At 37.7% G+C, this 71,865-nt stretch overlaps 5 protein-coding genes across 6 annotated transcripts in view; 1 reads left to right on the top strand and 4 right to left on the bottom strand.

The window, feature by feature from the left end:
• Positions 1-3,625, bottom strand: part of LOC132148969 (serine/threonine-protein kinase NLK2-like) — a 12,710-nt gene extending 9,085 nt beyond the window's left edge. The window contains exons 1-3 of the mRNA XM_059557811.1: positions 3,417-3,625; positions 406-714; positions 17-146 (exon numbers count right to left, since the gene is read on the bottom strand). Coding sequence (XP_059413794.1) covers positions 17-146; positions 406-713 — 438 coding nt within the window. The 5' untranslated portion in view covers position 714; positions 3,417-3,625. The remainder of the gene's footprint in view (positions 1-16; positions 147-405; positions 715-3,416) is intronic.
• Positions 3,626-6,549: 2,924 nt separating this feature from the next.
• Positions 6,550-16,500, bottom strand: LOC132148965 (vascular endothelial zinc finger 1-like). Its single transcript, XM_059557805.1, has 9 exons — positions 15,543-16,500; positions 15,333-15,449; positions 15,030-15,180; positions 13,050-13,423; positions 11,557-11,894; positions 10,877-10,940; positions 10,122-10,293; positions 8,507-8,900; positions 6,550-7,523 (listed from the first exon to the last, which is right to left on the bottom strand). Exons 2-8 carry the CDS (start codon positions 15,363-15,365, stop codon positions 8,581-8,583), a joined length of 1,452 nt encoding a protein of 483 aa, XP_059413788.1. The 5' UTR covers positions 15,366-15,449; positions 15,543-16,500; the 3' UTR covers positions 6,550-7,523; positions 8,507-8,580.
• Positions 16,501-16,852: 352 nt separating this feature from the next.
• On the bottom strand, positions 16,853-22,170 carry LOC132148968 (CDP-diacylglycerol--inositol 3-phosphatidyltransferase-like). Its single transcript, XM_059557810.1, has 6 exons — positions 22,045-22,170; positions 20,573-20,707; positions 20,333-20,486; positions 18,277-18,358; positions 18,056-18,137; positions 16,853-17,786 (listed from the first exon to the last, which is right to left on the bottom strand). Exons 1-6 carry the CDS (start codon positions 22,085-22,087, stop codon positions 17,635-17,637), a joined length of 648 nt encoding a protein of 215 aa, XP_059413793.1. The 5' UTR covers positions 22,088-22,170; the 3' UTR covers positions 16,853-17,634.
• A 1,918-nt stretch (positions 22,171-24,088) lies between these two features.
• Positions 24,089-61,471, bottom strand: LOC132148963 (serine/threonine-protein kinase TAO2-like). Of its 2 annotated transcripts, none has more exons than XM_059557800.1 (20): positions 60,977-61,471; positions 39,934-40,074; positions 39,775-39,846; positions 39,564-39,665; positions 39,443-39,488; positions 39,121-39,217; positions 38,861-38,974; positions 36,235-36,326; positions 35,765-35,858; positions 35,045-35,126; positions 32,910-33,077; positions 32,564-32,770; positions 32,351-32,479; positions 32,026-32,262; positions 29,576-29,704; positions 29,206-29,409; positions 28,877-29,116; positions 28,284-28,505; positions 27,626-27,808; positions 24,089-27,533 (listed from the first exon to the last, which is right to left on the bottom strand). In XM_059557800.1, exons 2-20 carry the CDS (start codon positions 40,063-40,065, stop codon positions 26,667-26,669), a joined length of 3,417 nt encoding a protein of 1,138 aa, XP_059413783.1. In that variant the 5' UTR covers positions 40,066-40,074; positions 60,977-61,471; the 3' UTR covers positions 24,089-26,666. The 2 variants fall into 2 exon arrangements, with proteins under 2 accessions (XP_059413783.1, XP_059413784.1); XM_059557801.1 differs by having other exon boundaries at positions 28,293-28,505.
• Positions 61,472-63,359: 1,888 nt separating this feature from the next.
• LOC132148966 (trypsin-like) lies at positions 63,360-70,708 on the top strand. The gene is made up of 6 exons (XM_059557806.1): positions 63,360-63,523; positions 67,745-67,765; positions 67,884-68,052; positions 68,132-68,397; positions 68,502-68,644; positions 69,977-70,708. The coding sequence occupies exons 1-6, from the start codon at positions 63,469-63,471 to the stop codon at positions 70,256-70,258; spliced, it is 936 nt and encodes a 311-aa protein (XP_059413789.1). The 5' UTR covers positions 63,360-63,468; the 3' UTR covers positions 70,259-70,708.
• Positions 70,709-71,865: the final 1,157 nt, after the last annotated feature.

Genomic DNA, 71,865 nt, shown 5'->3' with positions numbered 1-71,865 from the left:
CATCTGCAAAACTTACATTGTCATGTTTAAAGAAACACAGCATCCGGAGTTCCCTGAACACACGTTTGCAGGAGACCAGGTTCTGGAAGACATTCGGCATTTTCTTCAGAGCCACCTTACGTCCATCCCGAGGGTCCGTCACAGACCTATCAATGCAAAAGGACAGACAGAGTTTGTAAAATTTAACACCACTGACCAAAATTTGGGTTTAGTATCATTTTAATTAAACTTTAAAACATATTAAAATGGAAAAGAGTTTAATCAATGCTGCCTGGGTGAGCATGAGAGAATTCTTTCAACAAAATCTTCTAAAGATCTTACAGATCCCAAACTTTTAAACAGTAGTGTAACTACATGACAGATAGTCATCATGAGTCAGTATGCTGGGATGACAGGAAGACTTACCAGACCACTCCAAACGCACCATAACCGATAGGCCGATCAGGCTCCATCTCAGCAGGACTTGGAACCTCACTTGCTGGGTTACTGTGAGGTTGCGGGATGGCCGCCCCTCCGCCGGTGCTGCCCCCGAGAGACGCCGGGTGCCTGGGAGTCCCAGCAGGTGCGTTGGGTCCAGCTGGATTTGGTGTTGCGCTGAGGCCCGTTGAGGTAGTGCCGGTCGTGGTGTTGACACAAAAATACTTGTGACTTAACTCTGATCCAGGGAACATGTTACCACACACTGTTGGCCGTGAGGATCCATGGAAAGCCATCCTACATCAAAACAAACACAGGTGTGGAATTATCATTAAAGGGACTGTCCACCTAAAAATTTCTATAGTATCTTTTGTCAATACAATGGAAGTTAATGGGAACCAAAACTGTTTAGTTACCAACATACTTAAAAAAAAAAAAAAAAAAAAAAAAAAAAAATATTTTGTTGTTTTTAAGTCATACAGATCTGGAGGGACATGGAGGGGAGTAAATAATCACAATTTTCATTTTTTGGGTGAACTATTCCTTTAAATTGATTATCTGCAGCTCAAAAGTAGTTTAATAAAACCATAAATTTCAAGACATGTACCAAACTGACGGCAAATCCCCACTAAATTTTTCTGTAACACAAAATTAATAAAACAGGCATTATCCACTGAAAATCTTCACATCCATTTAAACTCATGAATCTCATTCAAATGCCAATCGACAGTGATGCTCGTCATAACCAAACTTCAAGTCTGAATATGTGGAATGTAAAATGACATTCAAATTCTGCACCGCGGTTTACAGTGGATGATGCCTTTTATTTCTGCTTGCTCCTCACACATAGTTATCATATGACTTCAAAAGAAAAATATTAGGAAAATCAAACAAGTTGTTGAGCCCATCTTCAGTTCCTGCAGCAGCATTGCAACAGTGCAGCTCAGTGATAACCTTTACTCACGTGCTCGGTCGGTGGTCTGAGAGCACGGTTATCAGGGATATCAGTGTGAACAGCCACCAAAAACATGTGCTTGCAACATGTCTGGAAAGTTTCACATCACTCTTGTTCCTCATCTTTGTTGGCAAGCTGCTTTGTCCTCTAGTTTTTCCTCTTTTTCCTTTCCTTTATTGACATTAATTTTGTGTTTTGCAAAGTTTGCTGCTTAAACTGTTGTGGTTTTCCTTCCCATTGTTTTAGATAATTTTGTAGGGTGATCAGATGCATATTAAATAATTCCTAAAAGCTTAATTGGACGAAAAAATTTACTTTTCACAACAACAAAAAAAAAAATGTTTTTTGATCCTGACACAAAATGAGCAGCTAACATTAATTGACTAATCATATCAGCAGCAATTGTGAAAGTGTGAATGAGTACTAGTCATGTAAGTCACTATCATACTAATTAGATTGTAAGAGCAGACTGATTGCTATAAAATGAGAGAAGAAACGCTTCCAATCATTGTGTTCTTGTTAACAATGGTTACCTCCAAAGAAACATGTGCAGCCATCATCACTGTGCATCAAAATAGCCTACAGAGAATATTGCACCTGAAAGAACCATTTACTGGATCATCAAGAGAGAGGTTCGACTGCAGTGAAGAAGTCTTCAGGACGTCCCAGAGTGTCCAGCAAGCACCAGGACCGTCTCCTCCTGAGGAATCATGTCTCCAGTGGTACAGAGCTTGCTCAGGAACAGCAGCAGGTTTGTGTGAGAGCATCTGCACACACCGTGAGGACAAGACTTTTGGACAACGGCCTGATGTCAAGAAGGGGAGCAAATAAACCACTTCACTCCAAGAAAAATGTCAAAGACAGACTGAAATTCTGCAGGAAGTACAAGGATTGTACTGCAAAAGATTGGTGCAAAGTTATTTTCTCTGATGAAGCTCCCTTCTGACTGTTTAGGCCATCTGGAAAATCGATTGTTGGGAGAAGAAAAGGTGAATGCTGCCATGAGTTTGTGACATGCCAAAAGTGAAGTATCCTGAGATCATCCATGTGTGGGGATGCTTTTCAACCAAAGGAGTGGGCTCTCTCATAATTCTGCCCAAAACATTGCCATGAATAAAGAGTGGTATCAAAACGTCCTGCAAGAGCGACTTCTTCCAACGATCCATGCTGATGATCCATGCACCATGTCACAGAACAAGAGTGATAAAGAAGTGGCTCGAAGATCATTGCATTGAAATTCCCCGGATCTCCATCCCATAGAGAACCTGTGGTCAGTTCTCAAAAGGCGAGTGGTCAAGCAGAAGAACACATTGTGATCAACTCTGAATAGAATAGGCAAGAATGGATCGCCATCAGTCAGGATTTGGCCTACAAACTAATATCCAGCATGCCGGAGCGAACTGCAGAGGTTATGAACTACAAGGGTCAACACTCTAAATACTGACTTGTACATTTCTTTTTTTTGCTAATAAAAGCCTTAAAACGTATGCTTATTTGTGTTTCAGTATACCATAAAAAAACATGTGGAAAAGATCTACAAATACTGAAGCAGCAAATTTTGCAAAACACAATTTATATCCCTGCCAAAACTTTTGGCCATGACTCTGTGTGTGTGTGTGTGTATATATATATATATCCAAGTTAGCAAGCTAAGTTACCCAGCAAAGACACAGCTCGTTACAAGGCTAATATTTAAGCTTCTGTAACCCCTTCCACATACCACAGCGGTCTGCCTACATGTATCTCAATTTTCTACATTTCAGTTATAGAATTTCAATCCAGTTAACTCTTGTATAATGTAACTAACGCGACCCCACCAGCTGTTAACTCCGATTAGCTAGCTAATTAATCTGCTCCGTGACCTATATATGATGTTTTATATATACAAATGAACTAGTTCAGTGCGAAAACAATAACAAAGTGAATATAATCCAACCTAATGCACATAGAAAATAAAACGTGAGCTGTAACGCTGACAAAGGCCGATGATGTAGGTCTGTTGTCTGCAGATGTTTGTAAAGTTAGCTTTAGCACAGGGGCTAACCTCTCAGAGCTGACGGAGCGGCGGCGGAGCTCAGATCTTCATGACGGACCACAGCGCTCTCCCCGCATCTCTACTCGCCGTGAATCCTTCTGCAGCAGCTGATTCGGAACCTGAACCGTCTCGCCGTGTTCCTCTCTCTCTGGTCTGGAAATCAGCTGTTGGAAATAGCGGCATTGAGCGAGAAGGAGGAGTTGAAAGAGGGGGATGGAGTGGAAGAAAGGAGGGATGAGTGTGTGGGGGAGGGGGGCACCGGTGTAAACAATGCGAGGGACGCAGTTTCACCACTCACTGCCATCTGCTAACAACACACTAACTGGGCTTTACTGGAACAGTAAATTGGTTAAAAGGGGGTGGGGGTGCTATAAGGTCGCATTATAATTTCCTTTTTTTTTATTATTATCTATCTATCTATATACAGGTGCTGGTCATATCATTAAAATATCATCAAAAAGTTTTATATTATATTCATTCATTACACATAGACTGATATATTTCAAATGTTTATTTCTTTTCATTTTGATGATTATAACTGACAACTAAGGAAAATCCCAAATTCAGTAACTCTAATCAGCTAATTAACTCAAAACACCTGCAAAGGCCTTTAAATGGTCTCTCAGTCTAGTTCTGTAGGCTACACAATCACAAGGAAGACTTGACAGTTGTCCAACAGACGACCATTGACACCTTGCAGAAGGAGGGCAAGAAGCAAAAAGTCATTGCAAAAGAGGCTGGCTGTTCACAGAACTCTGTGTCCAAGCACATTAATAGAGAGGTGAAGGGAAGGAAAAGATGTGGTAGAAAGAAGTTTACAAGCAATAGGGATAACGGCACCCTGGAGAGGATTGCGAAACAAAACCCATTCAAAAATGTGGGGGAGATTCACAAAGAGTGGACTGCAGCTGGAGTCAGTGCTTCAAGAACCAATACACACAGACGTATGCAAGACATGGGTTTCAGCTGTCACATTCCTTGTCAAGCCACTCTTGAACAACAGACAGCATCAGAAGTGTCTTGCTTAAAAAAGGACTGGACTGCTGCTGAGTGGTCCAAAGTTATGTTCTCTGATGAAAGTAAATTTAGCATTTCCTTTGGAAATCAGGGTCCCAGAGTCTGGAGGAAGAGAGGAGAGGAACACAATCCACGTTGCTTGAGGTCCAGTGTAAAGTGTCCACAGTCAGTGATGGTTTGGGGTGCCATGTCATCTGCTGGTGTTGGTCCACTGTGTTTTCTGAGGTCCAAAGTCAACACAGCCGTATACCAGGAAGTTTTAGAGCACTTCACGCTTCCTGCTGCTGACCAACTTTATGGAGATGCAGATTTCATTTTCCAACAGGACTTGACCCCTGCACACAGTGCCAAAGCTTCCAGTACCTGGTTTAAGGACCATGGTATCCCTGTTCTTAATTGGCCAGCAAAATCGCCTGACATTAACCCCATAAAAAAATCTATGGGGTATTGGGAAGAGGAAGATGTGATATGCCAGACCCAAGAAGGCAGAAGAGCTGAAGGCCACTATCAGAGCATAACTCATAACACCTGAGCAGTGCCACAGACTGATCGACTCCATGCCACGCCGCATTGCTGCAGTAATTCAGACAAAAGGTGCCCCAACTTAGTATTGAGTGCTAAACATGCTCATACTTTTCATGTTCATACTTTTCAGTTGGCCAAGATTTCTAAAAATCCTTTTTTTTTGTTTTGTTTGGTCTTAAGTAATATTCTAATTTTCTGAGATACTGAATTTGGGATTTTCCTTAGTTGTCAGTTATAATCATCAAAATTAAAAGAAATAAACATTTGAAGTATAATGTGTGTAATGAATGAATATAATATACAAGTTTCAATTTTTGAATGGAATTATTGAAATAAATCAACTTTTTGATGATATTCTAATTATATGACCAGCACCTGTGTGTGTATATATACACACACACAAATGTTTTTTTCTACAATACATTGCATAACAGTTCTATGCAATTCCTTAATATTTATTTAAAAAATCCTAATATGTACATTTACATTCAGCATCTTAGCCAACGCTTTTATCCAAAGCGATTTTACAAATGATAATAGAAGCAATGAAACCAACAAATGAGCAATACTACGTAAGTGCTGTGACAAGTACACATAGTAAGTCTTTTTTTTTTTTTTATAATAAAATGAAAACAAGTAGATAGAATAGAAATAGAATCGAGAATGCAATATATCTTATTTATACCTCCACCAATTAGGTTTTTATAACTTATTTTCATTTTGCACTTTTTATTGTATTTTGTTGTTTTGCACAACAATGCTGCAATTGTGAAAATATTTGTCAAGCCAATAAACCACCGTAAATCTAAAAACTAATGCTATGTATCAGAAATATAATGACCCATGATACTGCTAGTCTGAAAGAAAGGTCAAGACCTCTGAAATGGGACAGGCATTTGATGAGTTTAAAACATGCTGTTAATGTCATATCATTTTTATAACTTTTTATGCAACACATTTAATAGTTAATTACACTTAGATAAAATAAAAAAAGTAAAATATGTAATGTTACACCATTATGTACTACATTCACAGAAAAGCATCATCCCTTTCTTTCAAAAGAATCACTTTTTAATTTCTAACACTATAACAACTGCGTGTATCAAATCAACTGCAGAAAAGCACCAGGTAACTTCACATACACATAATATCCCATCAAAGCAAGTGAGACTGTAGTGGACCCTTTTCCACATTTCTGTGTTTCTCAGCAGCAGAAGTCATCATAGTTGGGCAAACTTCTATAGCGGTGAATGGGGGACTACCACAAAAATATACATTTTGCATTGCTATTTGCTCAGATAGCAAAAGAAAAACACCACTTCAGTGTTTTCATGACTTTCAAAAAAAGGAAAAGAGAGACTGATAACGGCAATCAAAAGAGAGAACGAGGTCACATTTACCCTCCCTCCCATAGACGCTGTATTTGAAACACCCTTGCATTAGCTTTAACTAGTTTTTCTAAATTTGATGCAAAGGTAAAATAATACAAATTATAGTCTTATGTAGATACATTAAAAAAAAAAGAAAATATAAAAGACTTTGGAGGACTTATGCTGATGTCCATTGAAATGCGTCAACACAGTCTTGTGAAAAGGGTCCATTAGTTAAATTCAGTATAATTAGGTGCATGTTCGTAATACAGAGATTATTTAGGATAAGAGCAAAGCGACACCAACACATATTGGTGTTAAACAAGCTTCAACACAAACTGAACTGGAAACATATCACAGATCTTATGCAACATAGTCAACATTATTACATCTGGTTAACATCTTTAGTTAAAAAAGAGAGATCAAGATAAATGAGAAAAATATCAAAGGAGGCATTGAACAGTAGATGCTTTTTTAGTACTTATGTATACTACATACATTACAAATATAAATACTTTGTCCTTGTGACCATGTTTAAACCCTTTTACAATCCTTCGCAGGGATTAATGAGTGGGAATGGCACTATATTTCATCCCTTCAAATGTTCAAGTTCTGTGGGGGTGTCATTTATGTTAAGATCGTTTATGATGGACTGATCTCTTACAACAGAGTTCATTCATTTATAAAACGAAGTCTTCTGGACTTCATGATCATGTAGATATGAGCCTTTATTATAAGAGGAAAGGTTGGGAGCCATAATGTGTCGATTCCTCTCAGTGTTCTACATTCCTCAACACTGGATTCTTTTTTTAAATAATGAACTGGGACAGCATTTAATGACAGCCTACATTTAAAACCAGTGATCTTTCCAATGGGACTCTGTCAGGAAATGCACTGACACTCAAACCAGTCATTCATCAGATCTTCGTGGGCTCTTCTTCTAAACCCTTTCAGTCTGTGTCCATCAGACCAGATCAAAGCGTACGAGGGAAGAGCAATCCAGTGAGGCTTGCTGCTCTGCCTGCACTTACAGTGAGTGAGTGTGAAACAGGGTGATGTTTCTTGAGTTCATTCAAAAGTCACACTTATTTTGAGGAGAGTCGTACAGTTCTTGCTCAGTCCCAGCAAGATTTGAGGTGGATGAGAGGGTGGGATAATGGGTAGGTTTCCATGGTAATCTTTGTGTTGGCATTTCCATGGCAACCTGGAGTGGGAGAAAATGGTTTGGTTTGATTGGTAATGTTATTTTGCATACATACACATTAATAAACAAATTGCATCTAGACGATGGACAATGCTATAACATAAAAAAAAATTATATATATATATATATATATATAATGAAACTTTATGTATTTGCTCTGCAGTGGCTTAACGTGTTTTACATGCGTTTAAACCATGAACACTGTTATCAAGTAGATTAAGAATAGTGAACGCAAAAAGTAAAATACTGGTAAGAAATCAAGAGCATGTTTTTACAGTTTCTCAATGAAAGATACAAAAATATATATTTTTTTAATAATTCTTAATTTTATGAAACTGTAAAATAAAACACAGATTGATCAGTAATATTTACCTATACCACATTTTTCAATATATTTTTTCTTAAAACAATTTGAGGTACTCTACCATTTAAAAATTTGGGGTGAGTAAGTTTTTTTTTCTTTTCTAGAAGGAATGAATACTTGTATTCAGCAAGGATGCATTTAAATAATCAAAAGTGACAGTGAAGACATTAATAATGTTGCAAGAGATTTCTAATCCAAAATAAATGTAGTTCTTTTGAACTTTAGATCATCAAAAATCCTGAAGAAAATTACGTATCTCGGGTTACACAAAATTATTTTCAAACATTGATAATAATAACAAATATCACAAGAATAAATCATTTTATTTTTTATATAAAAAAACTATTTTTAATTGTACTAATATTTCACAATATCAAATTTTTAATGTATTTTTGTTCAAATAAATGCATCCTTAGTTAACATAAGAGACTTCTTTCAAAAACATTCAAAAATCTTACAAACTCAAGTAACTGAAGTAACAGAAGAAATTCACAGACATTAAATTAAGCCAAATTAAAATGGTATTAACATCTCTGTGTCATTCAATTCTATGGCAGCAAAATCATTGTAAATATTTTGTGAGTATCTAATATATATAGTGTCCTGCTTCTTTGCTCACCTGTCCAGGTTAGGCCCATCCCCTCCCACCCATTAACCCCTGCTTCTCCCTCCCTCCTTGTGCTGTGCTGTTGGCTAGCTGTGGCTCTGAGGAGCAATGCTGGAGCAGTCAGTCACCAGCAGCCCAACTGTGACTGGAGGGCTAGAAACAGCAGTGGCTATGCCCACTGTCGCCACTGAACTAGTGCTGATGGGGCAAGGAACGCTGGGGTCCGTCTGGTTGGCGTGCGTGGCCATGTGCCCCTGAAGCTGTGTGGGGGTCTTACAGTGCACCCCACACAGCTGACATAACAGCACCCCACCTGGGCCCGAGCCACGGCCGACCCCGCTCTCCTTCCACTCTTGCCCATGATGCTTCTGAGCATGGACCCGCAGGTATGTCAGTGTGGTGAAACCTACAAGGAAAAATAATGATTTTTATGAAAATTGTAATTGTCCTCTCTTGTCATTTTCTTAAGCCCTATTTGGATGGGACTAGTTTTACAGGGGGTCGTTAGAGAAATATGTGTTTCACAGACGTACTTGGTGATTTTAATCCCGTCCGAATCTGCCACGTCTGTGTTTTTCTCACACAACCTCTGTGATAATTCCAGAGCAAATTACCTACTGTTTTTCAGCAAACTCAGTGATCCTCTGAGAAAAGTAATCCCGTCCGAATGCGAATGTCTGTGATTGCCGGTGATATTTTATTTCACAACGTGTTTCCTTGTGTGTTTTGGCCGACGTGAATTACCGTAGATGCTCTAACCGCGTGCATGTTTGATATATTTGCTTATTTGCTTATTATTCTGAATGAATGCAATGCACGCATACAGAGCGCGTGATCTCTGTGACGCCCAGATGCACAAATCAGACCCTCCCACCTCTGTAATAAACACGGAGATGTTAGTCCCGTCCGAATTGGTACATGAAAATCACAGACATCAGGTGGTAAGAATCGAAACTTAAACGTAGATTAGAAAACTAGTCCCGTCCGAATAGGGCTTTAGTGCTGTAAACTTTACTTCAAGTCCCATGGTAGAGTATTATTTTAACACAAGTCATTTGGGACTACAGTGGTTACACAGTATGTTTTGATGCACTTTAAAGAATCAGCTCATTAGAATCATTTGTTTGTAAACGGAATGTTTATGCTAAAAGCCTTTATTCAGTGATGGTGCTCAGTCTACAGAGCCATGGTTGAAGATATTAAATATTAAATGATTCCTTAACAGAATGTAGAAAAGCCTGAAATAACGCAAAAAAGATGAATAGTCAACATGTCTTTTCTGAGATGTCACTGGCACAATCAGAATAATCCAATTCTCATTTTTCATATTTAGTCATTTTTTAGAGATTACTTTAGAGAGACTCACTAGAATTATCAGTTAGATTCAAATGAATTCTAACAAATTATTTGTTAAATTTGTCAAAGCAGTCATTGAATCTGATATCCGTTTACACTACTGTTCAAAAGCCTCAAACGTTTACGTGTATCTTAAAGCTTAGTTAAACATACACATTTACAATTCATATTCCCAAGTGTTTTAATAAAGACACTTAAAAAAAGGGTATCAGAATTTGAAAGGAATAGCTACACTTTTCAAACCACAAATGAAATCATCAATGATACTCACTGCGGTTGCAGAGGTGACAGACGTGATGCTGTGATTGGTTATGCACCCTCATGTGATCCGTGATGTAAGCAGGAGAGAGAAGTTTGCCACAGATATGGCAGGGAACCTTGTCCTCGTGTCTGATCATATGAGCTCGTAACCGGTCTTTAGTAGCGAACGCGGATTCGCAGGTCTGCACAAACAAACAACACGCTTCATCAAACAGTCTTCATTCTCTCTGGTATTCCAGATCTATCTCGATCTGCCTTCATCACCCCCATCATGACTCATCCTCGTCTCACACACTGCCAGACACATATGGCTGCAGCCCACACACACATACATCAGCATTCATGTGATCAGAAAAGCACACAAAAGAACACGTAATTCACTGTAATGAAGTTTTAGCAAAGAGCCAAAAACACAATGCAGGCTGATTTAAAAGAATATTTAGGACTATATTTTCTAATTATTGAATGTAGTATTATGCTGTTGATTATCACTGAAAAAAGGTTTCTTATGCTTATCAAGATGGCATTGTTTAATCAAAAATCCTGTAAAAATAGTAAGACTGAAATATTATTACTATTTAAAATACATTTAAAAAAATGAAATTTATTCCCGTGATGGTAAAGCTGAATTATCAGCATCATTACCCTAGTCTTCATGTCATGTCAAATCACACAGAGCATGCAGAAAAAACTAACATCGATGATAAACAGTATGAGAAAAAAAACATGGGAGAGGAGACAGAGAGACTAGAAGAGTATGATTACCGGACATTTGAAGGGTCTTTCTGTGGAGTGCACCTGTCTCACATGACTGTTAAGATGGTCCGGCCTGGAGGAGACAGAGAGAGGGCTCAACCAACGAATACAATACATATCACAATAATTAGCAGGGGGCATTGAGCATTTGTGTTTTTGCTGCACACTATCTCTATGTGAACTAGAGGAGAGTCAACGAAGATCTGTCTGTACATACTGTTACTTTTGATCACTTAAATGCATATCAAAATATGCAGCTAATTATTTTGTGTGTTTGGTTTATGTATTACTACCTCAGGGTCTCATGAGCCCAAAAATATTTTTTACTACTAGTTTGACTGGACTGCATATGCATGTAGATGTGTCTAATTATATGACATAGATGGATAAATACAGACAGAAGGTCACTTATTCCTCATCTAACACATTTTCAGTCTCAAATTAGTAATTAGGGCATCTCTCCATAGTTTTTTTAGTAAAATGACAACATTCAGTCCTCCAGCACTGTCAGAACTACAGTATAATGCTCACGGTTGAAACCTGCTGTTAACTGGCCTGATAAACAAGTTTGTTCTGGTTTATACCAAGCGTGCATGTTTATAGAAATCATTAAAAATCTCACAGATAAAGTGTGTTTATGCAACTAGTTTTTTTTACTGTGTACAGGTGTGTAAGGGTCTATCTCTTACCGTGAGAAGCCCTTGGCGCAGTGCGGACACACATATGGCTTCTCCACTCCTCCCTGGTGTGACCGAACATGATAACTCATGCGGTCCTTTCTCTTAAACCGCTGCTGGCAGATTGGACAGGAGTACGGCTTCTCATCCGAATGGGACAACCGATGCCGGTTAAGATGGTACACGTCCCTGAACGCCTTCCCGCATGCCTCACATGCATGGTTCTTCCTGACTGGATTGGGGTTAGGGTTGGGAGTTGGATTGATGGGTAATGGGTTTGTTATTGGGATAGATATTTGGATCGGGGTGGGATTACTTAGGTTATCATTGATGTTGATATTTGGTGCAGCCTGAAAAACAGTACAACAGAATTTTAGATTTTATGAACCACAAATACAGCAAATCTTTCTGTGTCTTCTGGGTAAAACATGTTCATTGTTTGCGGACCTACTAACCAACTGATTGTAAGTGTTCAACAAATGAGGTTGAAGCAGGTATGAGACCATGTTACACAACCTGATTTTTGTAGAGGCTTGGGATTTGGATGGTTTGAAACCAGCTCCAACTACTTTAGTTTATTATGGGAGAGCAGACATGTGGTGAAATAATCAGGAAATTATGATAAATTACACTTTCCATAAATACCGTACAATCTTGTGTCCCATTACCGTTTTAAAATCACTGAGAATCTCACGTCACAAATCATTTAACCATAGAGGCTTGTTTACACAGTTTTTAAGATCTGAACAGATTATAAAACAATAGGCAATAGCTACGGATCTCACCCTACCAGACATTCAAGTCATTGCACACACCAACTCAGAGAAACAAGCACCTCGTTGCTAGGAGATTACATTACAAATTGAAACAATGTGCTCTAAAAATGGCTCAAAAAAACAAACATGTTTCATATTCTCTACCTGAATGGAATCAAAGTCTGAAGATTAAAAATTGTAGTGTGCCCATCATTTACTATACGACTTTGTGAAAATACTCAACTCCTACTGCCCAAATTCTGCAGACCGGCTCTGAATTATGCCAATTAGTGCTGACTGCTTCAGACTGTAAATCTGGGCAAAAGTCATATTGTGTATTGCAGCCTTGAGCTACTGTATGAAAAAATTACCACACAGTATTTTTATGAAATATCAATAATGATCACAAATCCACAAATGTTTCTCTAGCTTTATTTAAATGTGGAAGCCTTTTAACCAATCTGGCAGTGTTTTATTATTATTATTTTATAATCATTTAAAAAATATATATATACAAAATAAAATAATCTATATATGTTTTCCTATGATGGAGATCATAGGATTTTGTTTGTTTAATTTAAAGCCCTATATTGAACCCTCTTTATGAAAAGTGCCTCAAAGGTAGTTTCAAATTACGTTAAGAGAGTAAATGTGAGATAAAAGCCATTAGTAGAAGCAAGTCAAAGCAAGAACAAGGGAACCGCAGCAAAGGTATGCAAAGTATAAACTGAAGACACAAACCAAGCCGACCTGAACCATTGTCCCAGTAACCACCACTGCAGTTGGGAGGGGCTGGTTCACTGTCATGGCGACTGCTGCCGGGGAGATAGAGACAGCCACCGTCTCTAGCTGCTGATTGCTGATTGGGGCAGGCTGGGCCATGGGGTCGACTGCTGTGGGTATAGAGGCAGGTATAGACAGCTGGAGGAGAGAAAGAGGGATGCTCTGCCTCTCCACTCCTTCTTCAGCCTTCACTCCGTCTATTTTCTCTCTAGCGGCTCTGTCCTTCATCTTCACTCCAGTGTGGACAGACTGGTGACGGCGTAGGTTATAATTGTTCTTAAACTGCTTGTTACATATGGAGCAGATGTGTGCAGGTCGTGCTGGTCGAGTGACTGGCTTCACTGGGACAGAGAAACAGAGAGAAATGGTTAAAGGACAATCTAAGTGTTCATATACAGGCATACGCTTTTTGACACAAACAAACACCTAGACTTAAGAAACACACTATGCTGTATTTAGCACTTACTATACTAATTATATTATTAAAAAATAAAAATAAAATAATAATAATATCTAACTAGCTTTCTTATCTTTTTGTATTCTATACGTGTACTGTGTTAAGCTGACTGAGACTTGTTATAGCACTTATGTATTATTGCTCTTTTGTTGTTTTTGATTGCTTCCACTGTCCTCATTCGTAAGTCGCTTTGGATAAAAGTGTCTGCTAAATGACTAAATGTAAATGTATTCAAATAATTCTAGAAAGTTTCGACCTAAATGCTTGAAAGCAGTAATTATGATGAGATGTGTAATCACGTGGGAAATGTCATGTTTCGGTCTCTTTTTTCCACTTACTGGCAAAAACAGGAAACTTTTAAGCACTATTCTATCATACCATAATGTGTAAAAAATGCACATTACCTATGAAATTGATGCTTTTGCAGTTTTTTTTCCCCAAATCATTTTCTTACCATTAGAGAACATTCTAGCATGTTTTATTGCTATTCTTGGACTACATGAAATGCACAAAAGTCCAATCTGCATTGGTTCCTAAAGTATTTGTACCTCAGGCATTTGAATTAGATTCTTCAGTATAGAGCTCTAAACAGCTCCAACATGAATCACATCATAAAAGCCTTTGATCTGAAGTACAAAGGTTTTGAAAAGTTAGAGGAAAAAATAGGATGGTATTAGACTGTGTATGTCTGTGATGAACTACTCAAACTACTCATCCCAAGCAGCACCTCATTTTAAATTGAAATATATACTATTTATAAATATTCAAATATACTGTATAAATATTCAGCAGCTTGAGAGTGCAGGAGTGTTGTAATATTAAGCAATATTTTTAATTATATATATATATATATATATATATATTATAAAAATTTGTTTTTCATGTCTATTTAGTTTAGTAATTTTAGCATGTCAACTTAAACTTATTTTAGTTAGCTGCCAAGGCAACTTTTCCCATTTTTTTCAAAGGTTTTTATTTTAAAGATTTCCATCCAATTTTAAAATTTACTTGTTTCAGCTTTATTTTGATTATCAGCTTTTAATAGTTTAAGTTAACAATAACAACACTGGTTCATTAACCAGCACTCTGTTTCCATTATAACAGAAACCTCTCTGAATGGTGACTCTCTCTTCAGGTATTGTGGGTAGTGTTATTTTTCTGACAATTAGGTAAGATCACTAAAATACATTAGTGTATAGAGAAATTTAATCACATTTTTACTTCTAGAACCTTTAACTGACAACTGACACCGTGATCCTGACCATGTGCTTATCTTGTAAATATGATCTTTCCAACATGATTTGAGGGCAACAACTGAAGGGAGAAAACATGCAGGTTTCCCAAATGATATTCCAACTTTATGCAAATAACTGGCTCATTAACATCTTCACTTATTTACATCGCTCTCCAGCCACCAATGCCACAACTTACAAACAGCCTAACCTCGGTTCTCTCTCCCTTCCCACCCTCCTGTTTTGCCCCTCCCTCACCCGGCACGGGCTCCTCGCTCAGCGCCGCGGTGTCCACCGTGGATGGGGGCGGGGCTATGTGCTCAGGGGGCGGGTCCTGAGCGGAATCCGTGAGATCCGGTAGAAGATCTGATTGGAGGGTCCCGTCAGTTTGGGACTGTGAAGGCGGAGTCTGTCGTGAGAAGGGGACAAATCACAGATTTTAAACATTCTTTATGAAAGTACACCGGTGCCATTATGGACAAATGCTATCGATTATGACTTTTAAGTTAAATCAAATAACAAAAGAGCTATCAGCATTAGCACGCATAAGCATTGTCTTACCTGAAAGAGGAAACTGCTCCAAGCTGCATCCATCGTGAAGACTGTGCAGACACCGTTTGATATAAACTATTCTGAAGAACGTCTCCTTCCACTGTACTATCAAATGTGTTTATTAAACTGTAAATCCACCAAATATAAAATGACATTAGTGAAATGTAAAAAGTGAAAGAATGCATATTACACTGACATTGATAAATATATATATTTTACCTTGTTTCTAAAGAGTAAAAAATAAGAAATGAGAGTTGTCAGTTACAGTATGTTATTAACGCAGCAGTGTCACATAACAGTGGCCTATAATGCTTAAAATCTTAAGCTAAAATTAATTTCTGCATGTAATGCTTTCTTATTAGTTAGACCGCTGTGTGATAATTCATGCAAAAATCATCGAATTAAAATATCAGTTTAATGTTTCATTTGCTCTCGGCGGTTGCATGGCGTGGTTAAAAATAAAAAGGCCACCAATTTTATTATAAGATTCTTCATCCAGGCCCCGAGCGGCATTTGCGCGAGCCTCGGCGTTGCGTTAAATCTCATTCGCGTGTGGCGAGCGCTTCACCGGTCGTCGTCCACGGCTCCGCCTCGGCATTTCAATCGAGAGGATGACATTTTTTTCCTTTTTTTCCTGCAATACTCTCACCCTCCCACCCTCGCTCTTTCTTCCTTTTCTTTTTTTATCCCGTCTTCTCTGCCCCGCTATCTCTCCCCCACCGCCGTGTCCCCCTTGTTTTAAAGGGATAGTATATTTTGAGTGAACACCCCCTCTGTGTCTTCGTCCCCTCCTCCACGCGATGTTCTCGTGCGCGGTGTCGTCCTCTCACGCCCCTCCGGCGCTTGAGTTCGGCCGACGAAAATTACACTATAAACGCCGAGATCAGTTAAAAGAAACCATTCGCGCGTTCTTCTATAAAAAACAGCTCTATAGCACAGAGATTATCGGCGGTAGACAACTGGGTGTTGGTATGGGGGAAAAAATGTCGCAGGTCCTTAAAGGTAAAGACGCACGCAGACGCAGCTGCGGTAAATAATAAGCGGCTCCAGATCACTGCCGATAATAATTGTACGCATCCAATGGGATTAAACACATATATCGGACTCACGCCCAACTAACACTTTTATGAGCTCCCAGACAGTACGCTCCTTTTTGATCCTCGCAAACCGTTCTCAGATCAGAACAGAACTCTCATGGCATTTCTAAAGGAAATAGAACGTTTGTTTCAGGCTGCGCGTGATGGTTCTGAGAACGTTGCTTTAACGTTCACTTAACTTCTCTACAGCATTACACAAGCAGCTCAAGACCTTCCGTCGTTTTCATTAATTAGGTATTAAAATGAACCAAAAACATTATCACACATAATATGAGCATTAAATTAAATGTTCTTGAAAGAAATATGAATTGCTTCCCAACGTGAGAACCAATACACAAACAGTAAGAGAACATCTTGTGTTTGCTGGGCTGATGGAAAATCATCAGTAACAGCTGCAGAGCTGTTGAAATTCGATAAACAAACAGCTGCATCTTGTTGTCAGGATATCTTTATTGGCAGATCATCAGTTACAGTACAAAATGACTTTTCTCATTTAAAACTCTCATATATTTCTGATCATTTATAACAACAGCTGTGAAACTTTAGACAGCAAACAATATGTCTACCACAACCCAAAAATACATTCAGAAGGCTATGGACGAAAATGATGCCAGAACCACTTGATTAATATGACAATGGCTTCACACGCTTCAAACTACTATTCAAACAAATAAACGTTCTCTGATACACCTGCAACAAAAACAACAGTGTAATAAAACAGTAGGTTAACAAATAATTAAATACCACAACTAATCGTGAAACAATGGCCAAATACAGTAATACTCAAGTGGCTTTCAGCGTGGAATGTGTCCGTGTGTGTGGAAATGTTGGTTTTAAATAGCAGAGGTATTCTAAATTCCTTTAAAATGACACATGATTATTCCATTAACGAATAAATTAACCCTCAAAAATAAAAATGTATATGACGACACCCCAAGATGACATAAACATGGTACACTCATAGTGCAACTAGTCCCAACAGAAGCAGTGAAAAGCACAACTACAGGAATCTGGATAAATATGGATTATAGCATTGATAATCTATATTCAAATAAAAATAAATGCTCACTGAGGCTTTGTGTGCTCCAGTAATTGATTGCCATTATCTCATCCTCATTTATTCTGGCCAGTGATCTCATCACTCTTTTTTTTCTGCTCATTTCTTTTGCACGATCTTTGTCCCATCTTTCTTTGTTTCTGCGTACTCTCATGTCTCATTGTGCTTTGCTCCGCTCTCTCTCTCTCTCACGGTCAGCCACATCGATAGCAGCCATGTTACGGGAGGCGGTGATGAGGTGGAGGAGACTAATGCCAGACTTCAGCACACAGACCACGCTGCAAACTCCAAGCAGCCACTGCAGCCACACTGGGTAGAAAATAAATGCAACCAATATTTAAACAAAATATAATTTGTATTATACCATTGCTATAGTGCATCCTTATGAATTCAGTACTACTTTAATTAATAAAACAGGCCTAAAGAAAGATAGAAACACTCATGCAACAGCACTAACTAGTTGCCGAGGTAATATAACACAAAGGATAGTGTTAGAAATATAAAATAAGTCACAGCATCACAGTCTGTGAAAATGGTCCATTATAAAGACAGTGAGAAAACAGCAAGCTGATACTCACCCTGGGGTTCCTCGATGTAGTACATTACATACAGCAGACAGAAGAACAGCTCGTTCCCCATACACATGAAAAACAACACCGGCTGTGGGAAAACACTGATGTCAGAACAGCCAGTACATGTAACATTCTCTATTAGATATGCATGCTTTAAGAACAACTAAGTAAGCTTTTGATGGGCGTTCCTGACTGTGTGAATGAATGTGCATGAGTGAGTGTGTTACCCTAGATGTGTAGTACAGCAGTAAGATGGGGTTGCCAGAGAGGTCAATGGTCTTGTGACTGGTGGCTCCCTTCATCATGGAACTAAAAGAAATGGGGAAGAAAGGAACAACTCATTATTAACAATGATTTATGTAAAACATGCAGGTAACACAGACACTTAAAATTAGTACAGTAATTAAACAATAAAATCTCCTGTGGAGATCCATGAGTGTACTCCAGGGAGTCCATGGAGAAGACAGAATTTATTGACATTTATGATTTTTTTTTTATGAATATACACTAATATTCTGACATGTGTCAGATCAGCGGTTCTCAATTCTAGTCCTCGCGCCCCCCAGCTCTGGATATTTTGCATGTCTCTCTTTGTTAATGCACCGATTCAAATAATCAGCTCATTAGAAGTGAGCTCTGTGTGTGAAATGTGTTCTGATTGACATGGTCCCTACACAGTGTTCATTGCTCCCTACTCTCTGAGAAGGGAAATCTGTTGAAGTTTACTTCACTTCAGAACATTAATTCACGGATTTGCACTGTGCAACGTCTTCACAGACAGACAAGTGTGGCATCATATACCTCTGTAAATAAATACAATTTAAATTCATGTCTCCACACTTCAATGAACTTTGAATAGAACATATAAATTCGCTTTGAACTGGAATTATGGTAATATCCTGTGATGTCCACTTTGCAGGGCACTTACATTTGAATAGAACAAACATCTGAAGCAATTAGAGAGATATACAAAATGTGCAGAGCAGGGGGTGCGAGGACTGGAATTGAGAACCACTGTACTAGATAATAGTGTTAGTTACTGATTTTAGTGTGTTACAAGGAAAATCTAACTAGCTGAGAGACTGTGGGTTAAAATAAATAAAAAGTGTTTTTTAAAGCCACAATGAAATGGAAATAGCAACAAATAATTTCTTCTGTATTGTGAAATGTATTATTGAAAAAGAACAAAATATAGGATAGGGACTTGGTTCTATCAATTGACTGTTAATTGGATGGAGGCAGAACTGAATACAAGCTTGTAGATGACTGCAATAGAGGAGCACAAACTGCAATTGATTGTCGACATATAGTAGATGTATATTAGAAATGCGGGAGCATTTCAGTTTGCAGTTTCACTGGAATGAAAAACTGACTACAAATTAGACAAGTGGAGCGTGCATCTGAGAGCTGTGTGTGGGGGTGGCAGTAGTGTACCAGGTTGCAGAAGAGGATCGTGCCAGTCTAGGCAAAATGACTACGGTGCATATGCCAGGATCTGCCACTGATGGATGATCCTTACCAATTTGGGGTGAGATAATCTGTAGACATTAAGAGAGATTTCTAGAGAACCAAATGCTCCCAAGTATGGTCTTAAATCAACTATGGCTTTATGCATGCATACTTCAGATGTGTCTTACAGAGTGCTGCAGGGATGACATTTTTGTAGGCCAACCTTGAATCTTTTGGATTATTGCAGAAAAGCAACAAAAGTTTATGATCCTTAATTTTTTTTTCATAATAAAATCACCAACAACCTCTCTAGTCCCATTAAGCCAACTGTTAGCAATAGCAAACGCCTTTTTCAAGACACACAAATGCTTTAAAAAATATATTTAATGTCATAGAATAAAACGTAAAAATATCTTGAGCTTGTGTTAACCTCAGACCTTCGCTGCATTTGAAACGGCATATTTCCCTGCTATATAGTAGGCTAAAAAAGGAAGGGATCATAATAATGTAAGAATTCACAGTTTTCATTAAAAAGTAGGCAAAAAGTTCCCAGATGACATCTGATGGACACTTTACTATCCCACTTGTGAATGGCAATGAATTGACACAAGTGAAGCTAGTAGGTCAATAACAATAATACGACAATAACAAAATGATGAATGTAGTACATCCAGACTACATTCATACTATAAAGAACATACTTTTTTAAAAGCAGATCTTATTTCAAGCATTTAACCAAAAACTCATTCACACTGAAAACACATTGACTTGGGGACGATGGGTTTTAGGACTCATTCCTCATCATTCTATTGGATAACAGATGTTTGGACACACCTGTGCAGGTGCAGCCAGTGGCTGGCCATGTCCAGACACATGCTGAGCTGAAACAAGAAAGTGTAGGACGGGTACAGCAGTGCCAGGTTCACCAACAAACACATGGTGGCACAACGGTCTGTCAACATGTCCAGCATGGCACCAAACTTTGTACCTAAGAAAGAAGCAGCGATGAGCATAAACAGAGAAAAAAAGCACAGAAAGAGGAATAATGTACAGCACAAAGCTGAAGATCACTACCTTGATTAAGAGCGCGAGCTGCGTGTCCATCGAAGGCATCCAACAGGGCACTCAGTAGGTAACAAAATACTGCGGGGCCCGGGCAGCAGGGCATTAGGTAGAAGGATATCAGGGCCAGTACAATACGGGCATATCCTATTGAAAGCGGGGAAAAGATTATGAGTGTACATGTACAGAGAGCCGCACATAACATGCAAATAAAAATATATTTATCGTGGCCACGAATTAGGAATTTGTTCCCACATTTTTTTTAATTTGTTCCTTCATTTTAATGAATCATAGCCACATTGTACTAATTGGTAATACAAAGTTTTTATTAAATAAAAAGTAGGCAATTATTTAGTACAAAGTGGCCCCCGATTTACTCAAATGAAGGGAATTAATTAAGAATAGACCGTAAAAGAAAAAGGAATTAAGTGGGAACAAATTCTTTATTTGTAGCCATGATATAAATAAAACCAGGGAACTAATAAAAAAGGGAACATATTAATGCAACGTGGCCACGATTTACTAAAAAGAGGGAACAAAATAATAAGTTGTGGTAACAATTGAACCAAAACGAGGAAATTAATTCATAAAATACGGGAACTGTCAAATACGGGAATTGTCAATTCGATTGTTTGTTTCAATTTTGAGATGTGGGTGTTGCACTCAAACGTTTGAGTTTTTCAATAAACATTACTAGGTCATAAAATATTAACAATTAACATATGCAGGAATAAACTGTTCAGAATAAGATCCATAATATAGATTTAGACAATAAATGGGGTGAATTTTAATTTCTACAGACTTTAATCCTTGAAGGCATTCGTGTATGAAAGCGCTGTACTGAATAATGCTGCGTTCCAGTCAGGTTTTTGAGCCCGTAAGTCACGATTTCAAACCACGACTCACGACTTTATAGCGTTCGAGGCAAGTCACGCCAAACTTCCTGAGCGCAAGCAATTGTAGCTAGATTATTAATTTTATTGCAATGTTATATTGTCCTAAAATCGTTTTTTTAACGTGCACCACTTGCGTAAACTGCATCCATAGGCAAAATTATCCGTGGAGGCTGCCATTGTTGTTTCGCAGGCTATGTGACGTCAGAGTTCGTAACTCGGAGTACATCTATCTAGTACGAGTTCACGGGTGGGAAGTCACGGGTTTGACCGCTGTTCCAGTGCAGTTTCACGGGTAGAAGGTTGGAAAAACACGGGTTACGGGTTGCCTGGAACGCGGCATAAGCTTCACTCTTGTACTAACGTTACAGTGACCGCCTACAAGCATGTCAACATCCGCAAGGAAGTTTTTTTATTTAAAAAGCCACTCTCAAATACAATAATCATGAAAACACTGTACAATAGAATACTTACACAGAAACCTTTGTGATTTTTAAATACACATTTCAAAAGAAATAACCACTATTTGACAGAAAGCCGCGGTTAAATGTGCGCAGAACTAGTTAGTTAACGCGCTCGATTGACACTCACCGATCAAATTCGGCACGAACAGAAATATATTTTCCTCGACCATGGTGGCGAGCGTTTCTATTTGGTCGGAACTGCCTAAAATCTATGTTTATGTTTCTATTTCCCTCTCCAGACCCCTCCGACTGCTGGAGGACTGTAGCGGAGTGTGACGTGTGACATCATGTTTCCCGTACGCGCGCACGCAGTCAAGAGAAATCCTCCCCTTTAATACGGTCACGCGCTCTGTGTCACATCACGTAACAGTACAGTCAGTGACAGAGTGGGGTGAAGGAGGTGTTTAAAACTCTTCTCAACCCAGCCATTATCACAGATGCATCCCAATAAATTAGAAGGTCGTGGAAAAGTTCATTTATTTCTGTAATTCTGTAATTAAGTCTTTGGTTCTTTTAATTGTGATGATTTTGGCTCACATTTAACAAAAACCCACCAATTCACTCTCAACAAATCTCAACAAATTATAATACTTCACAAGACGAATAAAAAAATGTTTTTAGTGAACTGGCCTTCTGGAAAGTATGTTCATTTACTACATGTACTCAATACTTGGTAGGGGCTCCTTTTGCTTTAATTACTGCCTCAGTTCAGCGTGGCATGGAGGTGATCAGTTTGTGGCACTGCTGAGGTGGTCTGGAAGCCCAGGTTTCTTTGACAGTGGTCTTCAGCTCATCTGCATTTTTTGGTCTCTTTTTTTCTCATTTTACTCTTGACAATAGCCCATATATTCTCTCTGGGGTTCAGGTCTGGTGAGTTTGCTGGCCAGTCAAGCACACCAACACCATGGTCATTTAACCAACTTTTGGTGCTTTTGGCAGTGTGGGCGGGTGCCAAATCCTGCTGTAAAATGAAATCAGTATCTTCAAAAAGCTGGTCAGCAGAAGGAAGCATGAAGTGCTCCAAAATCTCTTGGTAAAAGGGTGCAGTGACTTAAGTTTTCAAAAAACACAATGGACCAACACCGGCAGATGACATTGCACCCCAAATCATCACAGACTGTGGAAACTTAACACCGGACTTCAAGCTACTTGAGCTATGAGCTTCTCCACCCTTCCTCAAGACTCTAGGACCTTGGTTTCCAAATGAAATACAAAACGAATACGACAACTGTAGCCAAATTCCTTGACATGTCTATAGGCCATTAGCGCTAAATAAATCTGAATAAGATGCATTTATTTTTGTAATAAGTGGTTTATTTTGATAAAATGTTTATTATCTCACATTCCTTTCACAACACTTTTACTTTAGAGCAATTAGAATCAAGTGCAGTGGTTTGACAGATGTTTTTAAAATGTCTGTTTATTAATAATAATAATAATAATAAAAACACGATTCAATATCAGTTTCAATTAATTGTACTTAATGTAGTTTATGATTACGGAAAATTAAACATTTAACCACTAGAAAATATTTTGTTTAACCACCGTAAAATGTGTCAAGTTATAGGCTACGGTTTTCACATAAAAAGCTAGTCATAAAATAAAAACCTTAACCATTACAGAGCATTGCGTAAATTATTATATTAAGCTAAGTTAGGTTAATTACAAAAACCTCCTTGTACAGTTGTAACAACTTTAGCTTATTGTTATAATATTACATAAAAGGAACAGAAACTAAAAAGAACATTCTAGGAACATCACCAAAGTCTTTTAAGCCACATGCTGACATTCCAACCTGACAGTTATCTTATTGTTTTTATCTGTTGTTTAGCTATTTTTAGATGAAAATGTAATTGCAACAGCCTTTAAACAACAACACTGCAGAATAGAAACAAATGTACAGAATGGAACCGCAAAATATGGAAAAATAAATGGAATGATTTTGTGACTTAAAAATAGCCTTACACCAGAACCAACATGTGATTTTTGTGAGCAATCAGTAATTCCCATTTAGTACTGCCTCGGTCTCTATGGAAACGCTCTTTTCTCTACCTTCATTATCACTGTGGTGACGGTTTCATGGAAGATGCACGCTCACCATTCAGAAAACTGGCTAGAGGTGCTGAAAACAATTGTGCAATAACGCAGACAGATCACAACGTGAAAGGTCATTTTGTTTGAATCCTTTTTAATGACTTATAAATCATTTTCTGTACAAGTTCTATAGCCCATGTGTTGAGTTCATTTCACCTGAATGCAATTTGACCTATTTCTCTGAGCTCCCTGAACAACCATGCTCTCCATCACCCTTTTAATCACAATTTTGCAATATATTTCGGCAGGCTACACGCACACTTCCAGGCAACTGCAGCTCCACCATTTTAGCTCCAATTCTTTAAACACTGCAGGATGATGGCAGCAATTTCATACATATACCTTATGTTTCTTATACCACCCCCTCAAGAGGATCCACTAATAAGAATCCAGAATGTTTTGCTGTAAACACATTACATTGTAGCCCAAAGCTAAGGAAAGCTTTGAGGATTTTTTTTTCTCTCCTTTTCTGTCCACAGAAATTAGCAACCAAGTAAAGTAAGGACATAAGGGAATGCGGTGATGTGTGGAAAATGTGTTTGTGAATGAAGTGAACACTGAAAACACTGGAGTAAGAAGTGATCGGCCAGGCACAGGGAAGTGAGGTACTGCATGTCTCCTCGGTTCAGGAGAGTGAAGGGAGAATCCGAGTGAACGCTGGTGTCTAAAGAGAGCTGGCAGTGTGGGAGCGCAAAAGATTTCTGTTTTCCCAAAGGAAAAATATTACATAACTGGCAAAATCGAGCTTTGTCTTTCACCACGTTCTTACGGGGACGCTGGAGATATTTGTTGTTAAAGTAAACAGCTTGTGATGCCTTTTGTCCATTTTGTGAATAAAAATGTAAAATGCGCAAAAATAAAAGTAATTCATTCCAGAAAACGAAATGGAGGGGAAAAACAGCTGGATCGAACGGGGGTGTCTGACACTTTACAGTCTTCTAGAAATGTTCTATACAGCTAAAACCTCTTAAAATGTTCTGTACAAGTTTAATACTGCCTCTAAAATACTACTCCCCTGACAACGCACTGCACAACAGACTCCTACCCTGAGATTTAACAAGGAATGCTGGGATAGGTAGTCCTTTTTTGTTATTTGTTTTGTTTTATCTAAAACTTGGAGCTTTAAAATTCCTACAGTGACACTGCCAACATTTCCCAACTAGTGGTAAGCATTGTTTAAAAAACAACAACAATAAAGTCTTAAAAAAAAAGATTGTAAAAAGAGAAATTAGTGTACAACACAAATATAACAGCGGCAGTAGTAGGTGTATTAACAATGACAGTATCTATTTTCTCCGTCTCACTTTCCAATTCACATAGCAAAATTACTATTACCCTATATAAGAGTTAGTGCTTGTATATACACATTGTATAAGTACAATATAGAATAAAAGTGTTGAACAGGAAACAATCTTATGACTTTCCCTTTAAAAGCTTTGACAGGTGATGTAATATACACATATATATTCAAAGCCATATATAAACGTCTGTTGTGTATGTTTGTATACAAATGATCTCTGTACATCCGTCTCATGCACAGAAACTTGTAACCCAACTCTCTTTTGGACATGTACATCATATTTACACAGTCAAGGAAATGGCTTCGCTTACCCAGCCAGGTTCAATCTCTTTTTAAAAGTAATTTTATCACCCTACGCTAAAAACAGACACTCAATTACAGCCCAGTTAAAACCAAATGCAACTTAAATGGCAGCTTGCCCTTATAAGGACAGTGGGCGGAGTTGCTTTAGGTCAGCTGAGCCTCTAGATGGCAGTATGACATGTGACATTGTTATAAACAAAATACAGAATATAAAAACCAACTTAAAATAAAAAACTGCCTCCTGTCCTCGACTCAAATACAAATGTACAGTTTAAAAACCATCACTGATAGACGTTATTTTAGCGTTGTTTGAGTGATATCTACATAATTACACAAAAATCAGTTTTAAATCACCCTTTTAGTTCCTCAGTTTATGCCTCATCCCCCTGGAACATGCTACAGCACCTTCTATTGCATCCGACTCACTCGCTTTGCCTCCGTTAGCAGTAAAACTGACATTAGTAGGACTCCTCATCCTCTGGCTCAAACTCAAGTTACACTCTTCAGTCAATATTTACTGAGTGTTCTATGAAAAAAAAATAAATGTAGGGCTCGTAACAACGTGACAGTGAGATAAATGACAGTTTTTTGGCAAACTATTAGTCTTTAATTGAATTGCACTAAATGAATTCAGCTTAATATGGATTAAGCATAAAATATTATCTTAAACCTTTAGATGTGCAAGCAAATGACTGGACACGAAAGAGCAGAATTCATTGGTTCTGTCTGACAGTTTAAAAATAAAACTAAAGCAAAATGAACCGGCTGAGGAAGAGTCCGATCTGCAGTATTGGCACCACTTGTGTAATTTTCATCTCTTCCCTCCCACTCACTCAACAGCATAGTTTTCTGCTCTTGTTACAGTACATCTCGTCTTTCCTGTTCCTGATCTAAACCCTGAGCCCTCCTGAATCCCAAAACCCTGAGATCTATCTTCTTGTAAGTACCCATCTAAATACGGTTTCTCCCAGTTTGACTCCTAAATGAGCTATGTGAAGGCCTTTTCTCCCCAAAACGTTCAACTGTACCATCTGAACTTCCTGTATGAGCCTCTACGAGTAGGAGAGGTGGGATCCGTTGGAAATGTGCGATGTTACTGATGTACTTCGGCTTAAACCTCCATCTGCGGCTGACCCGCCGGCACCTCCACCCGAGGCTGTTCTCCGAAGAGGCCCTGGACTGTTTCTCAGAGCCATCAGACTGGGACCCCTCACAGCCAAACTCTCGCCCCTTCCTCCGTAGCCACTCTGAGAGGAAGAAGAGGAGGAGGAGGATGGAGGAGAAGATGAGGAAAGTGAGATGGGCGGAGGAGGTGGTGGTGGAGGGAGGAGACCAAGGGACTGGGAAGAGGCATGGGTAGAAACGTGATGCGAGTGGCCATGAGAGGAGGATAAAGATGAGGGGTGAGCTCCTCCTCCACTGCCACCTCCCCACTCTCTCTCTCGGCTGTACAGGTGTGGGGTGCTCTGGTGGTGGTACTGCTGCGGGATGTAGCGGAGGTGATGATGTGAGGACGAGGACGATGCTGACGAGGCGGAGGTGCGAGAGCTTGGAAAGCCACGGGCGCCAATACCATCTAAATCCCTCTCTCGGCTGGAGATTTGCTCCCCTTGGGTGAACCCGGCTGTACTGTTTTGACTACGCCACGAGGGCGGCGCCGCTGAGTGTTGGACTCCGTGGCTCCACTGGCTGCCTGAGCGGGGCACAGGACGGGACGGCCAGCCCCCAGGTCCAGATGAGGGAGGGTTGGGGTAACCCTGATTGTAAGCCTCGGCAGGGATGCCGCTCAAAGCCATGTTACTAAAGCCCAGGCGCATGCTTTCTGAGTCAAAGGACTCAATTTCTCGAGCTTGGTACTCAAGCAGAGCCCGGATTCGCTCAGAGCGCTCATTCTGCAGAGACAACATCTCCTCCTCGATCTGAAAAGAGGCAAAAGGGTGACCGATTGTTTTGGAACAGAGCCATCACAATCTTTTCATTCAGGAATTTTCAATCCATTTCTTTCGCTCACCCTCTGCTCAAGTAGAGCTCTCCGTATAGACACCCTCTGCTCCAGGTCTTTGACCTCTCTCTCGTGTTGCGTGTCTGTGTGCATCTTTATTTTGCTCTGATAGGCGTTCAGCAGCTCCAATTCCTGCTGCAGCTGCATGCGCAGTGCTCGGTACTCGTCCTCCTGAGTCTCATCCAATCGCAACTGTTGGGTAAACAAAAGAGGCAGGACATCAGTAGAGAAGCCGCCAATAAAGAGATTTAGGTCCAGTGTGATGGTTAAAGGAACTGTGGATTAAGTGGAAAACCTCATGCAACCTGTCAAGAAAATTTCCCGTCATATTTCACCTCAAAAACTAAAAGAAAAACTTAATTTTGTATTCTTTTAAAACAGAAGCAAGCATATTTTAGGTCCTTTTTTTCTCTTCACATTATTGTGATGCAAAAAATTTATTTTATGGAAAACATGCATTATTAAAAGCACTTAATTACTACCTTTATATTATGCATTAAAAAAAATAGTATTTACAATAAGGGAGGAAAAAATGATCTTGACTGGTTTCGGTGACATTAACCCAAGTATGTGTTTGCATACATGCATTATTCTTGTTACTTCATATCACCCTGTGATTGTGCACTACTTGAAGCGAAACAAAGCCTTAAAAATGGTCTCTCCTTGCCTTACTCACAGCCTGTGTGGACAGCATGTCTTTGATGGAATGGTCGTACTGCTCGGCCAAGATGGCCAGTTTACGAGTTTGCTCCTCTTTGAGTCGCTTCAGTACAATTTTATGTTCTGATTTGGGCGTGGTTTCCAGCAGGTGGTTCCGCAAGGCTTTGTACTGCCGTGTCTGAATCTTACAGGTGTCTTGGAACTGACGTTTGATCTGGAGCTCTTTCGTCTGAAAGATCAAAGTGCAAGAAACATACTTGAGAACTTAACATTCAAGCAAACAAATGTCCCCTAATCATTTGGTGTGTATAACATCATTGGAATGTTTTGATTACATGTAGGTTTCATCTTAGACGGTTGGGTTTAACAGAAGTCTCTGGGTTTAACTGTGCCATCTCATCCTTGCAACTGCCAAACATGAGTCTTTACTTAAACAACATGTGTGGCACTTAAAGTTGAATTCTGAATGCCTTTTAAAATCCAATTCAATCTGAATTTCAATAACAAACAGGATACATAGGAATGCATTCAAATGAAGGTAGAATTAAAATTAGACAAAAATTATGACTGAATTTTACCAAACACAAAAAATCCCCTCACCTTTAAGCTCTTGGGTTGCTGGCGGACCTCCACATTGTGTTTCTGATGGAGTTCCTGCTCACGCCGCTTATTATACTCCATCTGGTTGGCCAGCTCGCTCTGGTGCTGTGTTCGGATCAGGTCGGCCCGAGTGCACTGGACCAGCCCCAGCTGCCTAAACTCCAGCTCCTGAGTGGACTCGTGATGTCTCAACAACATGGCGCACTCCAGATCCTTCTGTGTCTGACGTTTATTCAAGTCCTACAGGGACAAATAAAGACATAGCAAGAGATTAACAGACAAAAAGTGAGGTAGAAAGGGTAACGCTTTCATAAACGTCTCTGTCTAACCTCTCTGAGCAGGTCCTGCTCCAGATTGTGTCTTGCAAGCAGCATCTTCCTCTTATACTGCCGGCACTGCAGCTCATAATACTGCCTCTGTCGCCGTAATAATGAAGCCTCTTCCTCAGCCTGGATCTGCTGCAGACACTCTTTCTGCCTTACCAACCATTCTTGCTTCTCTCGCTTCGGCGTGGACTGGTTCTCACTCAGCTCCTGTAGCCGTGGGGAAGAATGTCAAGGTGAGAAAAGCAAGTTAAAGATAAGAAATGAGATTGATGAATATGGTGCAAGTCAAAAGACAAGAACAATTTGACTATTTTATTATTTCTGAATTCATAGTCATGAAGTCATAAGGACAGCTGACTCTTCAACAGTGTACCTCCTTGAGCTGCTCCTTGCGTTGCCTGTACTGGCGTTTTTGAGAATCCAGCAGACTGTTGAGTTCTTTCTTCTGCTGGTTCAATATGTGCTGTTGAAATTTTTTCTCTTCTGCCTGCGCAGCTTTAATCTGAATAACACACCAGATAAATTTATATATATATATATATATATATATATATATATATATATATATATATATATATATATATATATATATATATATATATATATATATATATATATATATATATATATATATATATATATATATATATATATATATATATATATATATATATATATATATATATATAAAGATTACATATATACACACACAAACACTACCATTAAAATGTTTGGTGTACAAGGATGCATTAAACTGATGAAAAGTGATAGTAAAACATTTTCAAAACATGTTACAGATTAGAATTTCACATTAATGCCATTCTTTTGAACTTTCTATTCATCAAAGAATAATGAAAAAGCACTGCATCAATGTCCACAAAAATAAGAAATGTCCCTTGAACACCAAATCAGTATATTAGAATGATTTTTGAGGGATCAAATGGAATAATGGCAGCAAATTTAGCTTTTCCAACAAAGGAAGAATTAAAAAACAACAAAAAAGCACTATATACATATAAATACATACATACACAGTACAGACCAAAAGTTTGGACACACCTTCTCATTCAAAGAGTTTTCTTTATTTTCATGACTATGAAAATTGTAGAGTCACACTGAAGGCATCAAAACTATGAACTAACACATGTGGAATTATATACATAACAAAAAAGCGTGAAACAACTGAAAATGTGTGTCATATTCTAGGTTCTTCAAAGTAGCCACCTTTTGCTTTGATTACTGCTTTGCACACTCTTGACATTCTCTTGATGAGCTTCAAGAGGTAGTCACCTGAAATGGTTTTCACTTCACAGGTGTGCCCTGTCACGTTTAATAAGTGTAGTTTTCTTGCCTTATAAATGGGGTTGGGACCATCAGTTGTGTTGTGCAGAAGTCAGGTGGATACACAGCTGATAGTCCTACTGAATAGACTGTTAGAATTTGTATTATGGCAAGAAAAAAGCAGCTAAGTACAGGAAAATGAGTGGCCATCATTACTTTAAGAAATGAAGGCCAGTCAGTCCGAAAAATTTGGAAAACTTTGAAAGTGTCCCCAAGTGCAGTCACAAAAACCATCAAGCGCTAAAAAGAAACTGGCTCACATGCGGACTGCCCCAGGAAAGGAAGACCAAGAGTCACCTCTGCTGCGGAGGATAAGTTCATCCGAGTCACCAGCCTCAGAAATCACAGGTTAACAGCAGCTCAGATTAGAGACCAGGTCAATGGCACACGGAGTTCTAGCAGCAGACACATCTCTAGAACAACCGTTAAGAGGAGACTGTGTGAATCAGGCCTTCATGGTAGAATATCTGCTAGGAAACCACTGCTAAAGAAAGGCAACAAGCAGAAGAGACTTGTTTGGGCTAAAGAACACAAGGAATGGACATTAGATCAGTGGAAATCTGTGCTTTGGTCTGATGAGTCCAAATTTGAGATCTTTGGTTCCAACCACTGTGTCTTTGTGCGACGCAGAAAAGGTGAACGGACTCTACATGCCTGGTTCCCACCGTGAAGCATGGAGGAGGAGGTGTGATGGTGTGGGGGTGCTTTGCTGGTGACACTGTTGGGGATTTATTCAAAATTGAAGGCATACTGAACCAGCATGGCTACCACAGCATCTTGCAGCGGCATGCTATTCCATCGGGTTTGCGTTTAGTTGGACCATCATTTATTTTTCAACAGGACAATGACCCCAAACACACCTCCAGGCTGTGTAAGGGCTATTTGACCAAGAAGGAGAGTGATGGGGTGCTGCGCCAGATGACCTGGCCTCCACAGTCACCGGACCTGAACCCAATCGAGATGGTTTAGGGGTGAGCTGGACCGTAGAGTGAAGGCAAAAGGGCCAACAAGTGCTAAGCATCTCTCGGGGAACTCCTTCAATACTGTTGGAAGACCATTTCATGTGACTACCTCTTGAAGCTCATCAAGAGAATGCCAAGAGTGTGCAAAGCAGTAATCAAAGCAAAAGGTGGCTACTTTGAAGAACCTAGAAAATGACATTTTCAGTTGTTTCACACTTTTTTGTTATGTATATAATTCCACATGTGTTAATTCATAGTTTTGATGCCTTCAGTGTGAATCTACAATTTTCATAGTCATGAAAATAAAGAAAACTCTTTGAATGAGGTGTGTCCAAACTTTTGGTCTGTACTATATATATATATATATATATATATATAAAGTTATTTTAAATTGTAATAAATTTTTTACATTTGTTTTTACTGTATTTTTTTATCAAATAAATGCAGCCTTGTAGAGCATATGATCCGTCCAATCTTGCACATGACGTGAAACATATAGTATCTTTTTTTCCCTCCTCACCTCTTTTTCCAGGATGGCCTGATGTTTCTTACTCAACTTGTCTGCTTCGCTGCTAAAGTTGTTTCTCTGGGTCTCCAGCTCTTTGTCCAGTCTGAGCTGATGTTCATCCATCTCAGACTTGAGTTTGTTCTCCAGACCCAGCAGTTGTTTTTGGTGCTGCCTCCTCATGCGCTTGTATCCGGACATCTGCTCCCTCAGAGCTGAGCCCTGTTCATGCTCCTGAATCTGACGGGTAACCTGAAAACAAAAAGAAAGTTGTTTGTCTTAACTTCCGATATAAAGAAAAAATATGGACTCTGAGCTGCAGGTCAGTCAGGGGCTTTACAAGAGAGGCTGTGCGGATGGTGGCGAAATGGTCTCGGTTTCTGTGCACCCTCCTCCGAGCGGCCGAAGATGCCTGCTGTGGAGACTCCATCTCCGGCTGATATGGGTCATCATAAATATTATCACGTGCCTGACAAACGGATGGACAAAAACCAATTAGTCAAGGAAAAGTCAGTTTGAGAAGACTGTGTGCTGTCCGGCCTTGATTACGTACAGTGGGGCGGTGAATAATGGAGCTGTTAGATGTGACAGTCTGTTCTCCCTCCTGCATCATGGCTATCTCCGCACTGTCATCGGAGCCATCGGCCAGGCTGTTGACAGAGGAACTCTGGGAGCTGGCACTGATGGACATGGAGGGAACAGACTGAGAGCTCTCCATACTATTCATCGTGCCCGTCTGCAAGAGATACTGCTCTGCTTCCTACATGCACACACACAAACAAACAAGATGTCATGATCTTTCCCGTTTTCTGTAGAATAGAATAATATAACAAAAGCAGACACTGGGCTGAACTAGACAGAACGATCAAAGACAAAGGTTGACAAGCCTCTGGATGTACCTCTTCCTCCTCTCCTCCTTCCTGTGTGGGGCCATTGTGAGTTTCCTGAAACAAGATCTTCTTCATCTTCCTGTACTGCAAGTTGTCCAGCTCTCGCACAGCGTCTTTGGTGCGGGTGATCAGATCCATTACTACAGAATGGGGGCGCTCTCGGGAAAGAAAATGATGCTGTGAAGGGAATACATGGTGTGAACCACAGAGCAGTATAGATGAACTTCATTACACAATCTCAGTGCGTGTGAGTATAAAGATGTATGAGCTACAGTCACAGTTATATGTCATACTAATACTAGCTATTATTAACTTAATTGTAATTTTTGTCACCTGCAGTATAAGCCTAATATATCCGGTATGAGCTATTAGCCACCAGCCACTGGAAGTGTAAAGGCACTTTTTTCTTTGTTTCTTATATTTACTATTGTTCTTGTGACTGCTATTCTTCGGTTTCTTACATCATACAAATCAATGGCAGACTATAGAACCATATGGTCGTGAAACAGAAATGTATAACGATACAAAAGATTTCTATGTCTAATAAATGCTGCTGCTCAGACTCAATCTTCCTGAACTGCAGCATTTACAATGTTACTGTTTTTTGGTAATGTTTTTTTTCTTCATCAAACATTCAACATTAATAATAATAAGAGGAAATATTAATTGAGCACTAAATCAGCATAGTATAATGACTTCTGAAGGACCATGTGGCAATGAATACTGGTTGTAATTGCTGCAGAAAAAATTGTATAACCATTAAAGCAATAAATAATATTTTACAAACCATTAAAACTGAAAAAAGTTACTTTAAATTGTAATTATTTTTCACAACATTGCGTAAATGCAGCCTTGATTATCATAAAAGCTCCTTTCAAAAACAGTAAATATCTTTGACCTCAGTCCTCTGAATGATACAGTAGTGTTTACTTTTTCAAATGACTCCAAATTTAGGTCATAGTGTCTTAAAATATAGTTGATGAATTGTTAATAAAAGCTTTTTGATAGATCAACCCAGTGTTTGTTTCTCAACTGGGTTGCCATCTGGTGAGAGCAGGGGTGCAGTGTAAAAAAGTCAGTGATCCATACGGCCCAGGCCTCAAGGTTCAGCACACATGTGACACACAAGTTCATCATTTGCACATGTTTTTAAGTCTTACCATTCAAGTGTAAGAAGCAAAAAATAACTAAATTGGTACTTGCACGCTGTTATCGGTGCACACACACACTCAAAACGCGCACACAGAGAGACATGTTTCAAAAAGCGCGGACACTGAAATAATTTCACTTTCGATGCCTCCTTGAGCATTTAAATGCGACTGTCATTCCTGATACTTGCAGTGTGTACATGACCAAAATTATCTTAATTTCCATTTCGGCAAGTATTTGTGTTAACACAGTTGGTTATGTCTTAAGTGAAGTGAACATAAACAGAATGAAATCAGATATGTATCATCATCAGTGATCTGTGTACAAGGTCTTAAAGGGACGGTAGCATATAAATACCTGCTACTGTCTGTGTCAGTGGTAATCAAACAACTTTAACAAAGCTTAATCCATATATAATTTATACAGTGAACACTATGCAGTGTTATTTTTCATTTAATTACATTTCTGAATAGCAATACTGAAGATGCTGCCTGCATTAAGCGAAGGACACCTGATACCCTATTGAGGAACAATACAGCATCTCCAATACTGCTGTTTAGAGTTTGATTATAGCTCAATAATTCATAGCTTAGCTGATTTTGTTTTATTTGAATTAACTGCTTTGTATTGTAACTAATAAAATAACAGATTTTATTGTTACAATTGCCAGACAGAATCAGATCCACACACAAAGATATATAAATTCTATATTTATTTAAATGGAAAAAAAATCGGAATCAGAGGTGAAAAAGACAGATCAGAGCATCCCTAGTTTGTGTAAGGTGCCACAAATTTGTGAAAAATACATCATGAAATTTCTATATTGTACTGGAATATAAAGTGTATAATAATTACGATTATTTAAAACTAATCACGTCAAGGCGATTAGGTAATGATGACAGGCCTATCTAGATCAAAAGTCAGAGGAGGAGAGAACATCTGTGAATGAATGAAAGAATGAATACAGCGTGTGTGTGTGTGTGTTTAAGTCTCACATTGAGCAGCACATCTGAGGTAGGCCTGTCCTGAGGGATCTTTTGAAGACAAGAGTCCACAAAGTTATGGAAGTATTCTGACCTGCATTAAAGAGAGGGAGTGACAAAGGAAAAGTTAAAACACACAGGTACAATACATAAAACACAGGAAATACATGATACATAGAAAAACATGACACTGCAATTTAAATATATATAAATCTTTTTTCAATAGACAAATGGACACAGGCCACCCAACCATTTAAAAAATTTGTTGTGGAAGGCTTCAACCCAGCAACTTCTATTTAATTGAGGGGGGGGGGGGGGGGGTGGAGGAGAGAGAGAGAGAGAAGCTAGAATAAAGACAAACAACTCAACTCTAATCTTTACTGCACCCCAAACTGGAATTTTTTCTTTACAAAAGACGTTCTATTTTTCCACAATTAAGAGCACATTGCCTTTCATTACAGGTACCCAGTACATTGATAATGGATGATTCATTATTTTATTACAATAAATTATTCAATGTATTAAGATAGAATTTGCTAATACAAATTAGCAAATTCTAGCATAATACTTTCAAATAATTTTTTTAACAGCTAATAAAATAGAAGTTCACCCACAATTTGCAAAATCAGAAAAATGAATAAACTGATTGCAAATGTAGGAGAAAAAGATAAAAACAAAAAGTTAAGATAAGAAAATTAGAAAACAGGAAAATTCTAGGACCAAAGTTCTCACCAGTGGTATGACGCCAGGACAGGGCTTTCGTTTTGCGCAATGTGGTATAAGGCACTCATAGCATTCATATTGAACAAGGGTGGCTTCTTTTCAGCTAGAGAGAGAAAGACAAACAGAAATATGAAACCAGTGCAAACACACAGAAAAATCAGTCAAAAGTCAGAAGAAAAGGATGAGAGACCAGAATTAGTGCTGCAGTGAAACAGAAAGACTAAGAGGTATGAATGAATAAATGAAAACGATTGGAGGTTGAAAGTAACGGAAAGAGTGGAAGTTAGCTTACTACCCAAAGCAGCTTAGACACTAAAACCCAAATCCCTTTCCATAGCAAAAGACATAGACACAACACAGTCTTGCAAGCAGCGAAACACACTGGCCTAAATAAACTCCCTTAATAGCCGACATGACCTGAAGTTTCAGGGGTCAGTGGGAGGTGGGACGTCATGGATCACTTTTAAACCATCACAAACCTAGTTCAATGCAGGTGATGCCAAGAGACCAGACATCCACCTTCCCATCATACTGCCCCTCATCCATGGCTAGAATCACTTCTGGGGCCATCCTAAACATGAGAAGGGACAGATCATGATAAACAGGACTTTCTTTGCATTTTTAAAATAAATAAAAGCACAATCTACTGCACAGACACACATTAATATTCACAATTCAGGCTCTTCATAGTTTTCCCTGACCAATAATGGACAAAAGACTGGGTCAAAAATTGGCAATTTAAAACATTTTTCTACGGGCAGCATTGTGACTCCTGCAATATTTTTTATTTAGTTTTTCATTAAGTTTTCTAAAGCCTATGCTATTAGACTTGTTTTGCAATCCTTGTCATGATTTGCAAATATGAGAAAGTAAAAAAAAAAAAGTGATAGATTCAGTTCATCAACGCAAACTAGTTCAAACGTAGTTTAAATATTAGTTTAGTGATTCAGTTCAAAATTATGATTCTAAAATGTGCGTGTTGTTACTCAAAATGTAATGGAAGTCTCTGTGTGGAGCATTAAAAGTGTCTTTGTATTAGGTAAATATCACCCTTTATTACAATGTTAACTACTGTTCAAAAGTTTGGGGTCGTGAGAAATTTTAATGTTTTGGAAACAAGTCTCTTTTCCTTACCCAGGTTGCATTTATTTGATTTAGTGTTGTCAAAATACCCGGTACTTCGGTACCAAGTCGGTACTAAAAAAATGAAAATGTGACGGTACCAGGTTTCTTTAAGTACCGGTGGTACAGAGAGTACCCGGTTCTTGACGCATACAGCGCTATGATTTCTGCGAAGCAGAAAACGCGGACAGAATCTCAACATCCAGTCATGAAAATGTAACTTACATTTTAATATGGACAGTCACGGAATGTCAAAGTTAGCATAAATTAATCAAATCAAATCTCCATATGGACCAGTATCTGTAAATGTTAAGCCGCAAAAGTTGGTTGAAATATGAATCTTGCATGTTCTGCACGTATCTGTGTGAATGAAGACATGCGGGTTTGTTTACTACATGGACTGAAGCGCGTGACGCTTGCAGTAATTTCAGCATCTGCCGTCTCAATGAGGACATAAATACATAAACAACATCACTAGAACTGTTCTGAGTCACTTCACAAGCATTTTACCGTTTCATTTGAGTAAAACCAGTGTCAGTTTAAAGGTATTCACGGAAACCCATCAAAATAAAAGTTTATTTTTACATAAAGGCATTGTGCTAAATAATTACTATTATTTAGTAGAATGTATGTGATACTGCTACTACTGTTGAAAAAAAATTATAAAACTCTTAAATCAATCACACAATATTTCTTCCATGTTTTAATTTTAATAGAAAATCCCCTTTATTCACCAAAAAACTAAATGTGTTTAAATTTCATTAATTAAAAGACAAATTAAATTTGGGTGAAACTTTTTTCATAATTATATTACTTATAGAAAAACTTTAAACACAATTGTAAATAAGTATAAAGAATGGCATTGGTTTTATTTTTAGTGATAAAAAGTGTTTTTTTAATTAGCATATTTTTTTGTTTTGCTTTGGTACCGAAATTGGTACAGAGAACCATGGATTTGCACTGCTATAGGTACCTGTGACGAGTGGGGCGGGGCCGAGGGATGTGGGAACACGAGCGAGGCCGGTGGAGTGATTGGGAAATCCGCGACACCTGCTACCCACCACCGGTCTCGAGTCCCACAGAGGAGATGGAAGGATATAAAACGGGAGCGACGACAGTGAAGGACGAGAGAGGACCAGGCCTGGGCTTTATTTTATGTTGTGCTTTTACTTTGTGCGCATCAGTCGTCTGTGAGGGGCTGGTGCGCTGTTTTGTGTTTATTTTGAATTATTAAAATCTCATTTGATTGTCCGCCGGTTCCGGCCTCCTTCTTCCGGATGAATATGAAGGTTTTAATTATTACAGTACCGAATACTGAAATTTTGGTACCGTGACAACAATAATTTGATTACTGCAAAAACACTAACACCGTGTATATATTGATACAAATTTTAGTTAAAATAACTGTTTTCTATTTCAAAATACAATTGAAGGTGACACCAAGTTTTAAAAATGCAATTTCCTGTTCCAGAAAAGCAGAATTTTCAGCAGACATTACTCCGGTCTTCAGCATCGCATGATCCTTTTTTTTTCTTTTTCAGAAATCATTCTAATATGCCGATTTTGTGCTCAAGAAACATTATAATGAACATTACATTACTATTATCACAGTTGAAATTGGTTGCGTTGCTCAATATTTTTGTAGAAACTGCGATACCTTTTTTCAGGATTCTCTGATGAACAGAAAGTTTACAAGAACAGCATTTATTGGAAGTATAATGTTTTTCGTAACAATGTAAAAGTGTTCACTTCCAAGGATTTGTGCCCCTTTTGAATTCAAGTATTAACTTATTATTGATCTTACCTTCCCCAAACTTTTAAACTGTAGTGTATCGTTATATCAGTGCAGAAAAAAAGCTAAAATTACTTGTGTGTTCATTTAGTAGAAGAGACCCTGGCAATAATTAGAAGTTGAATTCAAGTAAAATCAAATCATAGAACATAGTTCCTTTAACCAAATAATAAACTGCATTTACAACTTACCAGTACGGTGTACCCACAAAAGAGTTGGCAGGAGACATGATTGAGGCAGAGCCAAAATCTCCAAGCTTCACCTGACCGGGCTCAGTTAGCAGAATATTACCTGCCTTCACGTCTCTAGAAAAAGAAAAAGAAAGAAATAAAGACCTATGCATCTTTCAGCACTGAAAAACATCTGTTGACAACAGGCTGAGAACCTTCAACCAGGCGAACAGATGTAAAGATTAAAACTGAAATCAAAAGAAAAGCAGGAATGGTCTCACCTGTGTATCATGTTATGAGAGTGAAGGTAGGCCAGGCCCTGAAGTGCACCGTGGGTAATAGCAGCTATTTCCACCTCCTGCAGAGGTTTTTTATGCACTGTAGGAAAAAAGGCAAAATATTTCACTGTGGGAAAATACAATCCAGAACAGTGATGGTTACAATATTTACACCCGTATATTTCTAAATGAACTGTTGAGGGTACAAATACAGGACTGCAAAAAAAAGGACTTCTTTTATTTCAGACAGGGCTGCGGAAGGAGAGCATAAGAGATTTATTTGAAAAGGAAGGAGGACGTGAGAAAAGGTTAACAAACCACTCACCCTCTAAAAGATCAGTGGCTGATCCTAGACAGTATTCCATTACCAACTAACAGGAGAAACAGACAACATTAGCACAGGTCAGACAGACACATCGCTCACATACATACGTGTATGCGCTTACCCATGCCGTGTGCTCCCTGAGGTAGCACCCTTTGTATTCAATGGTATTGGGGTGTCTGAGCTTCTGCAAGAACTTCACCTCCTTTATGATGTCCTGCCATTTCTGGGGACAAACACACCAACCAGTAGTAAAAACATGTTTCTTGTGCATGAATAGGTTTAAATAGTCTGATTCAGTACTACAGGGATTCCAACTGTATTTTGATCCTGACCTCATTGGACTGTTTGCCACTGAACGACATCTTCTTGATGGCCACCACTTCATTGGAACGCACATCATGAGCCTGAAAGAAAAATATGTTCATGCAGAGCCTCAAGCACACGCGTACAAAAATGCCCACTGCATACGAATATTGGCATAGCCTGCTTACAAAGTACACGGCTCCAAAGCTGCCATGACCGATCTCCCGGAGATCAGAGAAGAGCTTCTCAGGATCATCTCTGTAGAAGAGTTCAGACACCTCGGAGTCCTTCGGGTTCCCAGTACGCACACTGGCAGGCATGACTGGCTCCTGAGATGGAAAAAAGTTGAGAGAGAATGTGTAAAATAATATGGGTGTACACTTATCCGAACTGAAAACGTTTGTGGGTGAGCGCGATCATCTCTTCTTCTTTTAAATAGTTTATTTCACTAGTTTTAAATGTGAAATAAACACGAATGAACATTTCACACCTCATGTAAATCGCTGATCAGTGTTTCGACCGCAGAAAGATGTCAATAAAACAGCTTGTAAACAAAATGTCATGTATCGTTTTATATACCTCAGGCAAGCTAGCTTGTTAGTTCGCTAAAGACATGAAGTGTAGAGAAAAGCATTTAGCTAAATATAAGACTATATACTCATTATATTTTACTTTACCTGTTAGTGGTGTCTAATTTATTTAATGTTTAAATAAATTTGTTATGAAACAAGATGACAGCCACTGTGTAAATGAATATATTCCAACAACAAATAGAAATTTAGTAATTTAGACGTTAATTTTAAATCTGCATTATGTAGGGATGTCCCTAGGATCGGGGCCAATCAAGCAATTTTTTAACTGATCAGTATAGTCTCTCCTCAGCCCGATCCTTATTTTACATCAGCTGTCATGCCGGTGTTGTGCAGAAGGAGGTGGTATGCATCTTAAAGTTGGTTTGCCAACTGCCATTAAAAGGAAAAGACGCTTACCCTTATGGCGCTTTTCCACTGCATGGTACAGCACAGTACAGTTCACTTTTGGGGGGTTTTCCACTGGGTACAGTACCTGGTACTTTTTTTAGTACCATTAGTACCGTACCATTTAGTACCGTACCATTACCAAAACATAATGTATAAACTCTGATCACGGATTGGCCAGAGAGAATCGTCACCACTGAACTTGCGACACAAACACAACAGAACCGCTAGATTTAAAGCAGCACAGCCAGCCAAGGATCGAACGCAGTTGTTTTGAAAGAGCACACCTTCTTTAACAACCCAAAAATGTCTGTTTCGTTGTCTGTTGTGGAAGTACAGATGTTCCTCTCGTTGATAGCAGAGGATTGGATCCAACAATAGCTTGATGGGGCGACGCGAATGAAAAAGTTTTTCATGAGTCGTGGCAGTAGAGACGCAACAATAACGACATGTTAATAATACCGCCCAATCTAAAGCGGTACTAAACTGCAGTGGAAACGCAAGCCGAGTCGAGCCATAGTGTACGGAGTCATACCGAGCAGAGTCGTACCACGGAGTGAAATTGCACCATTAGTGACGTGAGTGATTTAAATCAAGTGCATTCTGTCCTCTAAGACAACATCTGTTCCAACATGTAAGTCACCTAATGGCTTTTTATCTCATTTCTCAAGTAGCAACAATTTTGTCATACCAAATAAACAAACTGAAAATATGAGGAACAAAATCACACTTTAATTACAGGTGCAGTTTATCTAGTTATGCAGGGTAAAACAAGTAAATAACATAAGACACATTTACAAGACTCAAGAACTCAAAATATGCAGTTCTATCAGATTATTCAAGTAACCGATTAATGAAGTACTGAATTAATTACTAGCTGCATAAAATAAAATTTCACAATGTTTATATTGCATTTTTGATCAACAACAACAACAAAAAAAACAGGATAACAAAAGCAGCAAAATGTGAGCAAACGGCATATTTCTAAAAAAGGGTTTGGTTGGGGTGAAAATGGTTTTCGGAAATGGAACTGGAAGTGTGAAATATTCAAAATGCCCCTCTAAACTTGTGAACTCTTCTGATTTCTTCTCTGGCTTGGCATATTTGCCACAATCTGGCATCTGCAGCACACTATAAAAGACTGTGGGTCTGTGACCCACTTAGAAGTTGTGAGACTCAGTGCTGCGCATTAATAATGAAGATGCAGTAATCTGCCCTGCTTGGATGATTTAAAATGGCCATAATGTATATAATGAAAAAATCTGAAGATTGTTATGAAAATGAAAAATAAAAATCTGACATGAAAATCTGTCTATGAAAACATGAACACATGATTAGGACAGGTTAGATTATGATGAAGCAATGTTATTAATAAAGGAGCAAGAAATATCTGCTTGGGGTGAAGAGTAGCCTATAGCAATATTATTATAGCTGCATTATTATAACATCAGTAATAAAATAATGACAATAATAATAGAAAAATAAAACATTTAAGAGCAATATCATTATCGGGCATTGCTTATATGAGCATGAAACGAATCGCTGATATGCAGCGATTTCAGCATAATTGTTCATGTTAATTAATCAGACGTAGGCTAGCTCTTGCAACTTTTATCTGAAAAAAATTCGCCGAAGCAGATGTGAACTTGACCGAAAGTGTAACTCGGATTGCGCTTTACAAACACGAAAGTACAAAAAATTAATATTAGTGTCACTATCGTTATTTTTTATGTATTCTAATATTTAATTATTATTTTGTATTCAATTTGCACTTTCTGATCAACCAAAATATTATTTGAATATTATTTAACACTATGGAAATCACTGATTATTGCTAAATAATTGAATAAAATGTTAAATATATTTAAGATAAAAACTATGACAAACAAATAATTTTGATTTTCGTCATCTCTACGAATATATTTAATGTAATTAGGCTACAAATATATCCAATGCATTTTTATTTTATAAAGATCATTTCATTGTTTGTCTGCGATTTAAAAATTAACACGCAAAGATACTTTTTCCTTTTTTGCTACTTTATTCATCTGCATTTTTTAACAAAACATTGTCTTCCAGTATAACTTTAGCAGCATATTTTGATCCAGCGGTGAAACTTAGTTTTTAAAAGATAAAGAAAAAAATTCACCAACGTTTAACCAAACAGCTATTATAAGGTATAAAACAGAGACCAAATAGCCTAGATATTTTAACTATGGCTAAAACTCAAAAACTAAAATAATAATATTATTTTAAAAAATAAAAGGATATCATATTTACCATGACCGGTCAAACATGTCTATTCAAAAAGATAAGTCGGTCTACATGCTCAGATGAGAGCCGAGTGCGCAGCCTGTTCACATTTAGTGGAATAACTTCGCTCCGCTGGAACAGATGTTGCAGGAACAGCCAGGTACCACTGGACAAGTATGCTTAGCTTTGTAAACCGATTTTCATTTACTTTCCACCACAGTTTAGGAAAACTTTAAACCTTCCCTGTCCCTGAAACTAATGGGCAGCAAATCTTTCACCACCATTTCAGCGAATAGTAGAGCTGAAACAACGAATCGATTTAATCGATAAAAATCGATTATTAAAATAGTTATCAACTAATTTAGCCATCGATTCGTTGTTAAATAACTTTTATTTGTCGTAAGCGGCTCATTTCGTGCATATTTCAAATCTGCGGTGACCAAAGTGTGGCAGTAATGAGCCACCGGAGGTTTTACTCAGCCAGTACAGCAGGAGAAGTAGCGAATAGCCAATAGCTGGCCTCGTTTTATGTCACGTGCTTCCCGAACAGCGTCTCTGCAGCATTTAGCGGGATGTGGGAGACTGGGAGTACTTTACTTTGAGCCTTCAAAAAAGAAGAGTAACCTGTAAACTCTGCACTACTGAACTGTTTAAGGGGACGTTCACATATTGCGTCTTTTGCGCGCTCAAGTTCGTTATTTCCAACACCGCACCGCATCGAGTTAAAAACATCTCAACTTTTCAGAATGCTGCAAGCGCATCGCGGGTCATGTGACAAGAACTAACCAATCAGCTTTATCCTTTCCCGTAACAACGTTAAAAGCTCAGTCAAGATGAAAGGAACAGCTGATCATAGTTGTATATGGATTTCCATTTTGAAATAAATTTAGTAGCAGAGCTACTGCAAGCGATTTTTTGAGCTGCAAATCCATTTATCCTTTGCTGAAATTTCCGCGTCTTCAAGGAGAGAGCACGTCATGGTTGCTTAGCAGAGGCAGACGCCTCAGGGGCGCTTCTGCGCGAGCGCTTTGGAAAGAAGGAGAAAGCGGTGCGCCTAGCGTTTTCCACGCGTTTTTAGGCACGATATGTGAACGGCCCCTAAGACTTTTATTTGTGCAGATTCTCCAGTACAATGTTGTTTGCAAATGTTTAGTCGTAAAAGCTGATAACATTGCTTTTTAACAGTTAACATTTAAAGCTTTACAAACATGTTCTGTGATCAGTTTGTCGTTTAACAGTTCAAAATTCAGTCGTGCAGCCTAATTATGACTGAATGAGAGAGATAAATGTTTAAAGATATTTGAAATGCACTTTTTTTCTAAGTATTCACTGCTCTTTTTCACACAGCAGGTTTTTTGTGTGTGACTGTCCAATTTTTTTTTCTGGACAACCTTCTGATGGATTTTACTTTAAATTGTGAGTTCCATTCAGGTTTCATGCCACTGGCACTTTATTCGAAGGATTGTTTACAATTTCACAGCAAAAGCTATAAAGCTGTTTCCCAGTAAATAATAAAATACAATGCACTGCAATTTTATTCTGTTTTATCCTTATTCTTCGTGAAAATATGTTCTGAAAGATTCCTTAATAAGCTTTGTTCGGGATGTTAAACTACTTTAGGAGCTCTAAGGACTGCCATGGTGAAAACATTATTTTAAATCTCCTTGTGAAATTTGCTAGAGTATGGGTCAGTGTTCTGATTGCAGAAGAGTTCGACAAAGGATTACTAACACAATAAAACAACTCCAGGTATATTTTTGATTAGGATATGACAGTGCAAAATGGTTAAAATCTCTTAAAAATCTATGCTGAAGGATAAAGACCATTTATTAATAATTTACTTGGGGAAAAAATGGGAAAAACTAAAATATAAGTACATAAACCGATTAATCGATTAATCGTAAAAATAATCGACAGATTAATCGATTATCAAAATAATCGTTAGTTGCAGCCCTAGCGAATAGCTGTGTTGTCTTCTCGGTTCTGCCTGCGTTGCATAGGCTATAGGTCTTACGGCAAGTGATTCAATGCTCGTCTGAGTTGCCGCTCTGTTATCGCCAGACATTTTCTGTACAAATGTTAGATGATAGCGCATTGTATTTTTGTAGATTTGTGTGACAGCTTGGCGCTGCACAGCTTACCCTGAACTGTATTTTCATCGTTCTTCTCAAAGGGAAGCCAGCCATCACTACGTGACTTTGAGGCAATGATTATCTGTCTTCTTACGTCTTTTGAGGCATCAAGTGGGAAGCTAACCAATCAGAGCTCAGGGCGCCGCCCAAAGTGCTGCCATTACCAATCAACAAAAAAAAAGAAAAACAAATTTTTTTTCGATCATCCTTTACGTGATCGATCATCGCTGTCGCGGTCGAGTACTCGATCACTGTTGCACATCCCTATTTAAAATCAGAGGAGTCATACTGTCGTTCCTTCTTTTTCATCTTCTTCACTTTAACACATCCAATGGTGTTTGTTTGTACAGCTCGAACTGCCAAATATTGTGAAGAAAAATAGACTATCCTTCAACATAGGTCTAAGCGTTAAAAGGCATTAAACACTTCAACAAATCAAACAATGCAGCCTTACAAATAAATAAAATAATGCTTAAATAATGGAAACAAGTTACTGGACAACATTACTTACATGTAAAAAAAATATAAGGCGATAAGACGATGGAGTGTGTTGAAAGAGGTCCAGCATGTAAGGACTATAGCCAGAGATAGTCAAAATCATTAAATATTGCCATTATTAAGAGTATTTGGCATTTCCAATTAATGTAGACCTGTTATTTTCTGGCTATTATTATTAGGTTACTTTTATTATTCAATTAATATTACAAATAATTTGCTTCACAACAATTTTGTAGCGCATCACCGCATAACTGACACACTGTGACTCGCAGCTTGTGAGGAAAATAAAAATTAGGCTATTAGCTTAGGCTACTCCTCAATGAAAATTTTTTGAAAATGTCTTTTAAAACATGTTTATTATAGTTATATTATAACACGAATAATGTTTCTTCTCAAAACTGGCAACTCTGCAGTGAGATGTAGGACAGAGCAAGTGTAAATATATTTTCTCGTCTATATTTCCATCTTGTAATTAAAAAATTATATATTTATATATTAAATATTTTTTTTTTATATAAATTATTTTTAAATAGAGCAGACACTGTCTAACCATGTCTACCCCAAACGCGAGAGTTGTCGTGCCGTGCCCCGCTGAGCCTGTTAACAGGTTGACAATATTTGATCACTGAATGTTGTTATCTGCCTCGCAAAGTTTGGATTTACTTTGATCAACAATTTTTCATATCACCACCACAATGAGAAATCACATGAAAACCAAACACAGTCCATTGAGGAAAGAGAACTGTCCATCACTGCATTCACGACTCCTGAAAAACTTTTTAATTCCATGTCTCCCCATAAAGCTCTTGCTGGATCCGCTCCTCCGGTATCAACAAGAGGAATGTCTGTACTTACTCAACAGACCACGAAACAGCCATTTTTTGGTTGTTAAAAAAAGGTGTGCTCATTAGGGATGGGCGATATATCGCATGCGATTGTCATGCGTATTTCGTCAGTAAAGCTGGTTCCCTTATTAGCGGTAAATCGCCATCACCTGCTTTCAAATGGAGCGGCATTTAATAGACAGAGCCGTAGATCACTGACAAGCTACGCAATATCGCGTTCATTATCAAAGGTGATTCATCTGCGATAATGAACGCGACATTGCGTAGCTTGTCAGTGATCTACGGCGTTTGATCCTTCGCTGGCTGTGCTGATTTAAATCTAGCGGTTCTGTTATGTTTGTGACACAAGTTCAGTGACGCAGGTGGTGACGATTCTCTCTGGCCAATCCGTGATCAGCAGTTTACATGTCATGTTTTGGTAATGGTACGGTCAGGTGTTACCAAAAAAAAAAACAAAAAAAAAAAAACCGGGTACTGTACCCAGTGGAACCCCCCCCCCCAAAAAAGAGAACCGTCCCAAACCGTACCATGCAGTGGAAAAGCACCATATAAAGGTTCCTCAAGGGAGAGTGGTTTAACAAAGTGCTAAGAAACTGTTAGCACACATTATCTTTGTCAGCGCATTCTTATTGTTATCAGACTGAGGAACAAACTTTCACCCGGGCATGTGGATATTATTGTTCACCTCAGAATACGTGAAAATGTAAACACAAATATAGGCAGACTCGAGTATATGTAGCCTACATCCTGTACTGTAATTAACGCAGTCTGCTTGATTTTTCAGTTTGCTTTGCTTGATCTTGAATGCTTTTTTTTTTTTAACACGTTTTCAACCAAAATAAACTTTGTGATATAAAGTAACTTTGTTGTAGAACATTGTTGTGTAACTGCTAATCTGCTAAACTGCTAAGAAATTTATTTCAATTTTATAGTATATACTTACATATACATTCATGAATGTTTTTAATTAATGGATTTTATAATAATATAAAGAGCACTGATGTGCACTGATTCTTGCTGCCGAATTATCCACTAACTAAGTTTATGATAAATTTTTGTCATAGATCATGAATATGCACAGGCCTATATTTTTCCATATTTATTGTTTATTTTATTTTTCTTTATAATGAAGTAGTCTGTATCTAGTAGATTGTGAAAGAATGATTATCAGTTCCACACACAGAGATATATAAATTCTACATTCAGGTCATCCTTAAAAATATTTTGGTTTGCAGTAACAGTAATTTTTTTTTTTTTTAAAAAGGGTCGGTAGGTCGGTCTATTTTTTTTTTTCAAGTTTCAATGTAAAAAAAAAGTAAATTTTTGTGATGATGACGTCGGTATGAATTTAAACAAATTAGCATATCGTGACGTCACTGACTGGGTCTTCAACCCGTGCCTTCGGCGCATCATTGCAAACCTCATTTTGATGCAGGCTATATAAACCACAAACAAATTTAAATCTTTGTCAAAAACATGTTTATTGCATGAATTTCAGGTGAGAAAAAAAATGAGGTACTGTTTTACTTGCATCCACCGCTACGTATTAATGCAACCTTTGTTTGATTTGAGCGACGAGTGTTCATTGAATCTAGAGGTCGACCGATATATCGGTCAGCCGATATATCGGGCCGATATTTGTCATTTTTTGATATATCGGCATCGGCCGATATCCGTGTTTAGTAGCGCCGATTTTAAGTCAGGCACGTCGGCGGGCAACCCCGTGTTATTGGTGCGGTGGAAAGTGCTGCTGCTGCCACTGCATGTGAAGCACCCCAAGCCAAAACTTTTGGAAGATTCAACAGCAGTCCTGGGAGATAAAGGTAGTCAGAGAATTTCACTCTGTAAATGGGGTGGAGAAGTTGGCAGCTACTGCAGCGTGACGTTACCAAAGTAAACTGTCTCTGACTTTACTCCGCCCCGCTCACAGACAGCACCGTGGACCTGCCCAGAACCGTGAATCACATTTGTTCGGAAGCATGGTTTGATGCAAACAATAACCAGTTTTCCATCCAACTCATTTGTATTTAGGGATGTCAATATTCTATAATTTCCATGATCGATCGTTGTTTAAATTAATGATCAATTAATTACTTAATGCTGCAAACTGCATCTGCAGCGGTATTATTATTATGTGCAAAAGCCACTTGGAAAAAAAGCTTTCTCACCCGAATTAAAGGGGTTTTAGTCTGAATAAAATGCTGGTAGCAGGACTGAAAAATGAATAGATGTGATTATGATCATTTGATAAAATGAAGAGAGCGCGCCATACGTTGGAGATCATTTTACTTTGTTGACTGTTTCTCGTCAAGGAGATCGCTGAATGCCCCTCTTTAAATGGTTTCATGGTGCTCGTTGTTGTATTTTAAAACGCATCTGCAATGTTTTCAAATGACACACTATAGTAGTGGTGCAATGGATCATCATTGATCCGTGATCCGTTCGGATCAATATCTTCGGTTCGGCACACACGTGACCCGCGGATTGATTTATGAAAAAAAAAAAAAGTTGCGCATGTTTAGTCCACATTCAGTGGTCATGGCGAGCGGAGGAACGGAGGAGCTTGAACGGCCCGCGCATTTTGTATTCCCTGTCAGATATAATGATGAGGAAAGAGGTTAGAGTAAAAATATTGTGCCAGATCTTTATGAACAGGAGAAGAAAACCGTTGTGGATGAACTATCCCGAGCATCCTCTGTTGCGCTCACGACAAACGGGTGGACGTCCAGGGGGACGGAGAGCTCGGTGATGATAACTGCTCACTTCATCACAGCAGACTGGGAGATGAGAAGTCCGGCTATTATGTTAAAAAGAAGATATTACGTGCACTTTAAGTTGATTTCATATATTTTAATTTAATAATTTAATGTTAATAAAAAAAAGACAAAACGTATGTTTATTTGTCTTGGCCTTTTTTTTTTTTTTTGCTGATCCGAAAAATGATCCGATCCATACGAGGACGAGCGAGCGCGGGTTTGACTAGATGTATTTGGAGGTTATTGCTCACGTCTCGTTCTGCACATATCCAAATGTTTCCATATTCGCAATGTATCTAAATGTTAAACTATAATATTTTTTAAAAAGGCAGTGTAGAGAAAAGAAATCTCTGATAGCCGAGGCACTCCTTAATTAAAATGTCTTTAATGAAAAAATGACATGTCCTAAATGGACAACTTTAAAATGCCCACGCGTAGCGGCATGAGGCCTTCTTCAGGGCATAGTGAAGCAGATAAAAAACTGATCTTATAATGATAAATACACACAGGTAGAAGCAAACACACAGGTGCTGACAATCAATGTTGAAGGTCTGCAGGTAATTGCTAGGACACGCCTCTCACACGTTCTCAGCACTAAAGCTATTAGTCACAATAATAAACAGAAACACAGGCAACAGATAACATGCATATACATTCATGCATACCTCTCACATGGTTCTCAACACAGAAGCTTATTGGTCACAATACTAAACAAAGAAGCAGCAGCATGCATATACATTCATGCAATATATTACTAGGGCACGCCTCCCACCTGATTCTCAGTACTAAAGCTGTTGGTCACAATGTAAGAAAAAACACAAGCAACAGGTAGCATGCATATATCAATAAAGGGCTGATAGCTTCCATCTATAAGGAGCCTGAAAGATAACATTCCTTTTGGACAATTTCAGCGTCTTAGACGCATCTGCAATAATGACTCTGATTTCGAAATGCAGGCCCAAGATATGACATTAAGGTTCAGGGCTAGGGGCTACTCACCAATGACAATAGAAAAAGCAAAAATAAAAGCACGATCCACAACACGCTCTGATCTACTAAAGAAAAAAAAGCGGAGGAAAGACATGGCTAAAAACAACTCTAGACCTGTCTTTGTTACCCAATATAGTAGTAGTGCCTCTGAAATGAAACAAATAATTAAGTCCAATTGGGGGTTAATTCAAAGTGATTCTATTCTGAAAGACGTTTTTCCAGAGCCGCCGATGACTGTGTTCAAGAAGGCACCATCCATAAGGGACAAACTTGTAAGAAGTTACCTTCCAGGTCCTAGACAAAAAACATGGCTAGAAAAAGGGTTGTGGGGAACCTATAGGTGTGGATCTTGTAGTCATTGTGAGGGTGTCATTCAAAGTAAGACTTTTTGTGATCTGAGAACGCAGAGAGAATTTAAGACTAATGGTTTTATTAACTGCAACTCTGAATATGTGGTCTATCGCCTACAATGCCCATGTGGGTGTTTCTATGTGGGCAGAACAAAAAGAAAACTAAAAGAGCGGTTCTATGAACACAAATACGCAATTCGAGTCAATAACGAAGATTACCCTATGGCCAAACATTATAAAGAAATACACCATAGTGACCCTTCATCTTTGAGAATTCAGGGAATTGAAATTATTAAAAAAATCAATACGTGGAGGTGATATTTTAAAACAGTTATTGCAGCGTGAAACCTTTTGGATATGGAGTTTTAAAGCAATGGACTATCCAGGATTAAATGAGGAGATAGATTATAGACCTTTTCTGTGATTTTGGAACATTGTTCTTTCCTGTGATTACTCACTTTTCATATGTATTGTATATGTATATGTGTATGCATTTGTATGCATGAATGTGTATACATGAATATATGCATGCTACCTGTTGCTTGTGTTTTTTCTTACATTGTGACCAACAGCTTTAGTACTGAGAATCAGGTGGGAGGCGTGCCCTAGTAATATATTGCATGAATGTATATGCATGCTGCTGCTTCTTTGTTTAGTATTGTGACCAATAAGCTTCTGTGTTGAGAACCATGTGAGAGGTATGCATGAATGTATATGCATGTTATCTGTTGCCTGTGTTTCTGTTTATTATTGTGACTAATAGCTTTAGTGCTGAGAACCGTGTGAGAGGCGTGTCCTAGCAATTACCTGCAGACCTTCAACATTGATTGTCAGCACCTGTGTGTTTGCTTCTACCTGTGTGTATTTATCATTATAAGATCAGTTTTTTATCTGCTTCACTATGCCCTGAAGAAGGCCTCATGCCGCTACGCGTGGGCATTTTAAAGTTGTCCATTTAGGACATGTCATTTTTTCATTAAAGACATTTTAATTAAGGAGTGCCTCGGCTATCAGAGATTTCTTTTCTCTACACTGCCTTTTTAAATGTTCTACCTTGGACCGAAGAGCACCCAAATCAAACCTAAAAGGAATTGAGCATGCCATTCATCTTGAATCGAATATAATATTTTTTATTTATTTAATGTAAACTAGACGATAAAGATCATCCTCTTCACATGAGCAAAAACGTCCTTGGCATAACAGCAGAGAGGACCGGTATCCGGTAAACTGACCAGTGTAACCTTTTATATGTTTGGTTGACTCTACTTTATTTTAATAATGAACAGACTGCGATGTAAGTTTGAAAATAGAATGCACTTTAGATGTTCTGTGTCATTTATACCAAACACAAATGTTGCTGGTTGCTAGTGTGTTTGCAGCACTACTGTTATTTATTTTTTATATATTTATTTTTTTATATTTTTCAGGATTTTTATTTTTAAAATTGTATTTATTTAAATGTATATTTAAGTTTACATTTATGTTCCAACAAACTTGAAAAAATTTACTTGATAAATGCTCTAAAACTTTTATGTAAATGATTGACTTTATATATATATATATATATATATATATATATATATTATATATATATGACCTGTTTTATATATTTAATACTTGGTCAGTTTATTGATTTTGTTTGGTTAACTTTGGATACATTTTTTATTTTAATACTGTGCAGTGCACAAAATTAAGATTCGAGAGATGGTTCAAGTCAGTGCTCAATAAATGATGATAAGTTTAGAAATGTTGTGCATCCACTTATTATTAGTGTGACATTTTTGCATGCAAATGAAGGGGAAAACTTCAAGATATCGGCCCTAAAAATCGGCAGCACATATCGGCCATCGGCTGACCCTGACCTCTAAACATCGGCTATAGAAAAACCCATATCGGTCGATCTCTAATTGAATCGATTGTAAAATCGATTTTGCATGTCTAAAGTTTTATATGGCAAATAACACCAAATATAGGTAAATCCACGGACAACAGGCAGGAGGAATGTAAAGATTCAATATATTGGTAAAGACCAATATTTCTGATGATTTATTGGCGTGAAGTTACGTGCAAAATGACAAACAGGAGTGCAACATTTTCGAAAAACAATAAGCAGAGTGGACTGCCATAATGCAAAACATTTACTGCAGGCTTCAACATGGCTGTGTTTACGATTAACTTTCAACAACAACAAAAAAAAAAAAAAGAAATCGCATAGGCGATTTTCTTAGGCTATCAAAAAAAATATTTTTTCGAATATTCGTCGAATTTAAAATAAAAATCCACATTCGAATGTGCATTATGAATTTTAGGTGTGCATTAAGGAAGCTGCCTTATGAGCCCCGGTACGTGTTCCATTCCATCTCGCTGCGCGCACAGCTGTGTCTAACACAACTTTCAAAGGCGGACGAGGTCGACACGCAGTATCTGCTTTCTCATCTTTCACCTCGTGTACGCGCACGAGATGCGATGACAATATATGTGTCATTGCATTAAAAGGTTATGTTAGCCTATCCAGTTGAAGCCACTAAAAAAAAAATAAAAATCAATGTGGAGAAGATCTTGTTTACATCAAAACTGAAACCAGGCCGTTCACACATCTCATGTTTTTAAATGAAAAAATGTATCCTGTGTGACTGGTTTTCCGCCCTTTTTATTTATTTAACAATGCATGCATACATGATGCCAGAGGTGGAAAGAGTACAAAAATATTCTACTCAAGTAAAAGTACCATTACATTAATGAAATTTTACTTAAGTACAAGTAAAAGTACCAGTCTAAAAAATCCACTCAAGTAAAAGTAAAAAGTAGCTCATTTAAACTTTACTCAGAGTAAAAATTACTTAGTTACATTTTAACCAGTGGGAGGGAGTCAAAAATGGGACAGACCAAGGGTGTCAAACTCAGTTCCTGGAGGGCCACAGTCCTGCACAGTTTAGATTTAACCCTAATTAAACACGCCTGATCCAGCTAATCTAATCATTTAGGTTTATTTGAAAACTACATGATATGTGTGCTGGAGCAGGGTTAGGGCTATGGCCTTCCAGGAACTGAGTTTGACAGCCCTGGGATAGGTCTATTAATCTCAAACTAGTTGTTTTTAATTAAAGGAATCAGTTATTTAGAATAATAAAACATTTGGGCTGTTATCTGGCAAATCAGTATCAACAAACTCATCTTTTCAATACAGAGGAAATGCAAAAGCTTCATCGGACGTGGCATTTAGATGTATTACACTGTTTAGTGCAGGACAAGAATGCATTTAACCTGCAGTTACAAATGCATGAATAATGTTTTGATATGCCAGACATAAAATGTTGAATACTCATTTGAAATTATAAAAACTTAATTATAAAAAAAAAAAAATCAAAAGATACTTTAAATGTGAAATTAAAATGGCCAGTATGTGTCAGCAAGTCACTGTTAATAAGTGAGTCATTGCGATTGAACCAAATCATTTAAACAGTTGATTCAATCAGAAACGAAACACTGTCATGTTGCTCAGAGATGCAAAATTTTGCTTTGGTGGCTGTGTTTGGAATACATTTTTGTTGTAGAAATAGAGCAAAAACAATGGCAATATGGTGTCTAAAATGCAAGTCTCTTAGTTTACTGTCCTGTTGTAATATATATATATATATATATATATATATATATATATATATATATATATATATATATATATATATATATCAGTGGCGGCTGCTGGTCTTTCAAAGAGGGGAAGCTCATTTTCGGCCTACATTATAACCCTCTGATGGTCTTCATTTGTAATGACACTCGGGGTCTTTTTGACCCCAGACAATAACATTTTATTTTGTAATAGTAAAATATTTAAATTTTTTACAAATATAATTTTACTCTGTTCATTTATGTTTTTACTAAACTTTGTACAGTTTTTGGAGGATTTAAATCTTTTACATTTCTATAAATAAATAAATATTTATTTAAATAGGCTTTTTTTTTTTTACAAAAAAAGAAAAAAGCATTTCAGGTAAAATTCACTTCATAAAAGACCCAGATTTCTAACTTTCATACATGGGGATACCATGGATAATTTTATAAGGTTTAATGTAAGATTTTTGCCAATTTTTGGGGAAATTCAGTTTAAAAATTGTAATAAATCACTTTAACCACTAGATGGCTATAGTGTGTGTGTGTGTGTGTGTGTGTGTGTGTGTGTGTGTGTGCGCGCGCACATTTTCAATCTGTCTTAGTTACCAATTTAATTTTGTGGTGGTTCTGCATTTTACAAATATCAAGAAATATTGCCGCAGTTTGTCTTTCGAATACATTTGAGAAATCCGCGATCATGGGACTGAGCGTGAAACAGCTTCGCCGACTTCTTATGGTGCAGACCGCTGTCAGTCAAAAGGAGATCGACAGATCCTCCAATCATCACGCGGAAGCCCAGTCTTCATTCACCTCCAGAGACGCTGAGCGTCCGTGGGCGGGACATAATCGTAGCATTTATCCAATGACCGTCTAGCTTCGGAGCACTGAAAAAAACTGTTCAAAGCAGCCCCATCGAAGTCAATGGACGCTCGGCTTCAACAGGGAAATGCACTGTGACGCTACGGGAATGTATGAGAAGAAAATCGAGTCAGCCGACATGTAGCTGATTAACACAATACATATTACACAATAGTACATATTTGACCGTTGGGTTTTTTTTTTTACATTAGAGGGGAAGCTGAGCTTCCCTTGCAGTCTTAAAGAAATCCCCACTGATCTATATATATATATATATATATATATATATATATATATATATATATATATGTGTGTGTGTGTGTGTGTGTGATTATGATTTTTAGAGGAAAAGACAGCATTCTTTGTGTGATTTTGATTCTAAATGATTTTGATTGATTTCATTCTAAATGCATTTCAACAGACTGAATCACACAGTGAAAGAACACTCTAAATGCGCGCGTACATCATTAAAACAACAATTATGATATTATCGCAGACAATATATATCGCACACTCCGCACCAGTCTTTTTGGCTAATTTGTGCAAAACCTCTTGCTAAAATGTCAGAGCATCATTTTAACCACCAATGCAATGACGCAATTATTTAGCTCACCTCTATATGCTTACGTGGGGTTGATGTCTTGTCGAGATTTTATAAACTGCTAGTTTGGTCTCCCTAGGCAAGCACAGCATACACAGCATAATAGAGCATGTCTGCACCACTAACGCCTGTTTTGTCCGTCTGCATCTTTCTTGTGATTTTAGCGCCAGTTTGCCCTCCTGCCCATTATTTACTGACTTTTTTTTTTACTCAGTAATTAATGTGTTTTAAAATGTAGCGAAGTACAATACTTTAAACAAAATATACTTAAGTAAAAGTAAAATTACAGATTAAAAAAAATACTTAAAAAAGTAGAAGTACACAAAAAAGCTACTCAATTACAGTAACGCGAGTAAATGTAATTCGTTACTTTCCACCTCTGCATGATGCTGTTTTGCTTATAGTTCTTTAAGCAACTTAATTAATAATAATTGGTTCATACACATTATTTTAAATGTTTTTTCCACAGTCATGTATTCTAATGCTTTGAATAAACATGCAGTAATATCTTGAGCCTCAGAAGAGAAGCAAAAAGCTTTTCTTCACCCTAACTGAAATTATGCATTTAAAATACGAATACAATTCGAATTTTGATCATATTTAAGTAAAAAATTAGAATTAATTTTTTTTAGCTATTTTGACAGCCCTAGGCGATTCAAGCCCGAAACTGTGTGAGACTGAATACCTGCTGAATTCACATTTCTGTTGTAAAAAGAGAAACATTGTGCAGAAGTATTATTTGCTGTTATGCGTGTTTGTCCGAAGCTGCAGTTGCTGTGTGACGCCTGTTCCAAAAAAAAAAAAAAAAAAACCTTGACGCGCTCCGAGAAAAGGTAGTTAAAATCATTTTCTTATTTTCATTTTCGAAACTTGTGTTGGTTGATTCGTGCTTGATTCGTGCAATAGATTTTCGAACATAAAGTGACAGTCGACACGGTCACGGTTTTAGACTATAGAGGAGAAGGGATGGGAAAAGATCTGGGCACAGTTTTTCCAGAACTTTGTGCCAAGTTAGGTTGAGCTGTTTTAATGAATTTTTTTAGATGTATTATGGTGCCCGAACCCGTATGACTTTGAACAGTGACCACGAACATTTAGTTTACTGCAGCCGCAGCCATCAATACCAAGCGCGAACCGTTGACTGACAGTGAGTGAGAGTCTGAGACGAAGCGAACGCACAGGCCACAGTGTGATATCCGTGTAAACACAGATGACGTCAGGGTTTTTTTTTTATTAAAGAAGATAGCCTTCATTTGTATGTAGGCCAAGGAAATTTATATATTTACAATACTTAAATATAATTAATAGTATTTTATTGCGTTTGTATTAGTTGTTTGAAGAGTAAAAAAATAATTGGTCGGTCTTAACGCAAATTTACAATCGGCAAGTCGGTAGGACTAAAAGCAAAAAAAAATAAAAAATTGAGTCGGTGCTAAATTGACAGGGTCGGTCGGGTTACGGCAAACAAGAATATTTTTAAGGATGGCCTCATTTAAATGTGGGGAGGGGCTTCACTGGTATTGGGTCGGTATCGTATAATCGGTATATAGGCCAATACTGAACCCTAGATATTGGAATCTGTATCTGAGGCACAAAAGGCAGAACGGAGCATCCCTACTAATGTCAGCTCATTACCTGTCCACAAAATCTGCATCTTCCATTCCAACCTCTCCCACCACCATGGACAAGACCAAAGAGCTGTCAAAGGATGCCAGAGACAAGATCTGCACAAGGCTTGAATGGGCTACAAAACCATCAGCAAGAAGCTTGGTGAGGAGAAGACAACTGCTGGTGCGATTATTCAGAAATAAAGAAATACAAAACAACCATCAATCAGCCTTGGAGCTCCGTGCAAGATATTGCCTCAAGGGGTAAGGATGATCATAAGAAAGGTGAGGGATCAGCCCAGAACTACATGGGAGGAACATATTAATCATCTTAAGGCAGTTGGGACCACAGTCACCAAGCAAAACATCGGTAACACACTGCACCACAATGGACTGAAATCCTGCAGCGTCCTGCCCCCTGCACAAGGCGGCACATGTACAGGCATTTGTAAGTGAGCAAACTTTCAAAATCAGCAGGGGATCAAATAAATATTTTCCCCACTGTAGCATGTAGGTTGAATCCAAACAGATGTCTCAAAATGCACAAATGGCCTCACATCCATAATATCCCTGTTGCGTTTGCTCTGTAAGCGAGCTGCATGCTGCAATACGAGACTAGCGTGCGTAGGGGGCGTTCACATATCGCGTCTTTTGCACGCTCATGTTTGTTATTTCCAATGCAGGCGCGCGGTATGCTCATAATGGAAGCGACGCGGAGCAACGCACTCGTTTTTTCCAGGCGCGTCTGCACTGCATTGAGTTCAAAACATCTCAACTTTTCAGAGAGCTGCAAGCGCACCGCTGCAAGAACTAACCAATCAGCTTCATCCTTTCCCGTAACAACGTTGAAAGCTCAGCCAAGATGAAGGAACAGCTGACCATAGCTGGATTGCCATTTTGAAATAAATTTAGTAGCAGAGCTACTGCAATTGATTTTTAGTGCTGCAAATCCATTTATCCTTTGCTGAAATTTCCGCATCTTCATGGAGAGAACAGGTCATGGTTGTTAGGCGCGATATGTGAACGGCCCCTAGGCTACGGTGGTTTTTTTTATGGGGGGTGTTGGGGCACATAGATATTCAAATATATTCGAATACATTGCATGATATTCGATATCTGTTCGAATTTGATTTTTCTCAAAAGTGACAGTCCTAATACTAAGTAATGCTGTCCAATGACTTCTTTGCATTAAGCATAAGATTTAAGGCAATAGATTTTTTTGGTAACACTTTACAAAGAAGCAATTTTTAAGTCTCAAAGTCTCATTTGCTAATGCATTAATTAACATGATTTACATGATTAACATAATTACTGTTATTATTATTAGGGATTCACCAAATGTTTGGCAACCAAAATTATTTGGCCAAAAATAGCAAAAAAAAGCACTTTCAATGTTAATTATTATTAGGTTAAAAGTTCCATGAACCCTATCTCCACAGTAAACAGAACAGAGGCTCAAAAAACAGGGGTCCACGATATATATCGTCCGATGATTAATGCGCATCTTGTCAGTAAAGCCGGTTAACTGACAAGCTGCGCAAATCCACGTTCATTATCACCATTGATTTGTGGAGCTTGTCAGTTAACAATGGCTCGATGTAGTAACGGCTGCACTATGTGAAATCATGCACCTGATGGTATACCGCTGATTAGATAACCGGCTTTACTGATGAGATGCGCATTAATCATCGGCCGATATATGCACCCCTATCCAAAACTGTGATATGAACCAAACGATGGCACTGGTATATCATTACACCCCAGGATCTGTGATGGCAGTCGAAAAAGTAAAGTTATACAAAAGATTACTAAGACAATGTTGTTTGTAAAAGAAATAACATGCATTGAATCAAATAGGGTCCATTTAAATCATTAAAGGGTAACTAAACCCCTGGTCAAGGCCTGACTCCACCCACTGGCAATATTTGAGTTATTTCTTAACTCCCGCATCGCATCGCTTTTCAGCGCGAGCTGTGTGGAGAAGCCCATTTCCACCTCCATTGCGTTGGAGAAGCAATCCCGCGTTAAATGCAGTTTGCACCTTCCAGGCCAAGTGCATGCAACCAGCAACACTACACCTACGTACCATCCTGACCACTGTACTAAATACAGATAAATCTACGCCAACTTGAAGCTATCCTAACTGATGCAATACTATGCTACTAACTAACTATGCTTCTAACAATACTAACATTACACTAACAACTATGCTAATTTACTACATAGGCTACACAAAATAATCTAAATAACTATATAATTGCTATGCTAAATAGATGCTATAATAGTCTATCCTGGTCGTTTTCAATACTCGCAATTCCAACTCACTGACTCACTACAGTGATTTTGACAGAACAAGATGGTTTTATACTGCCAAGGGTGTGGTAGCTCGTACCAAGGGGCGTGGTGAGCTGGAAACTGCTTACGTCACTTGCCACCGCAACATCCAATAGGAAAAATCAACTGCAGTAGCCACCGTTCAACCGGAAGAGGGCAGCACTCAGACGTTTTTACACCATATATTGTAGAATTAAAACACTTTATACTCAAATGTCAAAAAAGTTAACTCGAATCAATGAAGAGCACTAATAAAGCCCCATTCTTATAGATCATTAACTAAAAAAAGTTGGTTTAGGGTTTAGTTAGGCTACTCTTTAATCAAAGTAATCAAAACTTTGATTCAAAAAACACTGATCAATTGTTTAAATGTGCATAAAATCCGAAAATAAACCTGTTCCTCATATAAAGCAATGGTGTCTATTTAGATGATTGACATTTTTGATTCATATAGATTGCATTTACCATGTCTCATATGAATTTTTGAAGCATCAAAGTTTTGGTTTGACAGACTTTCAATGGAAGGAACGTAATCTCTCAGGTTTATTAAAAATCTCTTCATTATGTCTTCTCATAGGCTTGGAATTGGGTAAATAATTGATGACAGCATTTTCATTTTTGGGTGAAATAACTGTTAACACCACCTGGTTTATATCTTCAGTTCACCAACAGAGGCTCCAAGACCTGGGTTTGTCATCCAAAATGTGCAGCAATCAGGACTGAGAAGTATCATCACAAACTATTGATGAGGTCTTTAACAATCTACTAACATTACACAATAAATATCAAGTATTGATTACACTCTGTCTAATGTGATATTATTGTACTTAAATGGTAGCAAGTAATGTTCTTCATTCTACCCACTGAGTGCACTTAAGTTCGTAATGTATTTGTGCAGCTGAACCTTTCACGCCACTAAAGCCTTTCCTGTGGACTCAGTGTGCAGTGGATCACTTTTGTTGGCCACAGGGCTGAATGAGTTGTCAAGTGTTTACATTTTTTTTTTTAAGTTTTGCATACTATAAATGCTAATTGGGAATGGGGGCACAATTAGTTTCCGGTGTTCTGCTGGAAAAGGGAAACTAAACACAGAGAAACACACCGGCTGTGTCTCAAAACCTTGTCAAACTGCAGTGAACGTTGGGGTATTATTACAGGCAAAATACTGTGTTCGATGCTTTTTAGTTAGGCAGCTGACCAGGTTTTGAGACACAAACACTATCTTAAAATGGAACTGTTAGTATTTTAATAATAATTCATGGTTATACTGTAATGATGGAAGAAGCCCGGCTAGTTCATGACAGGTTCAAGATGAGCGTCTGTCAACAACCGAAAGCCTGATTTTATGCAGTTATAAACGCCTCACAATCACCATTAGGTTATAAACTCAAGGGTTCAAAGACAACTGACTGTCTTACCGTGGCGTGCTGCGATCCTGAGGTTTATTCCCGGTGAATAAACAGTTATCCGGCTTCCTCCGCAGATAACCGTGGCGTTTGTTGTTGTTGTTTTACCCGCTGCGATGTTTCAAATCAACACATGGTCCATATTTCTACCAACGTCCGCCTTCTAGCTTACTTAGAGTATAATTTTTAAGTATGGATGTCGTACTGCACTTAAGTGTCTACGAAGTCTTTATCTCACGCTTTCGTTAACGGTTCGTCAGCCAGCTATCCAAAGGTATCCTCATTGAATACGGGCCGCGGCTGGCTGTTGGGAATGGTCACCCGCTGCCGTGCCTAGCATGTTGCACAGTTACATCCGCACTTTTGATTCTCGGTTTGAGCTGAAGACTAATTTTATTCTGTATCTGACTGTCTTTCTATATAAACCCCTTTTTTGTCCAGGAAACGCAAAATGGCTACGTGGGACAGGAGCCAACCGGAAGAATGGTCAAAATGATGTGCCGTGTGTTTCCGGTGAAGAGTGGCGTTGGGAATCTGACATCTTTATAAGGGCAACGATTTTTTTTTTTTTTTTTGACGACACGTTGTACATAATAGCAACTGCTAGATACGTTACACAACTTTAAAGTTTAGATTATAACATTGCAAAAATTAAAAAGAATTAAACAGAAGCGATGTTTTCATAAACGTCCTGTTATGCCAACTTGTTCACTGAGCATACAATTTTTAAAGATTTCTGTGTTGATTAAAAATGTTTTTAAGTGTTAGTGCAGATAAATCAATAATATTACTGAATCTGAAAGGACATAAAGGTGAGATATCCAGTCGAAACTGATTACAAAAAGGGTTGGGTAATGACTATGCCTAAATAATATGGACTTAAAGGACAAACTGTGTGTGTTATACTTACATACCTTTGAACTTTTAAAGGGGGTTAACATGTCAAGTTAATGTGGGTGTCAAGTTAATTTTTAAACATTTTGCTGCCCTAATTGGTTACCAGTTAACAAATATTAATTTATTGATGCAAAGATGGAATCCATGGTTTTCATTTCATAATTTTGTAGTGTTCACTCCAGACACTGCTGCTCATACAAAGATGATCAACAGACTGTAAGAACTCCTGCTAACCATATCCATGGTTTTTAATAGTTTATGGAAGTACTTTATGAAGAGGAGACTTATAATTGATGAATGTGGAATTCATCTTTTCTTAGCAATTAACAAAGATAATAGTGAAAAAAACACACACAAAAAAACAATGTGACGTACACATATGAATGGGTAGTTATTTGTAGGATATGAGATCATCACCCATGCCTTGGGGAAATGTTTTCCTCTGGGGTTTGTCCAAAGTAACAAAACCAGTAAAACTAGATTTTAAAACAAGTAGTCATCATCAAATGACACTTGAGAAAAGTATATAAATCTGCCAAAGTAAAAGTACAGATAATTCTACACAACACTGATTAAGGTAATTCAGCAAAAGAAATTAAAAAATATATTGTTTTTATTTCAATCATTTCCTTTTTAACTTTATTGTCATTTAAATGATATATACTATATATTTGTTGAAAAAATGGATCAAAAGTGACAGACATTTCTGTTACACAGGTTTTCTATTTGAAATACATTGTTATTTTCAACTTTCTATTCATCAACATTTCATGAAAAAAAATATTACAGTTTTAACCAAAAATAAGCTGTTTTTGACAATTCTTATAAAAACAATAAATGTTTCTTGAGCACCAAATCACCGTATTACAATGATTTCTGAAGAATCACGTGACACTGGAGTAATGAAATTAAAATTCAGCTTTGTCATCACAGGAATAAATTACGATTAAAGATATTTTTAATATAAATACATTATTATAAATTGTAATAATATTTCACAACATTACTGTTTTTTTTTTATAAAATAAATGCAGCCTTGGTGAGCATAAGAGACTTATTTAAAAAATAATTGAAGAGTAGTGTACGTATGTGTCTTTCTGTTTAACTGGCACAAATTAATTTTAAAATGATGATTAAAATAATAAAAGCCGGAAAGACTACGATTCTTAGACTCACTGGATGGTTTATTGTTTATTTCATGCATCAGGTAAGAGGCAGAAGCAGACTGGAAGGTTTATAACAAGACTTCTCATGTATTTATAACATATTGTATATCTGCTCTGTCATGCCCCTTTGTATAGCATATTCTAAGCGACATCATAAACATCAAATTAGAGACACTTGAAATTATGTAATGTGTTAATGTGTAGTGAAGTGACCTTGAAAAGAGCTCAGTAAGTAATTCTTAACATTACACACCTGTAAAGGTGACCGGGGCGTGTACAGTAAATAACAGAATAAAATGCACTTGAAAAAAAAGACGAGTCAGACACTTATGGTGGTTGGTGCAGGTAATGCTTGATGAACAGGTTATTACCTGCTATACATCTCATTAGAGACCCGAGAGTAGAACAAACAGCCATCTGACCACAGACCAGAGCGGAAGTATGAAGTTTAACACAGCGCTGAGTGTTGCTGCAACCATACTTCTAAACATAGCAGGTAAGTCTATAAAGTATTAAGTATTGATTTAATGTTTAAATAGCTGATTCTTGTTGCTAATGAAGTTAGTAAATGGCAGTTGGTCTGAAAGCACCTGTTTCTTATGATCGGAAACACCTTTTGATTTAAAGTCTTAAATGTTTGAAATTCAATTTCAGACATTTAAAATAGGTTGCCGACTTTGAACTAAACTGTTTTAAAAACTATGATAAAAATAAAGACTGATTAGTGTACAAACTTACACTCCTGTAAAATAATAGTATTTATTTGATATTTCAGTAATGTTTCAATAATAAATATTCCATTTAGATATTTCTTAAATAATAGTCTCAAAATGTGGTTTCACCACGATGCCTCAGAAGGACAATTTTTTGGTTCCCCAAATAAGTTTTTATTTATTTATTATAAGTAGAACACTAAATAACTTTTTCCACCACAAAAAATAAAATAAAATAAATAAAAAAATAAAAAAACCTTTGTGCAATGTAAAGTTTCCGTGGATATGTAAAATGTTATTCATAATGAATGGCAATAATAATAATAATAAAAAAAGAAATAAAAGAATGAAGCTTGCTGTTCAAACTTCAAAGAAGAATCAACCTGGGTTCCCCAAAGAGCATGTCAGTGCACAGTTCTTGAAACAACCATTTTGAAGAACATTTTAATAATCTAATGAACTTCTTCCAATATATAAAGATCTTTTTTTTTAATGAAAAGGTTGCAGTGATATTTAGCTAAGTTTCTTCATGGAACCGCAGATGCCAATAAAGAACCTTTATGCTTAATGGGTATATGTCAAATCCATGCAATAAGACATTACCCCCCACCGAAATTACCCGGAACAATTGTACCAGGAACTTTTTTCCCCAGGAACTATTTCCCCCCCAGACCTGTTGCTTTCTGTGTTTCCACCGCGGTCTGAAGTAAGATTAGATGAAGAAAGATTAGGCAAATAGTCTGGTGACGTACGTCTGTGCTCGTTTCTCAATACAAAGTAACTTGCGCACATTTTGGACTGGCATCCTCCGTAGCTAGACTTTGTGCATTCGACTCGGGAGTGTGATGTCCGCGTTCATTTAATCCGGTAAATCTGCAATCAGCAGCGTACTTGATATATCAGTCAGCAGGCCTTGGCTACTGCAACTTTCCTCACTGTATATTTATAATAAAACGAAACAGGATATCAAATACCACTGAATACTTTTGTTTTTCATTTAAACATAATAATAGCAGCAGAAATGTACTTAGTTCAGGGATGTGTATATATACATCCATTACAATGTAACGAAATATTATATCAATTGCCTCTTTTTATTTTAATTTTAACATATAGATAAATTGAATACAGACCAAAGCTTACCTGTTAGATTTACCCAAAACGAATTATATTTTATGTTTAACCACTTAAGAGACATCAGAGCCAGCGGCACACATCAGAAGGTCTAGCCGAGGTGAGGCTGCTCTCAGCGGATACATGATTACTGAGCTCCTTTGATTGTGTGGAGCTCACTGTCTCCGAGATCGGCGAAACACATTTTTAAATAGACGCTGTCTTTATAAATAAACCGCAGATTTGAGTTTTAAACAACTACATTCCCTCCTGAAATACTTGTAAAATTACATTTCATGACACAATAACTGTAATATTTAGAAAACTATCTGAATAGATGGTGGTTGAAATCAAAATGCTGCGTGAACTCAACCAAATTAGGATATTTAGCGCACAAGTCCTGCCCCCGAAAGTTCAGGAACTTTGAAAAAGTACCACCTCGCCAGCAGGGACTTTCTGAGTGGCATTTTTTACCCGGAACTCTATTTAGTTCCTGGTTCCTGCGGTGGAAACACACCCAAGTACCAGCCCCATAGACGACCAGCCCAAAGTCCCTGGTTCCTGTGGTGGAAACGCGGCTATAATTATTTTAATGTAGATAAATTATGCCGCGTTCCGGGCAACCCATAACCCATGTTTTTCCAACCTTCTACCCGTGAAGGTGCACTGGAACTGCAGTCAGACCTGTAACTTCCCACCTGTGAACTCGTTCTAGTAGATCGATGTACTCACAGTTCTCCGCTCTGACGTCACATAGCCCACGAAACAACAATAGCCGTGTTTCCACTGTCGGGCCAAAAGCCAGGGGGGCAGGGTTTCATATTTTATTGAAGTTTTTGTAAAAAATAGGCTAACGATTGCGTCATAACCTGCGACTCTCTGTCACACAGAAGAGCAATTACCGTATGGACAGGAGGAGAAGCTCGCAGGCAATCTTTTTTTGGGGGTTTGATTGGGGGATCTGGAGGCATAAAGTCAGGGGAGATAATTAATCAGAATACTTACCAAAATTTGCTCCTGTTCACGCTCGCCTTCTCTGCAAGATTCAGTGGGTGATTCAGATTTCTCTAGGCACAGCGATTAGAAGACTTAAAACTGTCAGACAGGTTGCTCACGTGACATCTACGTCATCAAGCTCAGTTTGAGTCTGCGCAGTACGCTCGACCCCCAGGAAGTGCGTGATTCTAATTGACTTTACTTGTCTCCGTTGAATCCAATGGGGTCGCTGTGTCCATTTCTTTTACTCTCTATGCCAAAAGCGGCCGTGCTAGTGCGTACCAGGGCCAGTCGTGTTTCCACTGTCACTTCCGGTGCTTGATCGTGCCACGTCGGGGCTTCCTCGGGGCCAATGTTTTGTTCGGGAGCTTTTATAAAAAATATAGAATTTATCATTCTTCCAAAATATGATGTATATAGGCTATTGTGACTTCAAATAAACAGAAACAGACACGACTGAATAGCAGACTATGTTTATAACGTTTTATTTCTGTGTGACAAATTTTCAATCCTGATAAATTAATTCATTAGGATGCATCACCTTTTTATAGTAAAACATCGATGCTTTTGGATTTAAATATTTAACAAAGCATGCAAACAAATGGCGGCTTTTATCATGATCGTTTTGTGATCGCGCTAGTTCCAGTGATTTATTTCTTATTAGTTTTCTGATAACTTCTCTTTGTCGGTGAAATGATGAGGTTGCATGACGTTGTTCCTGAGAGGTGTGTAAAGGGCGAGTTTTAGTGAAGCACAGCGGAGCTTCAGGCCCGACGGTGACAATGCAGCACTACTTTGGCCTGAGGCTATTAGCCCCGCCCGGCCTGTTTTAAGCACTGGTCGCACTGGCCTGACAGTGGAAAAGCAGCTAATGGCAGGCCCTCTGGATAATATTGCCTAGGGTGTTTATGCAAAGTGGTACACGGTGAGAAATAGACTTTAGGACAAAACAACGTTGCAGTAATATGAATAATCTAGCTACAATTCCTTGCATTCAGGCACTTTGTCCAAGTATGTCACTATGGTAAAAAAAATAAAAAATAAATCCTGGCTGTAAGACCTATTTCACCAGCTCCACACGTAAGCAGCGAGTAAAGGGAGTATTAAACAAGAATACCATATGTACACTGTTCACGCAAGCAAAGTTACACATAGCAGGAAAAATTGGTGGAACAATTTTCACTCAGAAATTGCTAGCAAATGAATCACAAAGGATCAGCAAGTAACACTGAAATAAAGGTGAATTTTATTTTTTATTTTTTTTTTTAAGTAAAAAGACTTGAAATAGTATTTTCTTGTAAAACATTCTCCAATACTTTTTTATTTTATTTTTTATTTTACTCTGTAGTATTGTTAGTAGCCTCTGTGAGCCTATTTACAATACAAGCTTTTATGAAGCTGCACAAAACACTTGAACAAAATCACCCACTGATTCTTTTTGTAGATGAATTACCTGATATCAATTTGATTCCATAAAATCTATCTAAATTAGTCTGAATCAAGTATAGCACTTACGGGCCAATACCTCATAACCATTTTATAATTTATGGCCATTATTAAAACATACTTAATTCAGTAACCCAAGATGCTGTACAGAGATGTCATCCGTAAAAGCACATTAACTTCTTTTGTTTTTACACTGCTACTTCACACTGTGTGAAACAGGCTTCCTAATTTAGCTCACAGGACGGACAGGTTAGCTTCTATTTTCAAGACAATGAAATACATTCATCAACCTGGCTAGAATCCCTAAACGCCCAATCCATGTGAAACTCTTATCTTGATTCACGTTAATGTTATGTGCTGACATGAAAAAGGAGAGGTTGCAGGCTACACAAACCAGTTCATTCGCTCCATTCATGTGCATCTAATTTTTTGGTTTCTTTGTATTTCAGGTTCTCTTTGCCAGTTAGATGGTAAGTTGTCATACTGTAGACTTAACATCCATACAACTATTGTTCCACATATCTTTTGTGTATTGACTATTACATCATTTTTATTGGGAATTCACACATCGTCTTACCCTTTCATCAGTATGTGGTCAAGCCCCCCTCAACAATAAGATTGTTGGAGGGGAGGATGCAACGGCAGGTGCTTGGCCATGGCAAGTCAGCATTCAAAGCGCCACATTTGGAGGCCATTTCTGTGGTGGGAGTCTAATCAATAAAGACTGGGTTTTGTCTGCAGCTCACTGCTTCCAGAGGTATGGAATTTAAATCCAGCTCAAGACACTATTATGAACTGATGCTAGTTGAATTCAAACTGACTTTCTCTACATACAGCCCAATGAGTACCATTAGTATCTACCTGGGACGTCAGAGCCAGTCGGGCTCAAACCTTAATGAAGCTTTCAGGAGAGCGAGTAGAGTCATCAACCATCCTGACTATTCTGATCCTACCCATGACAACGACTTAGCACTGATCCAGCTCTCCTCATCGGTGACTTTCTCTAATTATATTAGGCCAGTCTGTCTGGCGGCTGATGGTAGTAAATTTGCTGCAGGTTCTGACAGCTGGGTCACTGGATGGGGAGCGCTACAGTCTGGAGGTGAGTGGAGATTTACTTGCAAAACAACAATACTATAAAGCTCAACAATTAACTGTAATTTTACATTAAAAGCCACTAAAATTATCCTCTGACCTGTGTCACAGGTGCGGCTCCTGACATACTGCAGGAGGTGATGATACCAATTGTGAGCAACAGTGACTGTAGTAATGCTTATGGTTCTCTTGCAATCACAAGCAATATGATTTGCGCTGGATTGTTAAATCAGGGAGGAAAAGATTCATGTCAGGTGAGACATCAGTCATTCATTTGAAAATTTTTAATATACAAAACACTAATTAAAAGTTTGTGGGTAACCTGCAAGCTTTACATTAGCATTAATAATCTTTCAGTTTGGCCTTAGTAAAAAAAAATAGCCTAATGGGGAATCAACACTAACCCAGTGACCTAGCCCAAACATTAACTCAAAATTTGCCACTCCTTTACCTAAAATTTATATTTTACAGTCACTGTTATGCATTAAACACAACTTAAATCATTTTATAGGCTAGTAGAAATTATATTAAAAAATATATACTGTTGTATTTCTAAAATATGAAATGATCGAAATATTTCAATACAAGCATTTCAGTCAAATGTTATGTATGCAATATTATAAATAAATAAATAAATATATATATATATATATATATACATAAATACATACATATATGTTGGCGCAGTGGATAAGACACATGCCTTTGGTGTGAGAGACCCGGGTTCGAATCCACTGTGAGACACCAATGTGTCCCTGAGTAAGACACTTAACCCCGTAGTTGCTCCAGAGGCATGCGACCTCTGACATATATAGCAATTGTAAGTCGCTTTGGATAAAAGCGTCAGCTAAATGAATAAATGTAAATGTAATATATATATATATATATATATATATATATATATATATAATTAGGGCTACTATATTTAAATGTCCATTTATATTTAACCAGATTTCCCCCAAAAGCTGGAATATACATGACTTTTAAAAGCTGGAAATTTTACACTTACTGACTTTGTAATAGTCATGATTTTTAATAGTAGCAGGACTTTGTAATAGTGGTAAAAACTGGCCATCGTACTACGGTGACCGGGAGGGGACATGTTTGGTTCACTTATTTTTGTTGTGGCCATGACATATTAACTCGTGGGAACGTGATAAAATCTTGTGGCCACGAGATCATTTCAATGTTTCAGTACGTGTTGACACAAATAATTTTATTTGAATGTTTCATTGATAATTTTACATTTAATTAATTAATTTTTTTGCATTTTTACAAAGTGGCCATTAAATTGGAGGAACAAATTAGTAAATTATGGCCACAAATTAACTTAATTAAGTCATGTGAAAGGGTACTTATTTTGTGGCCCTGATAACATCTTTTTTTCTTTTTTTTTTCCCGCATGACTTTTTGAAATATGTCAGCATGACATCAGAGCAATCAGATGACATTTGGACATATTTCTAACTGGCATGCATCTTGATCGGTTGATGATTGGTTTTGCACAGATTTTAATAGTCAGTTTTTTTCTGTATTTTCATATATATAAATGTGATATATTATAAATCTTGTATTAATCAAAACAGGGAGACTCTGGAGGTCCACTGGTCAATAGGAACAACTCCCTGTGGATTCAGTCCGGCATTGTGAGTTTTGGTATTGGTTGTGCAGACCCCAAATATCCCGGTGTGTATACCAGAGTCTCTCAGTACCAGAACTGGATCACCTCTACCATAGGCAGCAACCCACCTGGATTTGTCGAATTCAACAACAATGCATTCATACACTCACCCAACCTCCTTTTATTTTCAGTTTCTCTCACACTCTCCATCATTCCTTTCATAAGCTCCCTATATCTCTCTTCTTAGAGATCATTTGAATTAGGGTTCTTTTCTAAGAGAATAATTGTGCTTTACAAGTTTTCATAAATATATTAAGAAGGTGCATAGTTATATTGCCGTGTATTCTTTCTTTTTAAAAATATTATTCTTGGAAAGCTACACTTTCTCTTATTTATTGCACATAAATGAAGTTTAGCAAGTTTTTGCTCTCAGAATGTTTGCATAATGAGTTTGATATTTAGCTTAAATACGAGACATAAATGATTGTGATTATAATGCATTGGTAATTATTGTTGTTCCTTTTTTTTTTGAGAGAGAGACTGTTGAATTTTTCTTGACTGGTTGTATTTCTTTGCAAATGCACTGCAGACACTTTTGTATAAAAGTTTTATATTATTTACAATAACACTAATAATCTCTGGGTCTGAACAGTAATGAAATGCATCTGTGCTCTGCATTGTGTTTAGAGATACTGGTTTTTAAAAAAATGTAACCAGTTTAAAAAATAAATAAAAAATCCTTCATATGACTATATTTCTCAGTGTGACTCAAATAATTTGAGTAATCAAATAATTGATCCGTCTCATGTCCTTTAAGCTAGTAGACAAGAGATCAATCATGTAAACTTTTCTTATATGTAAATATTACATTATATAGACTTTTAATTCACTTGCATAGTATTGATGAACCATATAAACCTTATAATCATGTTAAAATTTGAGTATCAAATATTACACATGAAGCTTCTGAGGACTGATCAATTATTTTTTCATCTCTAAATCCTAAGTGCATTGTATTGCATTATGTTTTGTACCTCACAATAAAAACTAAGCATCTAAATATCATCTAAGACATATTGTTGGGAGATACAGAGTGACAACTGATATTTATATATATTAAGAAGTCTGCTGTACTGTTATAAAGACCTCAATGATTTAAATTGAGTCAGAATTTCATCTTACTTTTGGCCACATACATAAAAAAGAAGAGAAAAAGTGATTCCCTACAAGTATGACCCATTCTAGAGATAAATTGACTGATGCCATCTTGTGGCAACATAATATCCACACTTGACCACTTACATAGCCACCAATGTTGGCTGGAGTAAAAAGTGTAAAAACGAACTTTCCCAATATGTGTTATAGTATATAACATTTGATTAGCTTGTGTATGTAACGAGTGTATAAAATCTCAGTTTAATGGCAGCAGGTGGAAAAGTGACATTCCTTAACTCAAATTAGAATCATTAGAGAAATATGCAGACAACAAAGATGAGCAGTGTGTGTACTAAAAACACTGGCAGCAGGCTAGAAGCAAAATAAGGGGGAAAAAAAGTTGTGTGAGAGGTAAACTAAACAGGGTCCCACTTGCTTTACTCATCATTAGACATTTCTCAGTAAAATAAACAGCAAACATTACATAGTCAATAACATGAGGATGACGTTGCTTCTGGCTGTGTGTTTTGCAAGAGTCATAATTAACATAGCAGGTAAGATCAGATATGACACTGCAATAAATAATAGGCAAGATCTTGTTTAATAACCTTATTTTAACCTTGTAATAAAATGAAATACAGTTGTATTTAGTTTAGATTATGTAGGCCTATTCGGCACAAGATGATGGAACACCTTAAG

This window comes from Carassius carassius, chromosome 9 (genome assembly GCF_963082965.1).
Source record: "Carassius carassius chromosome 9, fCarCar2.1, whole genome shotgun sequence".
Classification (NCBI taxonomy): domain Eukaryota; kingdom Metazoa; phylum Chordata; class Actinopteri; order Cypriniformes; family Cyprinidae; genus Carassius; species Carassius carassius.
This window is presented reverse-complemented; position numbering and strand designations above follow the sequence as displayed.

What these genes read in the sequence shown, in the direction of transcription:
- LOC132148965 (XM_059557805.1), bottom strand. Translation starts at nt 15,365, where the DNA reads ATGGATGCAGCTTGGAGCAGTTTCCTCTTTCAG. An exon ending in GAGCGAGGAGCCCGTGCCGG is followed by an intron (nt 13,424 to 15,029) that starts GTGAGGGAGGGG and finishes TCTCTGTCCCAG; the next exon opens with TGAAGCCAGTCACTCGACCA. An exon ending in TGCGCCAAGGGCTTCTCACG is followed by an intron (nt 10,941 to 11,556) that starts GTAAGAGATAGA and finishes TGTCTCCTCCAG; the next exon opens with GCCGGACCATCTTAACAGTC.
- LOC132148968 (XM_059557810.1), bottom strand. Translation starts at nt 22,087, where the DNA reads ATGGTCGAGGAAAATATATTTCTGTTCGTGCCGAATTTGATCG. An exon ending in CACTGGCTGCACCTGCACAG is followed by an intron (nt 18,359 to 20,332) that starts GTGTGTCCAAAC and finishes CATTTCTTTTAG; the next exon opens with TTCCATGATGAAGGGAGCCA. An exon ending in CTACATCGAGGAACCCCAGG is followed by an intron (nt 17,787 to 18,055) that starts GTGAGTATCAGC and finishes TTTTCTACCCAG; the next exon opens with TGTGGCTGCAGTGGCTGCTT.
- LOC132148963 (XM_059557800.1), bottom strand. Translation starts at nt 40,065, where the DNA reads ATGCCTGCCAGTGTGCGTACTGGGAACCCGAAGGACTCCGAGGTGTCT. An exon ending in TCTCATAACATGATACACAG is followed by an intron (nt 38,975 to 39,120) that starts GTGAGACCATTC and finishes TTCTTTTTCTAG; the next exon opens with AGACGTGAAGGCAGGTAATA. An exon ending in GAGCTCTACTTGAGCAGAGG is followed by an intron (nt 27,534 to 27,625) that starts GTGAGCGAAAGA and finishes GCCTCTTTTCAG; the next exon opens with ATCGAGGAGGAGATGTTGTC.
- LOC132148966 (XM_059557806.1), top strand. Translation starts at nt 63,469, where the DNA reads ATGAAGTTTAACACAGCGCTGAGTGTTGCTGCAACCATACTTCTAAAC. An exon ending in TTCTCTTTGCCAGTTAGATG is followed by an intron (nt 67,766 to 67,883) that starts GTAAGTTGTCAT and finishes CCCTTTCATCAG; the next exon opens with TATGTGGTCAAGCCCCCCTC. An exon ending in GCAGCTCACTGCTTCCAGAG is followed by an intron (nt 68,053 to 68,131) that starts GTATGGAATTTA and finishes CTCTACATACAG; the next exon opens with CCCAATGAGTACCATTAGTA.